The sequence below is a fragment of the Scleropages formosus genome, chromosome 12 (genome assembly GCF_900964775.1).
Source record: "Scleropages formosus chromosome 12, fSclFor1.1, whole genome shotgun sequence".
NCBI classification, from domain to species: domain Eukaryota; kingdom Metazoa; phylum Chordata; class Actinopteri; order Osteoglossiformes; family Osteoglossidae; genus Scleropages; species Scleropages formosus.
Window position 1 is genome coordinate 16,859,276 of NC_041817.1, and position 59,567 is coordinate 16,918,842.

The 59,567-nt window shown below is 50.6% G+C and overlaps 1 protein-coding gene across 5 annotated transcripts; it reads right to left on the bottom strand.

Annotated features, from left to right (window-relative positions):
- Positions 1-1,792: 1,792 nt before the first annotated feature.
- On the bottom strand, positions 1,793-57,468 carry LOC108920686 (neuropilin-2-like). Of its 5 annotated transcripts, none has more exons than XM_018729619.2 (17): positions 56,617-57,468; positions 49,140-49,317; positions 41,092-41,273; positions 35,120-35,347; positions 33,775-33,927; positions 33,519-33,688; positions 31,849-32,004; positions 23,520-23,664; positions 22,187-22,536; positions 21,897-22,041; positions 17,362-17,442; positions 15,029-15,190; positions 12,138-12,403; positions 11,324-11,420; positions 10,410-10,442; positions 3,303-3,365; positions 1,793-2,446 (listed from the first exon to the last, which is right to left on the bottom strand). In XM_018729619.2, exons 1-17 carry the CDS (start codon positions 56,690-56,692, stop codon positions 2,142-2,144), a joined length of 2,790 nt encoding a protein of 929 aa, XP_018585135.1. In that variant the 5' UTR covers positions 56,693-57,468; the 3' UTR covers positions 1,793-2,141. The 5 variants fall into 5 exon arrangements, with proteins under 5 accessions (XP_018585135.1, XP_018585134.1, XP_018585136.1 ...); XM_018729618.2 differs by having other exon boundaries at positions 33,775-33,930; XM_018729620.2 differs by lacking the exon at positions 3,303-3,365 and having other exon boundaries at positions 33,775-33,930.
- Positions 57,469-59,567: the final 2,099 nt, after the last annotated feature.

A 59,567-nucleotide genomic window follows, 5' to 3' on the forward strand; every position in this document is an offset into this window, starting at 1 on the left:
GCAGAATGTGTGAAACCCTGACCTAAAAATCAGTGCACATGAATACAAGTTCAACACCTAACTTTCCCATAAAACATCTGTTTTTGCAGGAAAAAAGACGACGGTCCAGTCAAGAGTAGTGCCCAGGTTTGTACAGGTGTTTGTGAATAGGAACGAAGATTTAATACAGGGGGTTTTGCTGTGTACAACAGAGCAGCTCAGAGCACTCAGCTTGCCCATTGCAGACAGAATGAAGATGGGGAGATGAGGGAGGTGGGGTCCGACGGAGCCCAAACTTGAGAAAAATGGAACCAGAAGGTCGCATCAGGCCAAAAGTCATCGTGGTAATGGAACTCCACACATTCCAGCAGTTCGGAGACACATGATGAGTTGCACAATTCAGCACAGCACAGGATAAACATGCCAGTACATTATCAGTCCTTTATTAAATAATATTAATAAAAAAGACATTTCTGTACAAAGTCTACAAACAACAGTTGAGCATCTGACCAATGCCGGGATTTTCATGTCTTTTTGTTTTTCTCCCCTCCCCTGAAAGAAAAGCAACACTGTCTCCTCTAGAAAGGGGACTTCTATCAGGTTAGATCCAAGGCACTTGGTTAAGGGTCCAAGGAAAGGTGAGAGGCTGCAGCTGTGCCCAGGCACCGCCCTAGCACCCCCAGGACAGCCATCACCCCTCTCCCCCGCCCCTGTGAATCGGTCCATTTGCACCCCCTCGCAGGCCAGCCCCCCCCACCCCACTCCTCCTGCTCGGCCAAAACAGTGTTTGTTTGGTATATGAGGGCCCGTGTGTGTGAGGTACCGCGGGAAAGAGTCACAGTTCTCCTTTTTTCGCACAGGATGGACCCCTCGGACATGAGTAATGTGGGACTTGACCAAGATTTATATGAAACACTCAAACTCAGACACATGCATACGTACACACACACACACACACACACACACACACACACACAATGTACGACATCCCGTTAAACTGTAGCTCCATTAAAAAAATCAACAAGGTCCAAATGAAGAAAACATAAGGCCGAATCCTCCAAGGCCTCGGTGGTTGTTATTCCGGAACGGCTGGTTCTCCATGGCTCTCCTCCAAAGACAGTTTGCTTTAAGGCTCAATAGTGTTGTCCAAGAAAGTGGCTTTGCTTTCCAGCTCCCATTGTCTGTGTGTCTTTGTCTCGGAGCCCTTTTCTCCAGCGCGCAGACAGCTGCCGTCGGTGGGGTACAGGGCCGAGGGCGTTTTCTCTCTCTCCCTGTTGCAACGACAGGCAGCGCCCCCTTTCCCAGCCTCCATCACATGGGCCCCAGCTGAATGCAATCCATAGGTTGCAGCGAAATAAACCTATCGACTTCTACCTCAGACACAATATTTCACTTTATGCATTGTACAAACACTTCTCTCTAAAATAAATCACCAAAAACAGTCTTTATACTAAACCCAACAGACTGAACCAAACACTTGTCTCTAACTTTAGACCAAATATTATTTAGGGTTTTTTTTTTTTTTTAAAAAAAAAAAAAAAAAAAAAAAAAAAGAAGACTGGCAATCTTTCAAAAGCATAAAAAATATACTGAACAGACAGCATTTAAGAGGCGTAAGACTGGCAGTCGACACGGGAGGAGGAGCTCTAAAAATAGACGAGAGGGAGAGAAAAAGAAGCTGGTATGTTTCTGAGACACAGGTCTAAAGCTAAAGGAACCAGTCCACCAAACAGCGACATCCTACTGCCGGCTAACGTGGCAAAAGCAAAGCTAGCAAAGCGATCACCTGTCACAGTGGCTCAGGTGTAGCTCATTTCCTACTTGATGTGATTCACCTGTGTAAAACACTTCTCTTTAGAAATATATATTCATTTATTTCTTCGTTGGGGGTCCTGGAAAAAAAATGTTGATATGTTGTCATATTTTCCGCGTTCAGCACTGAGGGCAGTACTGTCATGCCCCAGAGCCATGGCCTCTATCCCAGGGTGCACCTGGGCAGCATAGGGTCTAGAGGAGGTTAAGTGCTGTTTGCTGTCTCTCGCGGAACAGGTGCTCTCTCTCCCACAGGCGTTAAAGTGAGACATGGAGGGCAAAGAGAAAGAGAGAGAGAGACAGAAAAGTATTTTTCTTGTTTTTTTTGATGAGTCACAGTGGCACACCCTTCAGGCCTCGGAGCAGCATCGCTGCTGGTTGATCTTGACCTTGTGCTTGATGCCATCGTACAGTTCAAAATTGTAGTTCTCCAGCGTGGTCGAGCTGCGTGAGGAGAGGCCGCTGTAGGAGCAGGAGCAGTAGAGCAGCAGGCCGGCGCACACGGCACCCAGCAGCACGCCCAGCGAGCTCATCACGATGATGGTCACCAGGATGGGGTCCAGCGTGTACAGCCATGCGTTGTCCTTCTCTGAGACCCGTGTGACCGGTGGCTCAGCTGAGGGCTCTGGTGTGCTCCACTGCTGGATGGGAAAACCTGGACAGGGCGGAGAACAAGATGGAGGGGGGAATTTATGAGAGTGCGTCAGCTAGGCACCTGTGTGGAGGAAGCATTTATGAGTAAGTAAAAAGCAAGAGCATTAAAGAGCTTTGAGGATTAGGGTTCCCTAAGGACATACAACTGTGACAATGCTCAGCGCTAAGCTATTGAACGCTCCTTCTTGTCGATGCACAGCGTGAGCGACGGGAAAGCATGACTGGCTCTGAAAAACAAAGGAGCACGAGCCGTCACGTTGGACCGGCATTTCTGCCGACGCAGTTTTCTTAGAGGTGGCATAAGGCCGGTGGGCTGCAGGGCTCCTCTGGTTAATTCCCGCAGCCCCCCGTCACACAAGCCCACCGGCTCTCCGGCTGAAGCTAATAAAAACGGTGCCGGAATCCGTTTGTTGTTTGCCCAGCTTTGGCAACAGCCGATGCAAGTGGCATCGAGCAACTAGTAGCCAAAAGTAGCAGAAGGGCTCTGGTCATTTCATTATTTTCTTAAAGGAAGAGTGAGGATGATGGCACGATGAAAGGCAAAATGACAAACACATGCTGCTTCAGACTTTAATTAGCTTTCGCTGCTTTCTTCTTCCTCCGGACAAAGCCTTTCCTATGAGGCCGCTTGGGTCTCACGGTGCCAAATTCGCTGAAGAACGGGATTGGTAGAGTACAATAGGTAGTACGGAACTGCTCCGAAAAGCTCTTGCATGGTAGGAGTGACACTCAACAGGGGTATTCACTTGATTTACTGCCTCTGTCCTTCTCAGCAGTGCTATGGAACGTAAGCCAGACTTAAATGGAGAAGCCAGGTTCAGCTAGCTACACTTAAGAAGGACATTTCCCCATCTCACCTCTATCTACATGCTCATGCCCATTGAAGAGCCTCTCCTCTCCCACGTCCAGGGGTCTATGATCTGTGAGAAGGAATAAGGAGACATTTGGGACAGGAGTTTGCAAATATTCATAGGTCTCATGAGCACTGGGTCACCTGAAGATGAGAAAAGTCTCCGGAAAGACACAGCAACACACACCACACTCCCTTCTTTGAGATAATGAGGAATGATGTAGTAGCAAGCAGCCAACAGAAATCCAGGTCAGGCAAAGGGTTTTGGGAAAACCCAACTGTCCGAGTGACCTAGTGTCTCAAACTGCTTGTGGTGATTACATGACTCCATGAATGAACAATGCATTACTTGGCCAGCAAAACTGTACTGGACACTCACACTCAGTCACACAGTGAGCTGTGGCAGCGGTTTAACAACCATGTTCAGCGATAGATTGAAGGAAGACATGGAAACCTCTACTGAATTTGAAAGCATGAATGCAAAAACTGGTTTGTAGAAAAATATCATTTTATTTTACATTCCACACAACACATTTCCAAGAGCATGAAATTCCATAAGTTGAAATATTTTTTGCCAAATAGGCTAGAATCTAAGGTCGTGTCAAGAGCACAGCTTGCAGACAATCCTAACCTAACCCCAACCTTTGGGCAGGATGCAGGATGAAAAGCAACAGTAAGGCCAGGATCTGAATTTCCACTGCTGTCATTCAGAGTTGAAACTTAAGAAAAAAAAAAAAACGTAAAGCATCCCTCTGTTACAACTACATTCTGTTGGACAGCCACGACCCAACAGCACACCGAGGCTGTTCCCTTCAACGACTTGTTCAGCCACAGCCCATGATATCACAGTATCGCAGACATAATGAGAAATGTGACAAGAGGTACAGCAGTACACACTACGTGTGTGTGAGGAAGCCGTAAATCCTCCTCCCCTCCGTTGCTGCGGTGACTGTAGGATGTTTTTGACTAGGTGCAGATGCACAGATCCTACGCATGAGTCACCGTGAGCTGGAGTGACGGCCGCCCGAGTTAGCCGCAGTGCGGGACTTTTTCAACTCCGCCTCTGTTCTTCCTCCGCTCAAACCTCCCTGCCCTGCTCTCCCAACCCCTCCAAAACCAGATGACAAACGCAACAGTTGGCAAGACCTGGGTGAATGTTTGGCTCCGCTACATCCTTGGCTCCCCCAGACTCAAGCACGTAAGAAAGCTTTCTCTCATTAAGCAAAGCAGCGGGAGAAGAAGATGGGGGGGAAAGCTGACTGTTGGCTTAATCAATGTTATCAGGTCCATTAACTAATTAAAAATATTAAGAGCTTCACATGAGTCCGTGGAGAGACTCAAAGGCCGCTCTTGATTTAAAAGCACATCAGGAGAACTTGCCAAAGTTTTCCTAATGCTTCTGTGTCTGAAAATCCCCGACTACAGCTGCCTGGAGATAATGATGTACGCTGAACCCTATGGCCTTTCAAAGCGATTCCAAAAAATTTCCACAGGCAGCTTGGGCGAGAATCAAAAGCTACGCTAGCAGTACAGGTGTGCAGCAGAAATGACCATCTGAGACGGCCACATGGAATCCTCGAAAACAAAGAACAATAAATAATCGTGCTCGGTGGTTAAATGGCGCATATTTCTGCCAGTTCAGCGTGAACCGACAGTTAGCCTACCGCAATATAAACATTTACAGGCTCCTGGAGGCAGACAGATGCACGTGAACATTTTGAACAGTCTTGTCACTGCCTGAATGGTTTTAACCCTGCAGTTTCCCGTTTGTCACCGCAGTCTGGTGCCAGTACCCAGAATGCAGCAGGCTAACCACATGACAGTGTCTTGGGTGTGGCTGCGATCACCAAAAGGCCTGTAATGCAGCTACACATTGTGCACATAGGATTACGAAGCACCACCTACAGTTTAGTGAAGCCTGGGAGAGTTAAGTGGTCACTGGTTGCTAAGGACTTTATGTGGGCTTTTGTGCGAGAGACACGCTGGATCTATACTGCTCAGTTCCAAGCCCTTCAGAGAAAAGCTATTAACATAAAGGCTTCCTTTGATCTGTGCCATCGCTACACACAGGACTCATAAACAAGGGAATGGTGGTAAACCCCTAGTCAATCTCTCAACTACAGATGGACGCAGGGTTTATCTGTTCCTTTTTCTACTTGCTTATGTCCTATAAACAGAACCAAACCAGGGCCCGTCGGCCAAATGGACTTATTGGCATGGCCAGAACTTTCCACTTCTCCCACCTTGTAAAAACAACGTTTTTGAAGTCACTGAACATTGTGGTGATTCATGGAGACCTTTAACGATCCTTGAACAAGGGTTTACAAAAGATGTACTTCAGATTTGTCAGTTCTCTGTCATTTTACATGTATATATTACTGCTGGTATGGTTTTATTTTATCGCAGGATGTGATCATTGGCCAAGTCAGTGATGAATTCCAGACTGCACTGCACTAGCATTTGAGATTCCAGCAGAAAAAGTAGCAGGTTCAAAGCCAAGCAGGGAAAAACTTGTACTATTTAGCAAGTACTTAACCTGAGTAAAAGTTAACAGTATGCTTTGTAAGTAGCTCTGGGTAAAGGCATGTGCAAAGCTAATAAAAATGTAATTTAATGAAATATTTAAAACAAAGATGAGACGCATGGACTTGCTTTCAGGTGTATTGTAAAACAAGCTGGAGTACAGTTGTACTGAACTGTTTCAATCCCTGGCGAAATGTTACTCCAAGTTTCCGGTCACCTTATTTATTTCGCACCTTATTTGTCAGACCTATGCATCGACATATTCATCTCAAGAGTCATTGCTTCAATAAATCACAGGCAACAACCAAACACCAGGCATCTGCTTAATCAGCTCAACATCCATGATATGCCAAAACACATTTCTCTTTGCCAGCTATAAAAACAATGGGCATCCTCGTTTCAGACAATTTGAGCAATGCATGTATCAAAAGCAAGAACAGCAAGTCAGTGTAAAAAAAAAAAAAAAGATTTTGACTCCCTAGTAAAAAAAAGTCTTTCTGACCACTCCTTGTGTCCTTCAGATTAAGGCTAAAGTAATGTGAGAGCAGCAAAGCTGCCAAAGGCAGGTCCAAAAGCCTTCTGCAGATCAAAAAGCAAACAGCTGCTTTAACATGAGTGCAAAAGCACTTTTTCTTTAACCCTTAGTCTTATTTTGATCAGATCAGACATTAAAAGGAAGAGCATCCATGTTCTTCAAGAAAGAAAATCCACCCTTTTCCTCTTTCAAGGGGAGGTGGCCATAAAAACTGATGTCAGGTTTTATCTCTTTTGCAGCTTGAATTAATGCATACTCATTCCTCGAGCCATCCTCCACATGACAGGATCCACTAGCAAACAAAAAGGAAGTTAAAAGAAAAGGAAAAGGAAAAGGGAGACTGTAGGCAGGAGAAACACTCACTTGTTTCAGTCATTGAGTTCCCTCACCATAACAAACAGAGGAACATTGTCCTCACTTAAGATAAGGGAATTTTTGTCCATTGCAACTGGCGGATATTTCTAAATTGCTCATTAGAGCTATAAGAACAGCCTTTTAAACACCAAGCCACATCTCACCAACATTACTCGCCAGAGCCCTTTTCCGTCAGAACCAAGCTCAGAAATCAAGCAAGGTCATTCCACAAGTTACTCCAGAAACCTCATTCCTCTCCTGTAACAGTCTCAGACTAGATTTGTCACTAACAGTCTCAGTCAAGACTCTACTCTTCCAACGTAAGGCAAGTTCCTCCTTAATCTAGCCTCCTCTCCAACAGTCTTATGCTAGATTCTCCTTAGTCTCAGCCTGTCCCCTAACAGTCTCCATCGAGATTCTTGGTTGAGCTTCTACTCTATGCTACCAGTCTCAGTTAAGTTTCTCCTCCAAAAGTCTCAATCTAGCCTTTCCTCTAACAGGTTCAACTGATCTGAGGCTCTTCCAACAATCTATGTCCCCCCAAAAACAGAGCTTTTGCAGCCCCTCCTCTTTGTAGCAGTCTCTATCTTACCTCTTTAAGAGTCTCTACCTTGACTCAATATTAATAGTGGCAGTTTGGCCTCTCCTTCTCTTCTCAGCTGGTCTCAGTCAAGTCTATTTTTCAAAAGTCTCAATCTAGACTCAATCAGTGTCAGTCTAGAGTCTCCTTAAGTCTTGGCTGAGCTCTCAAACTGACTCTAAGAGTCTCATCTGAGGTTCTTCTGGAAATCTCAGTAGACTCTCCACTCAAAAAAGAGCTTGTGTAGCCTCTTCTCTATGTTGCAGTCTCTGTCTTGCCTCTAACAGTCTCAGTCTAGCCTCGCTCTATGTGTGTACTGCACACATTGACTTTGTATAAAGTGTCTCCTTTTCTTCTATCACAGCAGTGTTGGCATTACTGGGGCAACATTTTGACGTTACAATCGGATTTGTCACGAGTTTGGGATTAAATCTCCACAAAAAGACTCTCTTCGAATCCTTTCCAGAAATCCAGAGGAACGGGGCTGGCACTCAAAGGTTCTGGCTGGGTGCTTGGTAGAAAACAAGATTAGGGCAGCAAACACAAGGACAGAAGACTCTGTCCCATAAAGTCTCAGATTCCCTAGGAAACCTCCCCAAACTCATGTCCATGATACAGGCTTTGTATTTTCTGTCATTCACACTTGTTTTCTGTATTTTTCCTTTTTTCTCTGAGATGCAGCATCCAATGGAAGAAACAAAGTCAGTAAACGATCCTTTTCAGATGCCCACAGTAACCAGCAGCTTGCACACGCAAGCCCAGGTATCTGACCGCCGCTGTTAGTTGCCATGGAGCCAAGGGCAGAGTCTATGGCCCTCAGCATCGGGAGCTGTGGTCCTCCTTCTCCAGTCTAATGGAGAGCGTAGGCTCCACCCCGGGTGCCGGTGTGGCACTCGTAGAGTACTGGGAGCTCTGGTATGCCACCGAGTGCTGGCTCTTCTTGGCCGCGACACGGTAGCGGTGGCAGCACAGCACCATGACCAGTGTGGCCGAAGCCAGGAGCAGCAGGGCGCCACCGCCGGCCATTACATAATACCAGTAGGTGGGGATGGGCTGCACTGACACCGTGTCTACAGTGGGGTCACTCCTGCCAGGAAGGGCTCCCCCTGGTGGAGAGACACAGAACAATTGGCTTGGGTAGGGAGGCATGCAGGCTAAGTCAGTGGATATAAAGCTATGTTGGTCTTTATCTTGCCCTCAGGTTTGTTTTGCTTACAAATGGAACAGACATTGGTTGCACTCAGATGCACAGGCAAACATGCATGCTGGTCTCCTATGGTACACTTTGTTTGCAAGCTAAGTTCTTCATCTTCTGAAACGCGTATGTATAAATGGACATACCACGACTCTGCTTTTGACACAAGTTTATTGGGAGGGATTTTTTTCATGCCGAGATCTAATTTGTCAATCTTTCCTGCTAATCGGTCATATTTCTTCTTGAAGTTTGAAAACAGTGAGTTTTGTGCTACAATATAAAGCCCTGGGCAGGGGCTGAAGCACAGCTGCCCTGTTTACGGGAAAGATTCTGTGGTTAAAAGGAGGTAATTCTGGGTGAAAAGGCCAACTCATGCAAAAAGAGTTCACTCACACCAGAAAAAGTGGACTGATAACCCTTTTTTGGCAGAACACTGAAAAGCAGCATAACAGTTGCTATGTGAACGATGCTGTTAGAAAGGTTGTCATGGGTTGTCTGTCAACGTTTCCAGTAGATGTTTGCTTTCCCATTCACTTTTGGTGCATTCAGGAATCAGTGGAGGCCGTTTGCATCCACAGTGCAATGGCTGACTGAGGGGCATTTTGCATTTCCTGTCTGTGAGTGAATTCTTTGTAGGAGCTGTTTTTTTCTGTAGGGGTTGTTACGTTTCCTGCATGCACGAGTTTTCTGCCAGCCTCCTCTGCCACAAGCCAAACTCCTCCATGGGGACCGTTCCACCTGCTACCTGCTTGCACCCAGTGAGCCCATCCCACAAAAGAAATGCATATGTACGCAAGACAAGATGCCCAGAAAAAATAACGATTAAAAACTGTACATTTCCTCAATACGGTATTCTGCTGTATTATTCCTGTTAGTGGGCAGCAATGGCATGCTATGCAGTGATTATTTGTGTGGCTTCTTTTAATGAAGTGCTCTCTCTTGCAGCCATTAATTAACAATACCTGCAAAGCTGTACAAACAGCCACTATGGAATCTGTTTCCTGAACATTTTCCTGTGATTGTTGGATAAAAATACAGTAAGTGCACAACTGAAGCAGAAAAGCGGTAGATCCACGGCACCTTTTTTTGACGCTAACTTCATGTGAACAGCTGTTGGTATTTTTGCATCAGTACATGAGAACCTTGAATTTTTCCTTCATGTTGTTCTACAGAGCTGCTGTACAAGTAGTATACAGACAAAGGTGAACACAGCAGAGATGGTTTCAGTCCAGTGGCACATTCCATCGCAGCTGAGTTTCTGGACGTTGGGCTTTGCACACAGGAACGATTTCAGTGGGGACAGACAGAGAATGAGTCATAGTGTGACTGTGATACACACCAACAATGGGCAGCTGTAGCACGTGTGGCCATGCTGCCCAAATGGTATGATGGGTCACATTTCCTAAACATGGTTGGAGGGAAGTGGGGAGGGCTGCTGGGGGGCTGTATTGGCGGGACTCTTTGCCACACCGGCAAACCTTAAATTCACATGCTCACAAGTCCTTGCTTTATTGGTGTGCAGCAAGCGCAAACATGCCTTTATAACTCATTCTCAAAACCAGCGATCATCATCCCTTTCAGACGCAGCCAGTCAAATGTAACTTCGGTCCCAGCACTTCTATCATTACCGTAACTAATGTTTACAAAATACGGCAACAACATCATCAGAAGCAGGAGGATCTCAAGATGAAACATTCCCGACTGTGGTCTATACTGGTAGCCGGTGGTTATCAAGGCAGCATAACTGGATCTGCACGCTACTCTCGCACCCATGGAGCCGTGGCCAGCATGGTCCGAAATGGCGCGACCCACCGCGTGCGTGCCCAGCTGCACGTGTGCATAGCTGCGTCAGCACGAGGCCATGAGCAGGAAGCATAAACATCTGCGCAGGAAGTGAAAAGCGAGATGGTGATGCAGTACAACTTACCAGTCATGTAAGGAGGGAAAGCAGAAAAAGGCTCTGAAAAAAAACAAGAAACCATATTTTGAGAAGAGTGGAAATAAAAGGTGACCACCACCAATCCATATGTTTTAGTCATAGAGCACCGAAAGCCTGGAAATAAGGAAAAAACACGAGTGTAGAACAGTGACTACTTGTCAGGTGTTACCCTCATGGCACATTTCAATGCGGCTCCACATAAAGCACAGTGACGGACCATTATTACAGCAGAATTCGGAACTCGATGTTCAGAATAGAGAGAGAAAAAGAATCAAGCAAGGAACCATGGGAGATTTTTTTTGGCAGGAGCACTCCAAATGCCGGGAAGAAGCGGTGCTGTATTAATTGATAAGAGCGCTCCTAGAAGGCTCTGGAAGGGGGAGGAGCCCCGGCAGACCTGGACTAGGCTTGGATCTGGACATATGTGGGCACCGAGGCCTGCAGAGACACCAAGGAGTGCTAACGTCTGGAGGAGATGATATGTACGAAGACCGATCAGATGAACTGCCTTGACGTCGCTGCAAAGGACCGCAAGTGCAAGGCGTGTCGCTGAGCTCCTTAAGACTTTAAACCCTGCTCTGCTTAAAGAAGCACATTTCTAGTCATGGCTGAGAAGCTGTCTGTCGAACAATTCCCTTTGACGGGTCTGTTTACAAATAGCAGAGGGGAGAAAGAAAAATCTAATGAAACATAGATTAGAATCAGAGCCCATGGGGTGTGTGTGGCCTAGTTACTATTTTTTTGGCAAAAGAAAAACATTAGAAGCCAAATTGCTCCTTTTACGCTTTTTAATTCAGCTTTAAAGGGCATGGCATTAGCGTCTGCAAGGGCCTGAGGCTCAAGCGGGGTACAGTGGGGCATGTGTGGGTGCGGTGCCCTGGACCTCCCCCAGATGGACTTACGGGTGCACTGCTCCAACATGGTGCTGGAGCTCATATCCACGTTGTCCAGCCAGATGTGCCCTCTGCTGCCATGGTCAAAGAAGCCCTCCAAGATTACCTGTCCGTGTTAAGGAGGAGGTCGGTAAGGCAGAAACACAGGTAATGGGAGCCATCTCTGCGTTCACATTATATTATAACTTTTTTATTTTTACCCAATTAATGAACTGCATTTCCTAAAATATCTGCTCATGGTTTGAGTCCTTCTCTGTGCTCTTCCATGTTTCTCCTATCGTTTCATTGTGCTGCTCTCTTCCTCCGCTCTGATGTCACTCCTGTCCTGCCATCGTACTTTAGTCTCTGCAGGCCGTTTTCTACAGGAAGGCTGGGTGACGCTTATTAATATTAAAAGAACTGCAGACTGTGTTGCAATAAGCGGTAACAGTAACGTAGTGGAAGATCTCCCCTAAAAAAACAGTCCAGCACAACAGATCAATTTCATTTTCTATTCACTTTTAACTGGGCTGTCCCTGCTGTCCTGACTCATATATTCCTGTAATTGCTAATCCAGGGCTGTTCAGAGCTGTCTGGGGGATGTGTTCCCAGTTGCAGAAGGCTGGATCCATGGCTGCTGTATAGATGCTAAAAAAAGTCAGAAGTGTGCCTGTCTACCTGCACTTCACTCGTTCACATTTGTTACCCATGCAACTGACCGGCAATTTCCTGCCCTGTCCCAGTGCGCTCCCTTCTCCCAGTTCAGCTTGATAAACCTTTTGCGGAGATAAAGAGAATGCGAAGAGTGAAGACGAGCCTCTCCTCGCTGCTCCGACTGGTCTACCTGGTACTCCTTGGGTGAGCGGGGGAGGACGGTGCGGCCCTCCCTCCAGACGGGCCCCTGGTCCCCCTTCAGAGCCCACAGCAAGGTCTCTTCCTGGTCAGTGTCCCTGAGCAGCACTCGCAGGTGGCCCACCCCTTCGCCCCGCAGCTGATAGGAGAAGATGAGGCAGAGCGGCCCCCTCTCCGCCGCCACCAGCGGGCTGACCAGCCGGGCACGCTGCCCTTCTGTCCTTGGGCTTGCCTCCATGTACAGGAAGGCCCCCACGTCTACAAAGGAAGCAGAGTTGAAGAGCAATGTCACATAAACATGTATCTCAGCAGGCGCTGCATCCAGCCAGAGCTTTTTTAGGGAACATTTCAGTATTCTCAACAGATACGCTGTTCGAGAGAAAGGAGAAGTAAAAAAACTAGAAGTTATGTGCTGCTTTTGAGACATCTCCAAGAAAACAAACGGGCAAGTCGGTAAATTGATGCATTGCTGGGATTTGAGCCCGCAGCTCTTAAAACAGACAGCAACCCATCCCCTGGAGCCTGACAGGTGGTGCACTGAACAGATTCAGGTGGAACGGCTCCTCTCAGAGAAAAGTGGTCCCTGTGGGAAGCAGTCTGGCATCAACACACCGCCGATTAAATCACCCACTTCACTCAGTGTGCTTGTGTGCATCGGCATGTGACTGAGTTTGCGCTCTTCTCGCTGCCTTAATGCGTGGCTGTGTTACAGCGTGTTTATGACTGGTATGCCTGTGCCCAAGCTGGTAAGGGTGCCTGATGTGAGTGTTTGTGTATGCATGCTCTCCAACAGAAGAGTATGCATGGGCTTTGTCAACGGGAATGGGTCTCCAAGCTTTTGGTTCCTTAGCCTCAGCAAAACCTGTAGTGCATGACGTGCCGGGGACTCTTGTCTCGGTAACACGAGAGATCTTCCTCTGACAAAACAGCTGAAGAGTCAGACTTTTTGGTGTTAATGTGCTCCTAATAGACGTCAAAGACGCCCGCGTGCTGAACATCTCAGGTAACTGAGGAGAGACGTGTGCCTCCATCACACCTGCTGTCTACAGCTGGTTCAGCAGAGGAAGCACAATTGAAGGAGCCTTCTTGCATGTTTGGTAAGCGATGCATTAATTATGAATCAAATTTACATTCTTTATACCCAACTCGGAACGGGGGAAAGAAGGACACGCTTTTCAGAACACGCCCTGAAAATGGTTCCTGTTGGGCAAGATTAATACTTTCTGCGAATTGCGCTTTTTATCGCAGCCATTATGCCCGGCACTTGGATGTCAGAAACAAGGACGATTAAGCACAGCTGGGATGGGAAAGTGCTTAGGAGAGCAGGTCACCAGAACGCTGGCTGAGCGTCTGTGGGAAGCGCACGGCAACGGAGAGCGCTACCTCCGCCTTACATGCCCCCCCCCCACCACCACCACCACCACCCCCCATCCCCAGGTGTCAGTGCACACTGCAAACATTTAGGACAGAATAAAAGTGCTCAACTGCTAATAATCACTCACAGCTGTTGCCCTAGGTTGTTAAATTTTTCATAAACCGCTATTAAAATATATCAAAAGTAATGAATTTTAAAAGAGGCTGGAATAACAATCCTGTTACGCTAACCATAAAATGCCCAAATAACTGCTATATTTTATTAATGCATTAAAACTTTTTCTTTTTGATCCTGGGCATGTATAAGGGGAAATTAATAATTATTTCTTTGAGGGGGCTTTAAGTACATGGAACTCAGTACAGAGATAACTGCCTGCAAGGTAAATGAGGGGCAGAAAGGCTCCAGTGGGAAGATTGGTTTCTACTGGAATCCTCTTTACCAGAGTTAATTAGAGACAGTGTGCGTTAACCCTTTCCCCGCCTTTCCTTTCGTCCGTGTGAAAGTTATAGGCAAGGCTCTGTTTTCAGATTATAAGGAACCTTGATGGTCTGGATCGCTGTCCTACGACCGGAGATTAAGTCGTGGGATCAGCGTTAACCGAGCCTAGCCGAGCAGCAGTTTGACATTGGGCCTGCCTGGGTCTTCAGGGAGTGTGCTTTAATGGGCCTCAAATTCTGATTGCTCCCGGGCCATGTCAGCTGGAAGGGAGTAGAGAAAGTCATCAACCCCATCCAAAGAGAACGGGCTGGGGTCCCAACAGAGCTGCAATGCAGAAAACAGAGGGAGATTTTTTTTCTCATTCCTCTCAAGGGTTTCTGGGAATATCTGACACATGGAAAAGCAACTAGGGTTCTTGTTTTGGATGGGCAGGGAGTTCGTGAACGGGAGTCAAGCAAAGCCATGAAAGAAGCTGCAGTTGGGAAGAACTCCTGTATGGCGAAGCGAGTAGCGAATGATGAACAGACAAACGGAGACCATCTCCTCCACATTCCAGTAGCTCCTGCCAGGACATTAAACCTCTATTACTAAGGGGACAGAGGCACGTGGGATAAGTAATTACTCAGATTCTCAAGGGAAGCAAGTGAAGGAGCTCCAGACAGGGAGAGGAGTGAGGCTGAGCGACAGGGTCTCTGCTCCCCGGGAGGGGTAAATAAATTTATCACGTGTTATTAGCGTGACGGGCAGTGCGCGAGAAAGAGCATGGGCAAGTATGTGTATGCATGTGAAGGAGGGGCGCTCTCTCCTTTTTGACCGGAGGCCCCCCAACTCTTGGCAGCAGGATCTCATTAGACACAGAAGGTGACGGGGCCTTTTCTCATTTTCAGATGCATTTGTCCTCTTCAAAACAGATACGTTTGTTTTGCTCGAACAGCACAGGACCAGCGTTTCAACGCAAAAAAGGTAACAGGTAACATGAGCACAATGTACAGCTTGTAAACTAATTCTGCAAAGATGGAATGTGTTCTACAGCCCCCCTATGCTGACCCCTATCCTTGTTTAGCACTTACCATCAGAGCCCAGGGAGAGATCCTGGCTGGGACCCAAACCTGGGAAAGAGCCAGCATCGCGCTGGGACCAGCTGAAGTCAGCCGCCAGGTCATGGGTCCACCCACACAAGCCGTGCTCGAAGTCACACCGGCTGTTCTGAGGAGAAGGGGCTGCTGTGGGGACTGGGGAGCACAGAGGGAGAGGGAAAGAGAAGGGGAGAGACAGCAAGTGTCCAAGATCAACGTACTGTGAGCCTTAGTATGCCGCTCAGCGGGACCTGAAGGGAGCACTGATGGACTGGGCCCACAGAGCTACTCTTGTGTGCTTTAGGAAGCAAAGAGAGAAAACCTATTAGCAGATATTAGTAGTGTAATCAATGCCCTTTCTTCCAATCTGCTAAATCCATATTGCTATTAAAGATGACACAGGCCTGTTGGGACACAACTCCCAGCATTCCTCTGGGGCGTGCTCGTAATGTGCAGAACGGCCACACAGGGCTACGGTCACTGCTGGGAGAGAAGGTGGGGAAGGAAGAGGTGCTGGGTGGGAGGAGGTGAAGGAGGGAAGCTCCCTCAAGGGACCCAGGGGTCTGAACAAAGGCCATTAGAATGCAGCACCTCGCCTGCGTTGGCCGATTAGCGAGAGGACAGGCCTCGGCCAAGGCCCCATCTAAATGGAGACCTGCACTCCTCATGTAGGAGCTGGAGATCCGCTATTGACTTGTGCCCTGGGGGGAGGAATGGGTACGCGTGCACGGGGAATAGCGCTGCCACCGCTGCACTGTGTGCGTTTCAATATTCACACCAAGTTCGGAAGGCCCCCCCAGCGCTAACAGATAAAATCCTTACTTTTCTGCAAAAGTTAAGTCAAAGTTTCCACACCAGTTGGGATGCTGAAGGGCAACCGTCCACATGTGACGGAATCTGAGCTTCTGAAGCCCCCCCAGAGCGCAAACACACCCAGCTCCCTGTCGCAGAGATGTGAGGGAGGACAGCAGTAATTAGCATTCCCCTGCCCTTAGCCCTGTAGCCCCATTGCTCAGCGTACAGCCAGGACAGATATCGACCAGCCTAAGCGACATCAATCAGCCACTCGCTCCTCATCGTCAGGCACTTACCCAATTAATGCACAAGGCAGGACATCAATGGAGCCGAGGGCAGTTGGAGGGGCAGTGCTGTGCAAGTGCGTGCGCGTGTGTGGTAAATGTCAATGTAATGATGAATACGCACAACATCACATATCATATATATATATTCACTAACTGCTAAACACTTTGCTCTTGGACATTTGATTCTCACACCGTATGTACGGTGGTGCTTGAAAATCTGTGAACCCTTTAGAATTGTCGCTATTTCTGCATAAATATGAGCTAAAACATGATCAGATTTCATGATCCCTCACTGAGGGATTTCATGACTCATTGTTCTTGATTAATTTGTTCTGTTGCTCCTCACATGATTTGTTTGTTGAACAATGAAGCCTTGGCAGTGGGTAGTGGAGAACCTTCTTGTTGGGTTCCCAAACATGATCCCCCACTCACACCCGATTGTCATCCCATTGACTGAAACACTTCATCCTAATTTCCCCTTCAAATGAACTGATAATCCTAGAGGTTCACATATTTTTGCCACATGCATGTGACATTGGATCATTTTCTTCAATAAATAAATGAAGTACAATGTCATGTGTCTCATTTGTTTAATGGGGTTCTCTTTGTCTAATTTTAGGACTTTATCGAAAATCTATGGGGGGCGTGGCGGCACAGCGGGTTGGACCGGGTCCTGCTTTCCAGAGGGTCTGGGGTTCGAGTCCCGCTTGGGGTGCCTTGCGGCAGACTGGCGTCCCATCCTGGGTGTGTCCCCTCCCCCTCCGGCCTTACGCCCTGAGTTGCCGGGTTAGGCTCCGGTTCCCTGCGACCCCGTATGGGACAAGCAGTTCTGAAAATGTGTGTGTGTATTGAAAATCTGGTCACATTTTACGTCATATTTATGCACAAATAGAGAAAATTCCAAAAGGTTCACAAACTTTCGAGCACCACTGTATGATACACTCACATGCTTCCATCAACACCCTGTATATAAACATATTTGTTTGTTGCGGGTTGTATGTCACTTTGGAGAAAAGCATCTGCTAAATGAATAAATGCAAATATAATGTATGGCATATATTGCATACACACTGCATACGCTCCCTCAGTGCATATGCGCTGCATTTAATATTCTGTACTCGCTTCGGTGAACACTCTGATGGGCCTTCGCTTCTCAGAGCAGCAGGATGATGCTGTCACCTGGTTTCTGTGCCATAAGGTTGGCAGAGTCTTGAGTACTTAATCTGGCACGAGGTTGAAACTCACCTGCGCCTGCTCGGTGGGCGGTGCTGCTCTCTACTGGGTGGGGCACAGTGGGTGTGGCCATCTCAGAGAGGGAGGTGGTTTCTGTGGGATCACAGCAAACACTAGCTTAGAGAGTGAGACCCTTCTGTCAGCTTTTTCCAGTCCCCAGCAGCCAAAGTGACTCTTGTTTTAACCTGGATGGAAGGCTTTGAGTGATGTTTCCATGAAAAGTCAACCATATGACACATAATAGCCCTTATGACTGCTCATGCTGCTGCTCCTCTCAGCTCCTCCCACTGATGGATAGTCCTGCCCCGGTGACCTTGGCATGCAGAGAGCGTGCTCTGCAGACAACACCTCCAAAGCTGACCTGGTGCTGACAGGCTGGAGGACATCCAGCTCGAACCCTTCACCATTTTCATACCCAAGGCTGGCCTGGGAGCAGAAGACAGGAACCTAGTGTGCCCAGGCCACAGAGGGATGGGAACAGTTCTCCATAACACACTCTCTTACAGAGGTTCACACACTGGGACTCACATACATAGACACACGTGGTCGACATCTGGGAAACTACTTAGAGCAGAATGCCTTCTGCAAACTGTTTAAAGAAGTCTAACCACGGGTAACATGGATCTGATTCAGAGCAGAGGGGAGGGCCGCACCCCCTCGGGGGTGGGGGTAAATGGGAGGGTTAAGCAGTGGCCCTTTGGGCCCTCAGACACTCACCACATCACATCAGTTCACCAGCTAATGTCTCAATCCCACAGGCCCCCAGGGGGAATTTCAACTCATTGTTCTTGATTAGTTTGTTCTGTTGTTCCTCGCATGATTTGTTTGTTGAACGATGAAGCCTTCCCACTGGTTAGTGTAGAACCTTCCCGTTGGGTTCCCAGCTATGCAGAGTTCCTCACCGAGGGGCTGTCGTACCCTTGGCTGAACATTTATTTCTTTGAAAATGCTTTTATCCAAAGCAACCGGCAGGAAGATTTTTATTGAATTGCTAGAGCAGTTCATGGTAAGCACTTTGCAAAAGCCGTGTGTCTAATGGGACTTCACCCTAACAAAAAAAAAAACCCCCAAGACGCCAGGGCAAGTTTACTGCCTGTTAAACGAACAGCACATTAGCTCTTGGCACCTCTGCTGAGGAACACCATTGGAGACGATAATTACACATAGACATCTGGAAACACACCGACATCTGCCCTCATGACGTCATAAGATCTTTGACAGGTTATCAGTGGGCCGAGGCGCACGACGGCTCCTCGAGGGCTCCTCGGCTGCCCCCACGATTCTCTCCTCCGCACCTTGCTGACTTAATTGGCAGGGAAACATAGGGGAGTGTGCTAATCGCACATACTCCGCAGACAAACATGAAAAGCAACAAGAAGGCTCGCACTATAAATATATAAATGCAGTTAAATGTCTGTAAACCCTCACATGAAAGGACACCTGGCTGGTAATATTTATGACATTAAACGGCATTAATGTCGTGCCCTTTTCTCGATGCAATTAACCCCCTGCGGTAAGGCTGGCCGACGTCACCGGCGAAAGGGAGGGAGGGAGAGAGAGCGAGAGAGAGAGAGAGAGGGAAGGACACACCATGCAATCTCCTCCCGCCCTTCACGTGGAACTTGCCACCTGTCCTGTGCCTGCTCACCCCCCACCCTAACCTCACAGCTCCCCCCATCTCCACCACTACCCCTGCAAGATGTGCAGACAGGCAGCTCCATGTCGCCAAGGCGAATCCATTAGGATTCCTCCCTCTCCGCTTCTAAAGGTCACTCCTTGTCACGGTACAGACACTCTGACCTTTAGGTGGCACAGGACCTGTCAATCATTGCGGCAGAGGGCCAGAACAGTGGGCAAGGCAGGGACTGCCTTTGCTCCCTCTACAACATAGCGAAAACTGCAACCACCACTGGAGGAAATGTGCTCCAGCTCTAAAAGGGAACTCCAGGGAACTCGTTTCCTGCCCCGAGGAACACCACAGCCATCTTCCTTAAACTTGGCCTCCTCAGGTAGTGAGAGACCTCACGGGGTTCTGAGCTGGATTAAACAGAGGGCAGAACGTCAGCACTGCAACACTGGAACACAGAAGGCCATGCGCTGAGAACTTATGGAAAACGCAGTACATACAGTATCAATGCTACACTGAGATGGATGACTAGCTCAGGGTTGGTTGGAGAGACCCTTTCCATTGACCATGGACTCCTGCAGGAGCCTGCTAGGAGTGCGACCTCACCTCTACTTTGGAATGTGGCCATATCACCTTCAAAGACCCTGATGCAGCAATCTTTCAATACTGATTAAAAAAAATTCCAATTATCGAGAGAGCCTTCCCTCAAATGCGCATCTGAACCGCGGAGTAGAGCCTGGCAACAGTTGTCTGAAGACACAGGATCGAAGACCCCTTCTCTGGAGTGTGCCCCTTGGAAAGAAACGCCAGTAACACCAAGGCTGCCCTTTCATCGTAGGCTGGTACCGGGCACAGCTTGTCCGTTGGCTGTCGGTGAGCACATCGCAAGCTACCGTCGACAGCTCAGCCTCCAGCAACGGACTAATCAAAAACTTTCTCGCCATCTCAATTAGAGATTGTGGCTGTACACCCTTCAGGATTGCAGAACAATGAAGTTATTTTCAGTAAAAAAAAAAAAAAAAAGCCAAACCAATTACTGTGCAGCTGAAAGTTTTAATTAATCCGAAGAGAGGATTTAATTAAGAAGATTCTCTATGCTTTGTGTCTTTTCTTGAGAGTATCCGGTACATGTATCTGGCGGCTAACCTCCGTCGACAAGGAAACACGTCCCTTATCTCCAACATCCCTTCGATTTACGCTGCGCCAGGGCTGCCTCCTTGCAGCTGAATCATCTACTGGGGACCCTGTTTAATGAACTTGCTAGGTGATGCAGAGAAATCCACTGGGCTTTAATCTTTCAGCTTCTGGGGAACATTTAGAAAGAAGCATGCACATATGAAGAAAATGAAACTGTGGGAACTGATCAGGTGCCATTTGACAAGCTTTCTAATAATTGCTAAACACTGGGTCCCTTGGGTCTTGGGAAGCCACCCTGCTGGCTTCAATAATTAATAACAGAAAGAGAGAGGTTCGCTGAGTGCGATATCTGAGGTTTGTGTGGCTTCTCATGATCTGTCTCAGACAAACCACTAGCGCTGTGTTTTATGGCTTATTTATCAGCTTTTCTTCCTGCAGTGGTGAGAGGCTTTCCATGACTGCAGCATCCTGTGTATGTGATATGGAAGAGGTATTTAGGATGAACGTCAATTTCGCAGTCACAGGTACTAAGGAGCAACAGATTCTCCAGGACACTTGCTGAGAGTAAAAGGCTGGGGGTGAAAACATCTGTTGTCATCTGGGGCTGATGCAGTTCCTTGAACATTTATTACCTCCATGATTGCAGCCATAAGAGAAAAACCACCCACCCATCCATCCATCCATCTATAAATTGATGATGAACAGCCACTCGTCCTAGGCAGGGTCACGGAGGTCTAGAGTCTATCGCAGACACATAGGGTGTGAGGCACTGTATATCCTGAATGGAAAGCCGGTCCATTGGAAAGCAATTACATAAAAACTCCAAATAAAAACAAGGAAATAACTATTCTGTCTCCAATCTTACCTTTCAGCTGTGACAGTAGCTGACCTTCTTCCCATAAGACCCTTGTCATCAAACACCTGTGTTAGGATGGCATGTTGGCATGGACAGGGTGTGTTGTGTGTCTGACCGTTCCTGTGCGTGTCTCATGAGTATGTATATGTCAGTGTTAGCGTTCCTGTGCCAAACACACTATCTGTATTGTGTGACTTTAAAAGCATATCTGCGTATGTGCGGAAGTGGGCATGGGTGTCAGAGAAAATGCGCGACAGTGTGCGTAAAATCTTTCAGCATACAAACTGAGAACAGGCGTCCCTCCGCTCCTTAGCCTCCTGCGTGAGGCCAGTTGTTTATAAGTGAGGTTGCATTCTAAGAGGCTGTGCCCTGCCCTCCTGTGTGGTGCACATCTGGTGTGCAGATTGGAGGCTTCCCTGTCAAAGCCCAGATCCGCTCCCTCCTTTGCTGATACCCGCTACTTGCTACCCATCTTTAAACCACGTTATGCCGGCCTGTCTTCGTTCTGAAAGAGGGATAGGGGACTGGGAATCAGGGACCCATAGAGGGAACTTGAACGAAGAGAGCACTGTGTGCTGACAGTGCAGCTCTCAGCAGCTCTGTCACACTGCAGAGGTCTGCCGTTGGACCCGGTCCCAGTCCTGTCTGCACCGCTCTGATCACATCTCCATGCATCACGTCAGAGTCAGAGCGGTTGGGGAAGCCTTTTTATAGCCTGCCTTTTAACCTTCCTACCATACGAGCACTGAGATGGGTAGTCAACAAGATCAGTCTCCTCTGAAGAGGGGTTTGGGGTGCTGTAACTATGGCAACAGAGCTAGAGGGTGGAGCATGCACCAGTGGGGTTGTTATCCCAACAGAAAACTGATGGGTTTCTGCACATACACAGAGAGGATGGCTCTTGGGGGAAGAGGCTTTGCCACTTACCAGGCAGGTCACAGCCCAGAACCTCCATCCTCATGCCAATGCCTGCTGGCGACCACCGCTCAGGGTAAATCCGAATGAACTGAGCGGTGATTTCCTCGAACCTGCGCACCTCAGGTGTGTCGTAGTGAGTGTTTCCCTCAAAGATCTGTGCAGGGACAGACACAAAGTTGGTGCGTTAACAGCTGCAATGGTTAGTGGGGAAGGCAAGATGAGAGGGTCTGCTGTTCCAAGGGGCTGAGAAAAAAAAAAAAAGTGTGAGCTCAGCCCAAAGTGTTGTGTCTCCCACTGACCTTGGGAAGGTTGGTCTTGCTATCCATGATGAAGGTCCAGTCCTTGCCATTCATGCTGTGGGACACGCGATACTTCCTGACGAAGGCCCGGTTCTCCGCACTAGTGCTGCCCTCCCCGCTACGCGCCCCCTGCGTGATGACACCGCGCACTGCCTTGGGCACTCCCAGGTCCACCTGCAGCCACTCCTCGCCTGCCAGCGGTTGCGTGGGGCCGGGGAACCAACCCGAACGGCTAGCGACCAGCCGCGCTGCCCCCGGAGACCAGTGGATGTCCCGCATGGAGGAGGCGGAGATCTGCGACTCTGGCAGAAGGCCCGAAAGCATTCCCTGCATCTCTGAACAGGGGGCGTCTTCAGTAGGTGGCGACAGCGGGAGAAGAGGTGGGGAGTGGGACAGAGGAGGAGCAAGGAGCAGGGAGAGAAACAGGAAGATTGACGTTTTAAGGCTACAGAGATCAATGTTTCATGGTGTTATGTCACAGCAGAGCTGTGACTTGTAAATAATAAATAAACAGTAACAGTAAAAAAAATCAGCTGGGTGTGTTCATGTATGCCAAAGACTGTGCATTGAGTGTTTGATGAGAATGTCTGATATTTATGAGCACGCTTGAGGGAAATGGCGGGTGAAGGTTTTGAAGCTGGCAAACAGTGGTTGAAGTACAGCAGTCAAAGGTATGAAGAGGTTACTCCAGCGCAAGTGAGTCAGCAAGAAGATCGTGGGACAGTCTAGAAAAAACCACAGCCTCAGCTGTACCTGAGAGGCACAGCAACAAGAATAGCAACAAACACACAGCTACTCCATTCGTACAGTGACGGTGAGATTCTTGAGGTTACGGAAGGACTACACTTCGGATTAAACCGACAAAACGTGACTTAGCATGAAAAACACAGCACGCAACACACAATACGCCCCTCTCTACATAGAGCGCTCAACACACGTTGACTGTGAGACCTGTGACAGAGATGGTAGATGATATAAAGCTAATGAAGGAACTACCCTTGCGGTCTGTAGGGAGATGGCGGACTTGACCCTAGGGGATACAGGTGAGGGGCCTTGTGAGCTCCATGTGCCCCCCAACAACACTTCACTCGTTAAAGAACCCCAAACTGCTGCAGAGCAGACCAGGAGGATGCTTGGAAAATGACAAGCAGAACAACGTGTCCTCTGGGAATTGTTGTGTTAAGTCGCAGAGAAAACGGAATCGTTGCCAACAGCTAGTGCTGATCAGTTGGACGGTGAAGTGTCTGTGTAATCGTGATGGCTGAGGTAGGTGTGTACCGAATGGCTGAGTCTCACAGGATTTGAGAACACATGAAAAAAAGGAAGACCTTACCAGTGATCTGGCAGCCGTACAGCTCGAAGCGCAAGGCAATCCCGTTCTTCCAGCTCTGCGGGCGGATCCGTACGAAGCGAGCCAGAACCGGCTGGGGAATGCGGTTCAGGACAACCTCTGAAGGGTCCGTGTTGGCATGGAAAACCTGAACGAAGGTAGAGAAGACAGCAAGAAGGCCCTTAGTCCTGAGCCCCAGTGCTGAAATGAAAACAGGACGAACACACACACACACACACACACACACACGTGTGTTTGGGGAGATACTAACAGGCTGCAGAGCATCTTCTTTCACAGAATGTTGATGGATTTGGGAGGGGGGAGTTGAGGGTCACGCCATCTCCCAAACTCCTGCTCAGGAAGCCAGCGTATTACAAAATGTGGGTCTGGCTGTGTCGGAAAGCGATGAGATGACAAGCTCTGATAACGCACACACCTCTCGTCACCCCGTTGTCCAACATGTTAGTTTCGCGAGTGGTGTCTCGCAGAACAGTGCGTGGGGGACAGGGAGAAGGTCAGAGGAGGGGGCATCAAACCCCACTGCACACACAAAACAGCCGGACTGAAGGGGAGCAACTGACCCAGGGATCCTATAACCAAGGGTCCATCTGGTGTGACCCGTAGGTTCTCCTCACTCTGCCTAGAGGCTTGTGCTGGAGTTCTAGTCGTTCATAGCATGGATGAAAGACAGTGATTCTTAAGATGTAGTAGTAGCAAAAGGTCTATGGAATGAGTTCCAGAATGGAATGGAACACCACCCACTGGCAGGTAGAACAATACTACCCATCATGCATCAACTCAGTGACTTGAAGCAGAATGCCTGCCATCAGGTTGCATTCACAGGTCCCCGCGCCATCAGGCAGGTGAGTGATGGAGAACATTAGCCACATACTGTGTAGAGAACTCAGGACTTCTGCTCTCAGCGATGACTGAAAAACACTTAAATTACTCAGACATATACTTATTACCAAATCTCGGACATGCTTCTCCGTGCGTCATGTCTCCTTCGGGCCTCGTCGATGCAATTCATTTAAGAGCAGACGCTTAACCATGACCACATGCCGTGCTAACATTTGCTATGCTGGCGTGTTTAATCCCAATCTGCTGACACAATGAGGCTGCTGGGATTTCCCTGGAGAAATGTGGGTTAGGATCCCGCCTGGAAAGACTAGTGGCGTCCTTCCGTTTTGGACTCGGCCCCAACTCCGCGGTCACGCCGAGCACAAATTTACAAAAGCAAGAGTAACTCCTTCCCAAAAAAACTGATACAGACATAAGGATCAAAACCCAGGTAGACAAGTAATAACAGGATTGTTAGGTGTAATTATTGGATATAGGTTCTGCGAAGACTGTAACAGTGGGTCTGATGGGTGATTCTCCACTACACTCTGCCCTTAGTGTAAAAAATAATTTATCCCCAATATCACAAGGTGAGGGGGGCATGGTGGCACAGCGGGTTTGACCTGTGCCTGCCTTCTGGCGGGTCTAGGGTTTGAGTCCCGCTTCGGGTGCCTTGCGACGAACTGGCGTCCTATCCTGCGTGCGTCCCCTCCCCCTCCAGCCTTGCGCCCTGTGTTGCCGGGTTAGGCTCCGACTTGCCGCGACCCCGCTCGGGACAAGCGGTTTCAGTCAATGTGTGTGTGTGTGTGTGAATCACAAGGTGTCCAAGAAGGTACTGTGAACATCTCCGGTGAAGAGACGGTTGTATGGTAGAGCAGTCCAACCCAGAGACTCACATACTACTCTCGGTCAGCCGACCGATCGAATTCCCCACCTGCAAAGAACTGGCAGACACACAGCTGCCGTTAATGACACATTTCCACACCCCGGTGACAGGAAGCTGACTGGTAGCGTTGTCAAGGCCGCCTGACGTCTAGAGCTGCAGTTCTGCTCGCTTTCCCTCTCTGTTGCTCCGTACGCCCTAAGCCTTCACTTGCAGAACGCGCAACTGGCGGCTCCAGCTCCACTGTTTGGGATATGCATGAACTAATGTCGCCCACTGTACTCTTGACCTTGTTTCCTGTGGATGACATAATTTCCCAACAGCTCAAATACATCCTCTGTATGTCACAAATCCCCGTAGTCCCAACGGTTCCTTTATGGATATTAAACATCCCATTCGATTAATGAGCCCCAATGTCAGAATTAGAGAGAAAACTGTGAACCACTTGAAATGAGCCTATGTGTGACGCCATGTATGTTTGAAATGTATAATTATCTTCGAGAGAAGCAGTCGCTGAAGCTCGAACCTCTGTATCATCTGCGTATATGGAATACGGACGAGCTGAAGCAGTCTGCCTTGGCATCATCAAACTACACAACTTCAGCAAAAGTGGGCAGAAAAGCGAACGAGGGCACTTGCGTTCCGTCTGGAAGAACACAAAGCTGCGCGTTTCCCGGAGCACCCTGTTTGTGGGAGGCGCCTCTGTTAATGGCCCATTTCAAGGAACGGGGGAATTCTGAACACCGGGCCAAACAAATTCAGTCTCCATCCAGTGGCACCACGCAGACTCCACCCCCGTGCCGCCCGAGTGCCCGGCAGATGCCCCCAAACCACGATTCTGCTCGAGCCTGCGTTACGATCAGGGCCATAGAAGCCCAGCAGGCCCACGGTACATACTTTCTGTCGACAGCGGAGAAGCAGGTCATCCGTCGTTCCCAAGCCTCCCTCGCCAGATATCCTCAGTTTTAAGCTGGGGCGGAGGAGCCCGAGAAAAGCTGAGCTTCCCGCCGGCAAGCGACTGGGTCCCGGCAGAGAGGTAGGTGAAGCAGTAATCAAAAGCATGGAAGCAGCCCCAGGAGGCATGTGGGGCGTCGCTGCTGGGCATCACTGCTATTATTCAGGGCTAAATGGTTGGGGGAAAAGGAAGGAATCCAGGGCAAACCAGAGGCACATTACAGTAATGTATCAGACAGGCAGCCAGGGAATAGCTTGCAGACGCTGCCTTTTTTGTCGGGGAAGCACTGCGTTTCCCCTCCATGAACCGTTCCGGCTGGGTACATCAATCAGCAAGGCTTACCCACTGCGGCTGTGTGCTTCCACCATTTTCAGTTACATTAGTTACAGCACGGTGGTGAGGAGCAGGGTGTGGCGGGGGACAGGGGTGCTTGACCTCGGGTCACTGCTGCGCTGAGGTTAACCTCACACACCACCAGTGATAAAGAGACAACATGGTATTTCCTGCGTTTAGGAGGGAGAAATGGATCCTGCTTCCGGTTGTGCGCGTTCTCCCGTGAGGGTGATCCACCTTGGCGCCGGTCCACTCCGACCCCCTCCCCGCAGATATTAAGGGATGCGACAGACCCGGGCCAGCTAATCCGCGGGGACTTCCGCATACGGGGAATAATGCAATCTGCAAAATCGAAAGGGAACAAAAGCTTCTGCTGTCGGTTCGAGGGGTGACCTGAGTGTGTGTGGGAGGGGGAAGCAGAGCAGCAAGAAATCCCATTAAAAAAAATGAAAACAAAAACATGACTTATGCTTGTTTGAAATGTAGAATCCCAGTTCCCCAAAGTCCCAATTTTCACAGAAAACAGATCCTGTTTCTCACTGTGCAGGCAGGATGCTGTGGTTGTCTGCAGTTTTGTCTCAGATGCTCGAGCCCCCCCCATCTGCCCATTTCTGGCCGCCTGTGCCCCCCTTCGGCTTGTCTCTGCTGCACTCCTGTAGTTTCCCTCGCTTCGGGGTGGAGGGCAGAGATGCCCTGAGGGCTGATGTCTCCTGCTGCTCATTCCCACACTGGCCTTAGATCCCTCTCTCTCTCTCAATTCCTCACCTTGGCAGTCAGGGGTCCCTCAACTCTGCAAGCCTAACACAGGGAGAGTTCCATTTTGAGCGTTTACATATTTTTTCTAGGAAACCATAAGTGCTTTTTTCTAAACTGGATCTGTCTGGGTCAAACAGTATTAAGTTGGTAAAAATTAGTGGAAAAAAACAAGAATGAAAAACCACCCACGCAGCGCCGGACAAACGTAAATCCAGCCACTCCAGAACCATTGCGCGGCACGGCCGAGACGGCGTGCTTGTTCGTGAAGAGGGGGTTGTCGGAATGAGCGCGCGTGCCTGAGGAAAGCTTCCCGGTGACGGGGGTCCCAAGGAAGAAGTAGCAGGTAGCCCATGTGTAAAAGGATTGCTTAGTTTGTAAGGCCCAGGTATGAAGGTGTATGAGGTTTGGCAGCAGGCCCAAAGACTCTCTCCAAGCCTGGTGAAGTCCAATCTGCCTGACAACGGGAGGGTCTCCCCTCCCGGTGACGAAGCCGGCCAAGACTTGCTGAATTATTCAAGCATCGGACTTGGGGAGCGCGCCCATGTTGTGTCTGCTTGCGTGGAAGTTGATGAAATAATAAAGACCCCTCAGCGGGCAAATGTCACACATGGGCACAAACGGGACACTGGCTACGCTGGTATTTAACTATTCATCACCTCATCGGGGGAATGGGTGAATGAACGCAGCCTCATTTCGAAGCAGCGCTGCTCTATAGGGAGCTGCGGCAATTAATGCAGAACAAGAGGGTCCCATTTATTTTTGCGTGCCTGGTTGAACAGTCACCTTCGTGTGTCACGTAGCTAGAGAGAGACCCGCAGGGGTCGGAACGCAGCGGCCTAGTCTGTCTGGAGGTGGAGGTTCAGGTTACAGTAGGGGGGTCCGTGAGATGACCCGTGGGCTGAGAAGTAATTTCTGCAGAGAGCTATTCTCCATGTTCCCATCTTGGCCAAGTTCTGAGATGTTCGACTGGAAGCCAAGAGCACCAGAGGGAGAAATGGTCAGTCTTCATTGTTCCGTCCAAGACGTTAGCTTTGCTCTTTCTCAGTCTTTTCCGCCTCTCGTCCTTTCCCTCGACCCCTCCCACCCGCTCTGACCTGTCTCCATTCACCCATCCACTACTGCTAATCTCTCCCCCATCGCTCTTCAAGAGTCTCTCATGCTGCACTAAACTCCGTACCTCCCTTCACGGTTCCACAATCCCTCACTATGCAACCCCATGTCGTCTTCTTATCGCCACCTCCCAAGCCCCATCCCTCCTATCTCTTTCCAAGTAAAGATGCTGACAATAGGAGCTACACTATGTGTTCAAGAGTCCAGCACTGTCTCTCTGACAAGTGCCATTGGTTGACTCAATGTGCCAGAACGGGTGCAGTGTCATGTGAGCACGTCTCCTTCGGACCCTCTTATCCAGGTCTCCAACCTTTGCACAGTGTGTCCTGTTTTTGTGTGTGCAAGTGTGTGTACTTGATACACGGTATTCAATGCATGACTAAAAACGACAGTCTTACCATAGTAACACTATAGTGTTGCAGGTAACTACACGGTGATCCAACAGCATTCCAGCTAAATCACTGAAAAAAATATTTCTAATTATTGTAGTGCAACAACACCTTCCTGTTACACGGTTTTCCTGTAAAACAACAGGTGTGCATATTATCATTACAATTAACAGGGCCACAAATGTAGAGACTACACAATGCTACAACCGTCACTTCCTGTGAATGTTTTCATGGATGATCTCACCATGGAGACCTGCAGCCCCCTCTGAGGGGTTGGACTGTGGTCGGCAGTCCAGACAAGCACCGCAAGAACATCCAGGGACCTTTAACTACGGTTCAATCTTCCCAAACTGCCACGGAGGCCTTTCTCGGCAATCGGCCTGGCTGACGTTCCCTCCAAATCTGCATTTGTCTTGGCTAATTATTTCTGATGCCTGCTTCCCGAGCCCCACGTGCCGCACACCTGCTCGGAAAAGATAACATTTAGAGAACAGTTGGAGGTGGGAGCAGGGGACTCTTTCGCTTTCCATTACTTCGAGGCTTCTCCTCCACATATCTCTACATCGCCACGTGACCCTTCCCCATCCCTGCTTTGCCCCACAACCGGAACATCGTTGGGTTCGCGTGACATCAGATCTGAGCCCGGACACTGCCAGGCTATTACAGGACCGCCGGGAGGTAAAAAAGCGAGGCCATGAACACGGACTCGCGTGTCGCAGACAGCAGGGCCCCGAAGTTTGTTCTCTTCGCCTCCTGTGTGCCGTTTCCGTTTCCCAACATAGCCACACTGGTAGAAGCTGTAATATCAGCGTACATTACTGCACCCTTGTTCTGATGGCTTTTTCTGTGGAATGTGTTGCCGGAGAGATGGTCATCTTGTCAGACCGACAACACGCGGTCCTCTCCGATGAGTTGGGGGTTGCTGTGCTGTGACATTAGAGTGAGCATCCCCAATAATAGCCCTGGCAACAGCACAACCAGCATCACGTCCTCACCTGCAGGACTGTAGGATGCTACTCTTCTGCTTCTTACCTCTTATGTACTCTTACCTACAATCCAAAAATTTTTTGAGCACCCATTACCTTTATGGTTTTTTTTTTTTTTTTGAAAAAAAAAAGGCAGATACATAATTTTCCACAAAAAATGATATATTTTCTATTTTTAGCTTTGATAAATATTGCAATTTCAAGTTTAAATACATCAAATTTATCAATAAAGCCTCTTTATATAAACTGTTTTTACTTTCATTTTAATTAACAGTCAGATGGGACAAAAACCATTATATGCTCTGGGCTGCCAGAACTAGGAGGACATCATCACAGAGACTGCAGCTGAACACATATTTAACTAGTCTGCTCCAGTTAATATGGAAAAACGGGCTTTACTGTTATGTCAACAGCCGTGAATACAGTAGCTGCGACTACTTCTTAAGGGAACAAATACATTTACCTTTATTTATTTAGCAGACACTTTTCTCCAAAGCGACTTCCAACGAACACCATGTAGCATTATCAGCCCACACACCTTATTCACTGTGGTGACTTACACTGCTAGATACACTACTTACACTGGGTCACTCATCCATACATCAGCGGAACACACTCTCTCTGTCACTCACACACTATGGGGGAACCTGAACAGCGTGTCTTTGGACTGTGGGAGGAAACCAGAGCACCCGGAGGAAACCCACGCAGACACAAGGAGAACATGCAAACTCCACACAGACTGAGTGGGGATCGAACCCACATCCTATCGCACCACGAGGTGCTGTGAGACAGCAGCGCCACCATGCTGCCCCCATAAACAATAAACACTCGTCCACCAATAAATGTATAATAGAGAGGTTGTAAGATATCCTTCAAATAAATCCAAAGAGGAACAGTTTGAGGAATTGCAAAGGAGAGCAAGAAGCTCTCAAAACGGGCAAGAGACAGCAAGTATGATTGTTCGGAAAGACATCGGTAAGTGGGACTTGAGGTGCGTTCACAGATGAGCAGACGCATCTCACAAAGGCCTCCCACTGCGACAAAATACAAATCTGAATAAATCTGAATTCTCATAAATCTCATCTCATAAACACAGTGGCCACCAAGGGCTTCGGCATGAAATCTGTGATTTACGTTTGAGATTAAAAAACAGAGATTAAAAACCAGTGGGAGCGTAAATAATGAATAATGACAATCTCAGCTCCTGTCACCAATTTGTAATGGCCTAAAAAATTTGAGTTTGCTTTTTTTTTTTTACACCAATCTTCACCTCACTGTCTGGATTTTCTCCAGTTCCCCCCCTTAAAGCAATCAGTGATAAAGCAGATTTCCTGGGGTTTCCAGGTAATAAAGTAGATAAGAGGAGGCTATACCCTGCCCCCCGTGGAGCCCAGTCTGCAGTCATTAACTCAGTGCCTCGCACTAATTTACCCTCTGTCAGGTTTTAACAGTATTCTCTAATGCCTCTCTCATGTGTCAGTCTTACAGTCTGCAGCGTTACAGTTTCTCTTTTCTGCCCCCCCCCCCCAGCCTTACAGTATGGGATTGTGGGAAAGTCTGTCCTCCTTCAGAGCCATGTGGCTCCGTCTCAGATCCTCTCAACTTTGGGGCAGCGCGTGCACTCAGGCGGGAAGGGAAGCGCGTTTCCCAGGATTCCCAGCAATTTTGTTGCCGAAGCGGAACCGCGCTCTGAGCGCAAACACGGTGTAAATGCCAGCGGGGCGATGAAGATGAGACCCCAGTCGCTGAACCAGATGGATGTTGGCCATGACCCCCGTCAAGTCCCTTTTGATAGTGCTTCAGTGGATGTCTCCCACGCTATCTGTGTTTAGAGGACCCCAGCACAGGTGGTCACGCCAGGTGACTCCGTAAGGAAAAAAACCAACAAAAAGCCATTGTTCCAGTTGGTAGGTAGCCTTCCCTGTGCTAGTTCTTATTGGCCACAGGCGGCCGGTAGTAGGATGCCAAAGAATAAAACACTGCAGGCTAAAGCTATAGTGTATGTTCATGTACCCAGGCATTCGCACAGGACGGTTGACAGTAATAGTTTACCGAGGTCTGCTGGTCCCCGTGACCATACCTTGTGGTTCTTGCCGTGGCGGTAGATCATCCAATCCTCCCCATTGGTGCTGACCTCTAGTTTGAAGGTAGTGACGAAGTAAGACTTCTGTGTCTCCTTAGAGATGGCCCCCTGGGTGGCGATACCGGTCAGGACCTTGAGGAAGCTCAGGTCCACCTGATCAAGGCAGTGTGAGAAGAAGACACATTTCAGCTATCTTCTTCTTGCCTTTGATCACGAAAGACATCAGCCAGCATCACCCTGAGATCTTTCTCCCACTGCTGCAGATCGATAGCCGCGAGTTCAGCGCTAATCTAATCTAATCTCCTGCTTCTCAGCACAGATGATCAACCCCACATGTCATCTCAGTTTCACTCAAATGACAATTCGTGTTGTGTTTTCCACTGGGAGGAGGGGAGAACCGCAAGGTTATGCAGGGAACACCAAAGTGGCAGCTGTCACTAAAGAGACCCACCATGGCTTGTCTGTCATATTAGCTTGGAGGGAAAAGCAACAGGGAGAAACACATTGTTTTTACTGTTGTTCACAGAGATAGGAGCCTTGTTCACAGACCCCTGCATACCCGCCAAGGGGAGAAAAAAGCACCTTGATGTGGGAATCAATATCACAGAGGGCTACGGATAACTATTTATTACCCGTAAAGCACCCTCATCAATCAGCTGGCGGTTACCATCAGTGCCGCCATGTGCTGCCAGCTGACTCCGCAATGGAGAAAGCGGAGACCAATGAGCTGCCAACAATGCAGAGAAGAACATTTAGTGGAGGGTTCTAAAACTCTAACCGTAACACTGAATAGCGTTGCAGACCGAGAGGTGCGGTGCAGGCTTGCACACTCCTGCTCTCCCCAACCCCACCCTAATCCACAGCCCCAAGGGCAGAAACACAGGGGTGTGGAGATCTACCTGTCAGCAAAGAAAAAAGTTACTCATCTAAAGGTTACTGGACAGTACAGCACTGGCACACACACTCACATGAATTAACACATCCCCCCCAATCGTACTGAGAGGTTGGAACTGAGAGAACTAGGGTGGTGAGGCACGTTGGCATTTACAGCAGCTGTCGATGGCTTGGGGGCCGTTCTCCGCCCCAGGGTAGGAGGGTGCATCGGTGCGTGGCGTCCACCGCCCCTCCAAAGTGCTAACACGGAACAACAGCTGGGACTCATAGAGGCATGTGGGGACCGCGGAAGCCCTGACCGCAGCCATGTGGGATGTAGGAACAAGGCTTGGCTGCTGCGATGGCACTCCATTGAAGGTACCTCGGAGGGAGAATGCCTTTAGCACCCCTGCTTCCGAAGGACTGGCGTAGCGCCCCGAGGTGGACTCTTATGCCCTCACCGAGCCAAGGCCATCGGGATTCAGGGCCGAGTATAGCGGCAGCTCCCAGAAGCCTCTTGTGCACACTCATAAATCCTGTCAAGATTCCTGCTGGACAGACCGCGTGCTAAAGCAAATGATAGCCCCTGGCTTCAGGACGTATCCACCTGACTTAGCTATTCCCCGCATGCCTTGGTTGCCATAGCCTCAGCAGGGTCTTCTCAAACACTGAAAATGGCAGATGTGCAAATCATTATTCACTTTCCCATTTTCTCTCAGAGTCTTTGTTGGGTACTTGCTCTTCCTTAACCAACAAAGAGTTGCTGTGACATTGCTGCGTAAAGGTGGGCTCACCTGAATATATTCCTTGTTGCTGTCCTCGCTGGGGGTCCAGCCATTGTCCTCGTTGTTGAGTCGTGCCTGCCTGGGGGACCAGAGCCCTTCATTGAAGGTGGAAGAGGCAGTGATCTGGTCATCGGAGATCTTCCTGGACTCCATGCCGAGGGCATTGCTGCAGTGAAAGGCTGTTGGAGGAGACAGGGTTAGAAACTACGACAGGACCAGGTTAGACCGTGCAGGTAAAGCCAAAGTTAAGGAAGGTGACACTCACTGTCACTGATTTCCCTGTGCGTCATGTTGTACCGAGCAGAGAAGCCATCCTTGGCCACCGCCATGTCGGTGTGGAAGGAGAGGGAGAGGAGGCCTGTAGAGGACCGGATCTCAGGAGGTGCCTTGGTCCCACAGTAACGTCCAATCAGAGGCCCTACTGCAGACACACGCAATAGCACGAATCATAGGCACATCTCAAGTGTGCAGGTCAGAGGTCTCCTGGGCTTTGACTAGCATTTAATAAACTGGAAATCAATTAAACTTAAGCAAATGGTCATTTAGCTCGTCCATGCCGACTCGTGGACAAGCCCTGATGGGGGGGGGGGGTGGTCCACATACGGGTTGTGTTTCCCCGCTTAATGCCGCTCGACAAGTGATCTGGGTGTAATGTGCACTGATGAGCTAGCTGCTCCACCTAGCTCCCAAGATTAAACGTGCTCTCCTGGCATGCGCTCGATTCGCGGACCAAAGTAATTTATATTGCACTCCTTTCCTCTACTTTAAATCGGGAACTCGGCCTGCGCCAACACGCACCTAATGTAAAGAGTGTGCTACCTGGGTGCTGGGCAACACGGGGCTGAGGCCTCCAGTGTCATAAATCGTTTTGGCGCTCACAGACAGAGGAATGGAGAGCGTTAAAGGAGCCATGAAATAAGAAGGAATCGATCAGGGGCATTGATTTTCTTTTTTGAGGAGAAGTGGATATTTCAAAAAAAGGCTCTTGAGCAAATGGCAGAAATAAGTCTCTTTACCGACAGCACGGATGGTTAGCATATCAAGACTAAGTACGCGGTAAACGGAAGCGACACGTGTGGAACACCTCTCCCTCCGGGGCTTCTGGTCTCTGACCACAGTGCTGTATTCCCACAATACAACGCAGTCCTGCTGATGGCTTCATTGGCTTCTTCACTATATTGCCAAGAAATGTTGCTTTCCATCCCTTTGGGGTTGTACTCCCTGCAGGGTGGGGTGGACAGGGCTCTGCTCCAAGTGAGAATTAAATACTACTGCCCTATTACTCATGTCCCCGTTTTAGTCTGGTAACAAAGGTTAATATGTATGCCTTCCACTCACTCCCACATCCACCCCTGTAATCAATAATTACATCCCAACAGCTCAATACTTCTGTCCCGATGCTGTAAAGACGACGGTGTGGTCATTGGAGGTGCTTCTACTTCCCTAGACGATATGGACAAAACAACCGTGGACATCATCCATGCTTAGGCTCCGAGCTGCGTTCCACAAAGGCCACGCCAACGCACACTTCATTTTTCTGCGTGTTCCATGGAAACAACTTCTAGCAAACATGCACTAAGCACATGCTGGATTGTGTGTCCCGGACTCACCCTGTGGGAGACCGTCCCAAATCTCCAGCCAGTCGTACTTGCACTCCCCTTCCAACACCATCAAGGGATCGTTCTCCAGGTCAAAGGTCACGAAGGTCAAGGTCACCTCCATGCGAGGCGGCACGATGATGATGAAGGTGCATTCCAGGTTGTGGGGGTATTTGTCGGGATACCCTGGGGACTCGATCACCCCAGACCGGCTCGTGAAGTTCCGAGAGCAGTCTGAGCCTACGACGGTAGAGCACACAACCATGAGGAGGACTGGACCGTTTGGACACCCATTTGGAAGTTATTAGAAAGTGCTGCATGAAAATACCTGAGATAAACTGCAACCGTTTGACCCTGAGGCCTCGCTGTGGCTTTTTCACTGCGTACTGTCGAACTGTATACTGTTTAGAGCCTGTGCTGTTCATAAAACCAAATTTAAGAAAACGAAATACAAATGCTATTAACAAGTATTTAACTGACACCTTTCATCCAATGTACATATTGCACTAAACAGTCTATCTACTGTACTAAACTACCATCCACCCATCGGCAAGAACCGTTTGAGCGGGGTCGTGGCGGCCCGGCGCCTAACCCAGCAACACAGGGCGTAGTGACAAAGGGGGAGGGGACACACGCAGGACGAGATGCCAGCCCATAGCAAGGCATCCCAAGCAGGGCTCGAACCCCAGACCTGCCACGCAGCGGGCATCGGCTGAACCCGCTGCACCACCATACCCCCCGACCACTAAACTACCAACAATTTTTATTAGATATGTATATTATAGGGGGATGTGGTGGCGCAGTGGGTTGTTCCTGATCCTGCTCTTCGGTGGGTTTGGGGTTCGAGTCCCGCTTGGGGTGCCTTGCGATGGCCTGGCATCCCGTCCTAGGTGTGTCCCCTCCCCCTCCGGCCTTACGCCCTGTGTGCCGGGTTAGGCTCCGGTTCCCCGTGTCCCGTATGGGGTGAGTGGTTTGGACGGACGGATGTATATTATAGCAGAGCAATTAAACACACACTACGGACAATTTAGAGTCAGCAATTCACCTTCTGCACAAGTCTTTGGATTGCGAGAAGAAGTCCATACAAACTTGGTGAGAACTCCACGCAAACTCCACGTGGACTCAGACGGATTCAAACCCACAGCCCAGAAGCTAGCCACTACGCCACCTGTTCCATCCATCATCTAACAGCAACCAGCAGACATTTAACAAATACAATCCTAAGTACAGAGGGACTACGTAACTTCACTAGGAGAACTCATTAGTTCAGTCATGTGCTTAAGTGCTCAGGTAGGGTTAAAAGCAACAGACACCAGATCAAACCTCAACTGTTGTAGTAATTAAGACACAGATGGCAATGTTGAAACAAACAGCATGTGAGGAGCTCCCGTGACTGGTTAGCTGTGCAGAAGCCCTGACAAGATGCTTTGCAACGTGGAATCATCACGATGCTCTCCGGAGAGCCTTGCTGGCTGTGCCAGGCTGCCAGAGGCCTCCTCAGAAGCAGGTAACCCCTCACATCAATCTGGATGAGGTACAGATGACCCGGGACTGGAAGACTAAAGTCCTATAACTCCAGTGAGATGTTCTTTCCTGGCCGAGCACTAAAGGACCTTTTGGTCGCAAACCCCTTGGGTCATTTTCACCTCGCTCCACCGGTAAAACTGCGCAAGGCAGGCTGTGTGCCGGTACAGAGGCCTGAGACGGAAGTCAGCGGAAAAGGCTGTCGCATCGTGCAGAAAGCCCTGCTGAAGCGTGCCACATAGCAACATCTTTAGCGTGTACGTCACGGCGTCGCTCTGATTCATATTTCATGCTGTTGTTCCCAATCGCCCATCGGTCTCCTCAGCGGGGCAGGGTAAAGTGGGTCACGTTCGGCACACGAACCCAAAATCTTACGCGAGGAGGAGGAAAAGAAAACGCAAAAAAATGGGCAGGCTCGACTTTCCTGTTCTCCCGCAGCTCATCGGGTATTCGGATGTATGCCGAGTCGGGAGTCGAGCTCGCACCCGCCGCGCGGCACACGCGCGCTCCCTACCCCTCGACAATCCGGCTTCGCTGCGGCTCCGGGAAAAACGGCGATCCTGCCTCCGCTGCTCCGCACGCAGTTCTGCCAGGGGGCACCTGCGTGTCCTACGCAGCAGCGTGTGGGTGAGTGGACGCCCGCCCGCCCGCCCAATCTCCCGCATACGCACGCTTGCGACGCACGCACGCGAGATAATTGCAGCAACTCCCACAATCAAGCCTTGTACACATACACTTCAACAAACCGACAGGTACAGTTTGTGAAGAGGAGAGAGCATTATTCCCGGCTGTACGGTCGGCGACAGGAAGAGAGAGAGGGGAAAGTGAGCTAGACAGAAAGGGAGCTGTTGACAGGGTCTCGAGCAGACAGTGTGGTGCAGGGGGGGGGGGGACATTGGTATTAGGGGATCAAAAAACAAACAACCAGTAATCTGCAGCTCTTAACTCTTAAATAACTGCGATGCCTCAACTATTTATACCTCCTCTTCCCAGCGGTGACCCGGCCGGACCGCGCACCGCCAATCGCCGAGAGGTGGTCCGAGAGCGCGGGGGCCCAGCCCCGTCCCCGCGCCCACCTCCCGCCTGCCGTGAGCGTCGCCCGCACACAACGACCGACGCCCCTCTAAAAAGAGAAGACGCCTCCCGGCTGCGCAGCTTCCTCTTTGGGCATTTTACGACGGGGTGGCCGATTTCTGGAGGGACGCGCCCAGAGGAGCCACCCGAGCCGGGAGATGGGACACGGAGCTCTAGGCTGGTTCCGGAGCCAGCGGCATTTCTGCTCCGTCAGGTGTTTCTGCCACCGCCGTCGTCGCCGCCGCCGCCACCCTAGTGAGAACTGAGTCCTTCGGGGCCTCAGTTGGCCGTGCGTGCACGCGCACACCGTGTATTCTGGGAAAGAGCAGCCTTCGCTCTGGCGCTGCTCCCTGTTCCCTGCTCCCACACTCAGATATAAATATCAGCCTGGCAGTGTGGGCACAGACAGCACCGGTCTTAGCGGCGTGCCGTCGTACCTGTGCCCGACGTGCATCAGTAGCCTCCTAGCAGGCACGGTCTCACACAGTGCCACGCAGTATCTCGCACCGTACCGCAGTCTAGCACGGTATATCGCAGTCTACCACGGCCAGCCAGGGTCTCCTGTAGTCTCGCACAGTCTACCGCAGTAAACTACAATTTACCACTGTCGCCCGCAGTCTTCCAGAGCCTCCTACAGTCTTGCAGTGTCAGTCTGTGGGAGCTGTGACTCCTTTCTGTCCTTCTGATGCGTGACCACTCCACCACACCCTGGTGAAATAAGTCAACGCACACACATGCTAGTGAACGCGAAGGATGACCCCGTCAACCCCGTGCATGTCATTGTGTGTGTGCACAGCATGGCTGAGTCCTTCTTGCCAGCAGCCCTTGGGCCAATTAGTTCATGTTTATGAGCATGCCGAAAACCCCATGTGCCACCCACCCCCCGGAGTGCCGACGCGCCCCTCCCGGCCCCGCGTCCCCGGCACGCACCAGCCACGAGCGGGGATTTGGCGAGAGATGCGTCCACTCGGGGGGAAGTAACGAGGATGTTATTGTGGGTTGCTGGGTAGAAGTAAAGCAGGCCCTTGGTCCCCCCTGGGGGGCTGAGGGGTGGGGGAGGGTCCCCAGAGCAAGGCGCACGCGTGTGCTGTGTGAAAGACTCCATCTGCCCCCGTTCAACGGCTTGTCTTGTACTGGTCGGGATGATCACTTCAGCATTAATGTACGTCTGCTGCAGTTCGGCTCCGTCCGGCTCTCCCGTTTGCTCTTCTCGCGGCCTACAGTGCGCTGCAATACGGGAGGGATGGATGAAGATATGGGCCTGGTCCTGCTCTCCGGTGGGTCTGGGGTTTGAGTCCCGCTTGGGGTCCCTTGGGATGGACTGGCGTCCCGTCCTGGGTGTGTCCCCTCCTCCTCCAGCCTTACACCCTGTGTTGCCGGGTTCGGCTCCGGCTCCCCGCGACAAGCGGTTTCAGATGGATTGTGTGTGTGTGTGTGTGTGTGTGGATGAAGATACTGCACTTTGCATCACTGCAGCACTTCCTGCCAATCCATAGGGCAGTGCAGCTCTGTAGCTGTCAATGAAGGTACCATGTTTGGCAATTACAAAGAAGAGGAGTGTCTGCAGGAGAAGAACAACTGACTCTATCAGGGTACGGATGGTGAGAGTCACAGCATAGCGGGAGAAGGACAGGCAACGAGAGATAAGCGCGGAAGCCCTTAAGCAGCAGGAAAGACCGCCATCACCACCATGGCTTCTACACTACATAGCCACAGGTGGGAGGGAAAGCCATGGCTGGGGGGCAGTTAGAGGGAAAGCCCTAATTGGCTGACCCCGTCCCGGGTGCTGATACTCCAGTGGTGGGCCAGGGCTCTGTTGGAAGTCTTCCTGCTGTCGCCGTGGCAACAGCATCAGAGGCGGGCAGGCAGGCAGGCGTGGCTGGAGGTTTAAACGAAAGCGTGACTAAATCACCGGGGTCCTCGTAATGAGGGCAGAAGAAAAGGGAAGCAGAAGGGGTCACTGGGACTGGGTAGAAGAGTCTCCATCAGCCCAAGGGATGAGGAGGTGGAGGGGCAGAGGGAGGAGACCTGGGAGGAAGAAGCATCGGAGCGCAATACTCTTAACTCTCTCAAACAATACTGTCCACATCACTCCAAGGGACCCTCAAGAGGAGCTTGGATGTTCCCCTCTGAACAAACCCCTTCAGGGTCTGAGAGAGCAGAGAATGATGGGAGTGCCTGACCAGAAAAACCGTAGCACGGTGCCTCCAGGTAGGAAACACGGGACAAGGTGCGATGGCCGACAACGAAGCAGAGACTCGGGCCGAGTGGCCGAAAACATCCCTTTCCAAGGCTATCGCTCGGTGTTGCCCATCAAAGGAAAGCATACCGACTTCCCGTCGGAGCGCAAAGGAAGGATTTGAGAGGGACTTGTTTCCCAGCTGTGGGGAAGCAGCAGGGTGGTCACGTTGAGCTGTGTATTTTTGTAAGATCCAATCACAGGGCGAGAGCACGGCCCTCCAGTCCGCACAGGCAGCCGAAACCAGCGTAAATAAACGCGTGTCTCGCGGGAGCTTCACTTTCTGGCACCGTTTGGCCCTCTTCTCCCCGACCTTGTAAACAGCGGCTTTCGGAAATATTTGGCAAGAGCCTGACATGTTCAAACAAACAATCGCGCTTGGGTGAGGCAGCACAGGAAGCATCCCCATCGATTCGGCGGGACGCACGAACACGCGCTTCTCTCCGACGGGACCCGCACACGTACACACACAACAGCTCCCGTGGGACACGCACACCACTCTGGTAGGACACACACCAATAATTCTGGTATAACACAGATGCTGCGAGACACACATATGCACGCCGCAGCGGCGGGACGACCTCCTCAACCCCGCTCTGTCTCCGTTTCGCACACACACACACTTAAAAACACTCCTAGGGAGCAGCGGGATGTTGCTAACGCCATGGCAACCGCATTTACATAGCATCCGATCTCATCATTATTCAATATCAGATTGTTTGTTGTGGCTGAGACCCGAGAGTTCATTACCCTATAGGAGCGCAGAGCCGGCGCACACCGCTCACGCTCGCTCCGTCTCTCTGAGCGGACCGCGGCGCCTGTGACATCACTTCTTCTCAGGAGTGCTGGACAAGCTTTCATCATTTGCGAAGACCATTCCCCCCGGTCAGTGAGGCTATTCCCCGATTCTCCGGCATCCCGGTGGATATTCACCTCTCTGATACTCCCAGCATGCATCTCTGTTACCCCACAATTAGCCACGGAACGGTAAAAAGTCTGTCTACGGGAAACCTCCGGCAAGACACAACTTACGCCAGGGGGCCTGATCGGGAAGCCGCCTCACGAAAAGCAGACTGTGGGTCTGTTCGGTTTTACTCCTACTAAGGAAACCCCCTTCCCGACTAAGGCTCGATCACATTGCACAGACCTATCTTGAAGATCTCGTAGCGCAGCGAGAAGCCGGCGCCCTGGTGGGCGTAGTCGGAGACGAACTTGATGTGCAGCACGGGCCCGGAAGAGATGATGGCGGGCGGGGCGATGTTGCTGCAGTGCTTCCCCAGCAGGTCCGCCGACTCCGAGTTGCCGTCGCGGATCTCGATGAAGTCGTACCTGCGGCGGAGACAGAGCGTAAACAGATTAGCGGGTTAAAGGGGCAGGAAAGCCAGGATAAAGCCACCCTGCTGCGGTCGCTACAGACTGTGACCCTGCGAGCTGTGTGGCACTCCCACAGAAAACATCGCATCCCCTCCTTTCAGCTCAGACAGGATTTACCGATAAGACCGAACGCCCCCATCACCCAAAATTAACCCGGACGGCCACCTATTGCATTCACGCGGGACCCTGCACGCGGCCCTGGAATTGAAACTCCGGTTGTCAGGCATGTCGTGTTTTGAAGACGTGACAAAGCGATAGCGAATTGCTTTGGCACTTGGTGTGTAGGACCTTCCACAACACTGGTGACGATGCATTTATTTACCATGGAAAGTTTCTGCATTTAAGAGCCCTGCCGGGCGCTCTTTACATTCATTCATTCGACTGATGCTTTTCTCCAAAGCGACTTGCGGTGATTTTACCCACTGACCATTCCATTCCCTTTGCAATTACGTTTACATTTTTTTTTACAGCATTTACAATTATACTGTAATACATAGTTTTTTTATTGTAATATATTGTTGTAATATACGGCGTTGTTATTCTGTGTAGCACCATGGTCCTGGAGGAACGTTGTTTCGTTTCGCTGTGTACTGTATCAGCTGTATATGTTTGAAATGACAATAAAGCCACTTTGATTTGATATGCCTGCATATTTTCTACTGGAGCAATTCAGGGTAAGCACCTTGCTCAGGGGTACTACAGTGGAAGGCGGGATTCAAACCCGGGGCCTTTGGGTCCAAAGGCAGCAGCTCTAACCAATATACCACAGGCTGCCTGTCTTCTTTGTTCCTTTCCAACTCACGGCAAGGCTGGAGTTCTCAAGTGTTTGCGGCCAGACGAGGGTGTGTCCCTGTTCTGAGGAACGCTGTCGGGTGTCACGCGGTTCCGCCGTTCCCGAGCCCTGATAAGCTGCCGCTGGAAGGTGGTGTGCAGTAAGGGCTGTGCGCAGGCCTGGCCCGTCGCTGTGATAATGAGCTCTGTTCCTCATCCTCTTCTGTCATCATCGCAGGCACTGATTGGAGGGGGGGGGGTCGCATGCGGTGACATCCCGGTCAGAGAAGGACTTTTGATCTCGGTGAACTTTGAAACGGCCACTTCTGCCGCACACTAACACTTTACGGCCTGATTTTAAGCCTCTCCCTCCTGAAATGAAACGCCGGCGTCAAAACGCGAGCTAAATGGCCCAACTTCTCCTTTGTGTAGCAAGCAATGGAAGGTTGTTTCAAACTTCTACAGCTTCTTTTGACCTGAGTTGTGAAAGGCCTGGTGATACTGCAAACAGAGCCCTGTTTATTGGCCCAAAACAAGAGACAAGGGTGCAGCAAGCAGTAACAATAAGGCCCCCCATGATGCCAATAAAGACAATTTGGGCCAAATTTTACAGGAACGGCTGCATTCGGCACCAAATCACGACGCTCCTTGAAACATTTAATACCGGATGGTGGCACTCGAGGAGACCCGGTCCCTCCGGGGGCAGGCAGAGACCTCCCTCACCAGACGAGCACACTGCAGCGTAAGATGGTGAGCCCTTCGTCAGATGCTGGGAGCGCACGGCGTCGAACGCTCCCACGCGGTGGGTCCGGTCGTCGCCGTGCCTCCAAGCTCTCTGCGAAGGAGCCGAGGGTTGCGTGTCATGAGCGAGCGTCGGAGATGAAGAGCTGTCAAACGTTTAGCCTCCTTATACTGCGCTCTCCCCATCTGCCAGGCGCATTACCGATGGCACCACGTCACTCAGATCGGGGCTTTCGGGGTGCGGCAGACCGGTTGCGTGGAGCACGCAGGCAGACGCCGCGCTGTCTCCCGCTGCACACAGCTCCACTTTGTCCACGCTCGCCCTCAGCTGCTGCGCAGACCGTCACGGCCACGGCGGCGCCATTCTCTCGGTCCCCCCCAGAGGCCGAGTGGGTGCAGGGTGATCTCTGTAACCATGGCGGCGGCCAACGTGTGCCAAACAGAAACTGGGGTAGAACCTGGGCAACGGGAGACGCGGGCAGTCTGGTTTTAATTGATTTCATTGCGGTCCGCTGGTGGTTGTGGATTAGCACCGTGTGCCACTGGCTCTCCCAGAGGATAGGAGTGAGCGAGCGAAGGAGGGACAGCCATGAAACAGATACTGTCCAGGGAGATGTCTGGCCTCAGCTCTGTTCCCACTACCCTCCTCTGCGTCTGTCCTTCGGGCTCCGTGTGCATCAGGGCGGACAGACTAACGTCTCCCCGCTCGGGTGAGAGGGACTTCGGAAACAGCCTCGTTGAAAGGGGCCGGACTCGGCTCGGCCCACGCGAGAGCCGCCCGGCTGCTCCGGACCGGAGGAAGACCGACGGTCCACGGTGATGTCAAAGAAGGCCGACTGCTACGTTGCCTGCATGCGTGCGCCACTTGACCCGCGAGTGCACGTTTTCCAGGACGTTCCGCCGCGCCCGTCTCCCCGGCAGCGCACCAGCAGAGGAAACATCGGCGATTCAGAAGTGGCAGTCTGCGCAGAAAGCCGCAACCGCCCCCGAGGAGGGCTAATAAGCTCTAAGTGCCTCTGAAATATTAAGCAGATGTTTGAAGGGATTCCCAGCAGATTGATACATCTGCCATTTACAATCTTTCCTGAGAACAAATGCGAAGCATCCTTCCCTGGTTCATCACTTCTGGGTGATCGGCCAAACCGCAGTAGGACCGGTGAAGATGGGGTCATAGCCCTTTACTGGCAACACTGATCTAGGTTTGTAAGGGCCCGAGTATGAAGATGTATCGTCTAAATTCTGTAAGTTGCTGTGTGAATTTAATAGATATGACGCTATTTTCCTTTCGGCTAACAGCAGCGTTTTTACTCCACACCTTAACATAAAATTCCGCCCTGGGATGGAATAAATTGTAATGATGGTGGATTGTATTGAGCGGAGAAAACCTCCCAACCGGTTCTGATGGCTACATCTTGACGAATGTCCTCGTGGGTAAAAACACAGGCAAAAAGGGACGAAAGGGAGCGAACGAGCTCTCTAGTGTTTGGAGTCACCTACCCCGCTGTCAGCGGACCAGATGGAGGAAGGGGCGAAAGTCACGATGCGGTCCAGCCCGCAGCCCATAAAAAACGCACCGATCACTAAACCTGCCGACAGGCGCCGAGAGAAGGATGATACCGTTGCTACGACGCAGTGCCATGTTACACCTCGTCAGCTGCAGCCCCCGCTGGCAACTCGCCTTCGGCGCGTAAAAACAGACTCGGACCATCAAGCGTCCGTGCCCGTAGCCATAAAAGCCGCAGAGACGTGGTGCGCTGAAGCCCACCCAGAGGTAATGAGGGAACGGCTGTAAAGCGGTGCAGGGAGCGCGGCGTCACCGCTTAGTGGTGCCGTCCATCACACCCAGCGGCGAAGGTGCATCGCAGCAGGGTCCGGGGCTGCTTTTCTGCACACATCACACATTTGGACTCCTCTCCATCAAAGAGCTGCAGACAGGTGGGCAACCAAAGGGCTGTCGGTTCAAATCAACGAGAGGTTCTGCTTCTTTGAACGAGCGAAGCACAAGTCCTGCGCTGCTTGAATAAACAATAAAAAGGATATATGATGTAAAGATTATAAGCTGCGTATGTCACTTCAGATAAAAGTGGAACTGAGCTGAGCTTACACACACCCCCAACCCCTGGCGTTGCCATGGAAACCCCCCTCGACACAACCTGCCTCTTTTTTAAGAAGGCAAACACCGGGCTATAAGGTCTGAAAAGTCCTCAGAGTTTTTCAGAACTCGTGAGCAAATACTGTCCCGTGTCGTACAGGCGGACGGGAGGCTCCGGGCTCCATGTAATGAACTCCGCTTGTTTGCCTTCGTGAAAAGGCTCAACTCTAAAGTCAACACAGCATGCCCCACGCGGCACCCGATGCCGGCACACACGGACCGGGCAAAGCCCTGACGCGAGGCCTCCGCGGGAATCCGAGGCATCTTTCCTCAAATAACCACGCGGGCCAGAACGTGAGAAACTGCAGTATTCGTAATAAGGGAAATAATAACCAAAATCCTTTGCGCGTCGGATAAGATCAGCCTCAGAATCACTTGGCAGCCGTTCTTCACGGAAGCCTCATTCTCGCCTGACAAGTCTACAGAGAGGGGAATGCTGGGAGAAGGAGAAGAAAGCGGCACCAGCCTTTCCTCCTCATTATAAACGGTGCGCGGCTAATATCCGCAGACAGGATTAATCTCTCATGGCGGAGAATAAAGAGAGGGCAAGCGTGAGGGAGACAGCGAGGAAGAGAGAGTGACGTTATGCAAACTGCACTACACACACATATATATATATATCGTGAAACATCTACATTTTATTAAACTCACTCAGATTGACTTAATTCATAACCCAGAGCCAGCAGATCTCTGGCACGTGGCCAGCATTCTCCCAAATAATTACAAATCACAATAAAACCCACAGGCAGGGGCAAGACAGAGCCATTAAAAGGAGGGGTTGCCATGAGCAGGAGCTGGGGTTCGAAACAGCTGTGGGCTGGAAGAGGGACTGCTTCTTTTACCTGGCACTGAGTACTCATGCTGGCTGAGTACTGATCATCTCAACACCAAGTGAGTAGCGATACCAGCTACTGCAACTACAGCACTGAGTACTGGATGAACACTCGCGATGTGTACTGGTACTGGCTGAATACTAAAAGTGAGTACTAGTTCTGCTCAACAGCCCACAGCGGTGATAGCGGCACCACCAGCAGGCTCACAGCAGTAAGTACTTGCACCCCGACGAACCAGACGGGTCTGAAGTGTGAGGTCAGAGGTCAGCGAGGCCTTGCGGTACCTCCCATCCTCCCTGCCAAGAGTGCACACGGCCCCTCCCCAGCAGTGCCAGCAGCAGGAGCTTCCTGTCTCCGGAGGCTACAATGAAAGGCCTTGTGTGCGTGCGGCTACCCGGCCACGGCGCGCTTGAAGCCTTCTGACACGATTGGCCACGGTGGGGAGACGACAGCGACCACGGCAGCGAGGCCGGGGGCGGCCAGGGGGCGGCCAGGCTGCGTCTGTCAGCAGGCTCTCCCGGAGACGACCGCTACGCTCGTGGGATCTTATGGGGCTCCCGCTGGCCATCCTCGTACCCTCAGGCTCAAGGCATATCTGTATAAGCAGAGGAGGCATTTTATTACTCTTCCCCTGCTCAGCTGAAACTGTTACCCAAAGCAACTTACACCTTCAGCAAGTGATACTGCAGTGTTTTCGCACTGGAGAAATCCATGTCCTTTCAGAAAGAGGCCACCTGCTGCTGCCGGGAATCGGAGATCCTGCAGGTGACGGCCGACCATCCCGTCCCGGCCGTCCTGCCCCACGCTGTCACGCTGCATCCCAGAAAGTCTTCCAAAAGGACACTGCTGTCACCTTTATGGTAGCCCCTCCAGTCTTCATGTACAAATGGCCTGTCCAGATAGTCTCCACTGGTCCTCCCACCCATGGTCCAGACTGACACCTTGTGCAACCGGGGGGGGGTCATCGGGCAGGTTCGTGCAAGTCCATACCAGCTCCGAGATGCGGATGGCGCCCGCAGCCCGCAGCACACAATTCCCAGAGCAACACATCTCCATGCGCTGAAACACAGTCACCTGGTTTACAGAGACGCGTGCTGCCGAGCACCAGTACGGCAGCACGACGCAAGCTCGGTAAGCGCGGTAAGCACATGCGGCGACATCCCACAATAGCAACACAACCTTTTCAAAATGCCCAAGTTATATTTTTCTGTTTTTTCAGATGAGAAACATGTCCTGTTGTAACCTCAGCAAATGGCTGCAGCATTAGTGTGAAAAATGCATTCATCCAACTCAATAAATAAATAACAGCTTTCGTGTGGGTTTTGTTTTCTAATGGATCCATTAAATAGGGATTAATTCTCTTGGGATATATCTATTTTTTTTTGAAAGGACCATAAACGTGACTGGGTTTTGCACTCGGTCAGAACGCTCACCACTGTGGGATGGTGCCAGTCCAACAGAACTGGACATCCCGTGGACCCGTAATGATGGGAGGCAGCTTTGGACGTTTCCTTGTGCGAGAAAGTAGAAGTGGAAGCCTTTCAACAACAACAAATAAAATATTTATGCTGCCGGAGCACTGAAAGAATGTCGGGATTTTTCAGAGGCCCCACAGAAGTGCCACGCACTGTGCGGCGTTAAGCGTTCCTACGGCACAACGGAGCGGAGCAGGACTCGACCAGGAAGCGGCACTTCAAACTCGGGAGCTGGGTGAGGTCCCCAGCTGCGCTGTCAAAGCGAGATGCAGACTCAGCAGCAAATGTGTTTGCCAAAAAACCTTAAAACAATAAAGTTCCAGGTTGGGCAGAGATTCTGACTGAGATTTGTTTGTACTGACAATTTAGGGAGGCAAACTGGAGCAGAGGACAGTGCCGGTGCCTCACGGTTCCCGGCACGTGGATTCGGATCCAGTACAGCCTGTGCGGAGTCTACGCGTTCTCCCCATGGTCGTGAGGGTTCCTCTGGGTGCTCTGGTTTCCTCCCGGAATCCAAAGACATGTTTCAAGTGAATCGGTGGCTCCAAACGGCTGTAGGGTGCGTACGAGTGTGTGTGACTGCCCTGTGATGGACTGGCCTCCTGTTCGAGGTGTATCCTTCCCCCAAGTGCTCTGCTTCCCACGTAGTAACTCGGGACCACTGTGATGCTGCCCTGGACGGGTGGTTATCGACGGAAGGACGTTTATCCATCACAGGGTGTTCCCGCACACCGACCGGCGGTGTCGGGAAGCAGCTTCCACCGCTACCGGCTCTTGGAGACGCCGTGTTCTCACAGCGTGGAGATGGACCGAGGGTCCCGACGCTGCGCTGCCCTACGGTCCGCGCGGAGCCCCCGCGCACATCCACTTCGGCTAGGGAACGCTACGCACAAGCAGCGCTCCGCAACAATTCCAACGTACTAATCTAACTGTTTACGTTACGTGCGCTTCCCCCAGACTCGACAGTCAATACACCCAATTATCATCTGACAGCTGAATGTGCCCATCACTGTTAACCAGAGACAGTTAATTATCGTCACAGGAAAATCTTGCACAGATGGATAGACTCCTGAAGCATGCAGAGATTCTGCCTCAACTGTTTTGGACCCCTGTGGGCCCCCTCATCTGATTGGTGAGTGAGGCATTATCGGTCGCAGCCTCAGCCAATCGCAGCATTGTTGTACCGGGGACATGGGGTGGGGGGAGCGAAGCGGGGGGGGGGGTCTCTTACTGTGCCCCTCGTCTGGTTGACCCAGATCCCAGACCCCGTGCTTTCAATCACGGAACACTTTGTCTGGTTGGAGTCGTAACATGAATTTTCATAACACGAATTTATCCGTTTCCAAAGGCGCCCTGCCCCACCAACCACTGGGCCCACTCCCCCTACCTGCGCTTCTCCCGATGACCACCAGAGGATGGCAAAAACTTACTGCCAACAGCTACAGCCACAATTAATTAAAAAAAAAAAAAAAAAAAAAAAAAAACCATTGAGATATGCAGACCTCCTCCGCAGAAAAATAGTAATGAATACTTAAAAGCATAATTACCACTGCTGCAAAGCCACAGATGAATTGTGCTTGCAGCTGAGCTATGGGTTATTGATCTCCTCCAACAATGGGACGCAGTTCGCCCCAGGGGATGGTCGGCAGGCAGAACGCTGGATGAAAAGCAATGCACTTAGAGAGGTGCATTTCATACACGGCAACTTTCTCTTTGCGGCGGAACCTCTGAAAGAACACAGCGGTCCCACCGGTCCACCTTCTCGCCCATACTATGGATCCCATTCCTTGTCATTAAGCCTGCAGCTCCGCCGTGATACGCCAGGGGGCGCCATGGCAAGGGAGCTCACCTGCAGTCCAGCTTCTCCAGCTCAAAGTGGGGGTTGAAGTTGAGCACGATGCGCTGGGAGGGCTCGGGTGCCGTGATCACCCATCGGCAGCTTTGGTGGGGCGGGTACTCATGCGGGTAGCCCGGCGACGTGATGTAACCCGGCTGACTGGCATCCAGCTGACCGCCACATGGCTCCGCTAAAGAGAGAAAGAGAGCAAAAGCGGTCACGTTTCAGAAGACCCACTCACACTCATACGGAGGATGCATTGTAAGATGAAACGGGTGGTCACGGATGACGAGAGGAGCGGCAGGCCTCCCGCTCGGTGCGAGCGTGTTATGGACCAGCGGCCTAGAACCCGGGACACAAAGCCTGGTGCCGGTCTGACGATGACCCCAAACCAGGCATGCTGCACAGCTACTATTCAGTGTGCGACTCTGCCCGCTAACAGTGCGCAAACATTAGGACACATTCCCAGATACTATCTGCCTCTCCCTGGAATAATAACCCCGCACTCGGGTATCCGCATTTGACACAGGAAGCGACACACACTTTGTATCTGCGGGCACGGAGGTCACTGCGGCACCGAGAGGAGATTTTTATCGTGCACAAAGCGGCCAATCTGTGCCAACACCAAGAAACCGGTCACTTGAGCCCACAGTGGAGCTCACAGCACTCGCTGCATTGCTTTTAATGACACTTTTCCCCAGCGCTTCTCGCTATTTCAGATTTGTATACATACAATTATTTACCCACATATACCTGTAGAGCTGGGCAATTTTCACCAGAGACACTACAGCTGGAGATGGGATTGAAAACCAGGACCCATAGCAAGACAAGCGGCTCAAACCACTGCTCTACCTGCGGTTGTTTCCATCACGCGCTGGCAAGGCAGAGACGCGGCATTTCTTAAAATGTCAGTTATGTTTTATCCGAACCCAACGTAACACAAGAGTAATATAACCCCAACGCAAAACCCCCTATGGCAAAATCCATATTACAGCACGCCAGGGAGGATTGTACATATTTCACTCTAAAAATAAAAACAGATACTGTAAACCTCTCCGCCCACACTAAAACACTTGACATGCAAATAAAAAAAGACACAAGTGCACGCACAAACACATTCGCACGCACGCACGCAGGCAGGCAACCATGCACAGAAATGCACCCGTACCGTCACACGTCAGCGCATCCCCTCACGGGCACACTTGCACACACACGGCACCACCTGCAGAGGCCCAGCAGGAGATGATGGGAAGGGCTTCAGAAGAAGTAAGAGCCAGGATTGACAGTTTGGGGTCTGTGGCTGGCCTCCACGAAGATGTCTGGAAACAATTAGAGCTCGTCTGCAATGGGTGCTCGCTCATCTTGGCGAGTGTAACGAACCTCGGGGGTTGCAGGCACCCTCTGCCTTTTCATACCCTAAATCCAGGGGATATCGTTCCATCCAGTCTCAGGAACCGCTCTCAAAACCCCTACTGAAATGGCAAAGGATGCAGGCCTGAATTCTCACTGCTGTGTATTGCACCGCTACTAAATGAGGCTTGTGTCATGCATTGAAAGGAGGAAAAAGACCAGGAGGATCAAATATGATAGACTTTCAAGGAGTGACACTTCAAAGTTATCATGATTTTTAAATGCACATTTTAGGCATTATGGCATTTGATGGAGCAGACGCCGCTCCCCCCAGCTACCCGACTCTTCACAAATTCGGCCACACGTCTACGCGGCTCACGTGTGCACTAACATGCGTACCAACCGATACACAGAAAGCGTGTGTATACATGCTCCCTCTCTCTCTCCCCCTCCCCCCCCCCCCACACACACACACACACACACACACACACACACACACATTAATTCCTCCAGTGCTGTCATTTCAGCAAAAACAAAGCGAAGGAAGACAGACACCTGAGCTGCTTATAATTAATGCATTAGGCCTTGAGCGGTAATGTCTCTCGTAGTCTGATTAATATGAGCTGCGAAAGGTTGGGCCATTGGAGGAACACCCTGCCAGCTCCACACACTTCCCAGAGCTGAAGACACTTCTCTGCATGCAGACAGCACCGGAAGAGGGCTAAGAACAGGCGGAGGGCTGCCTGGCGACTCCAATTAAAAGGTGTGTTTCCTCTGCCATTCTCGGACTCCGTCACGGGCCTGTTCTGGCACCACAGGACTATTGGGAGGAGCGGGGCCTTCATTTCCGCTCCGGGGCTGGTGGGATGGGCTGCGGAGCACTGAGGTGGCCTCATGAATTATTGTGTCTCTGCTGCTCCAGGAGTCTATCCATCTCCGCACACTGCCACATGCTATTACAGCCCAGCATGGGTAAGTTCACAGAGCAGTCTCCAGTGAGAGAATGGCACGTGCGCACGGATGCGTAGGTGTGCGTGAGTGTGCGCGGCATGGGGAGGGGAGGTGATGCAAAGTGTGCACGGAGCGCGCGTACATTTGTATATGTACGTGGGGGGAGAGTATATGCTTAAATACATGTGTAGGTGTGTAAGTGTGTGCAGGAAGAGGTTTATACCTCTAGGTGTGGGTGTGCCGGCACATGTGTGACTGAATTAATTACTGTTAGCTGAATGATGTACATGCCATGCTGTGACTCGAGTGATAAAATGCTGTGCATGCGTGCATTTGTGTATGCTGTAATAAAATTCCCCATCATTCCCACCACCTTAATTAAAAAAGCACTCTCGCCCGAGGTAAGGAAATGGGCGAGAGACCCCACCGCGGAGCCGATCCATTGCTCTCCTGCCGGCTTCTGAACGGCTGGCTGTTTTTAATCAAACACTCTGCGCCGGCCGGCCCAGGCCCGCCAAACGCCTCGCTGCTACTGCGCCTCTGAGGGAGGAGCTGTGGTGGAAGTGCGACACAGGCCTTCAGCGGGTCCTCGCAGCGAATGGCTGTGGACATGATGTTGAAGCACCCCCCCCAAATCCACCACAAGAGCCACGCCACCCCCCAACCGGCTGTGCACAACACTGAGATCCCTCGGAGCTCCTCCGAGGACACAAGACGGTCCCACGAGAGAAGCCACTCTTGGTAGAGTTATTCAACTCGGTATAGGCCACGATTGTCCGATAGATGAGTTTACACACGAATCGGTCTGTTGTCACTCTGCTGCTCTGTGCCCTGGTTCACAGACGTGCTGCTCCTCTCCCTTCCAGCCAGGACTCAACCCTGCTGAGATGAGACAGCTGCAAGTTTAAACACCTCAATTTCCGTATCAGAGAAACGGAGCAGGAGACCGGTCGATGTCACAGCAGCAGGATGTCAACATCTGCATATCATACTGTAATATCTTTATTCCACAGCTGTCATCAGATCTGTTATTTTTCTCCACACTGCTGTCGCCTTTTTTAACGCGAGCCCTGCTCGTGAATTCTGGATATGGGCCGTAGGCCACCCCCCATAAACAACTCTAAACGGCGATAAGCAGCCGTGCTGGGAAAAGAATGAAAACTGCATTATTTATGGATTTTGTGCTTGTTTGGAATTTCATCCCGATAGCACTGTTTCAGCACTTTCCCGCGCCTCATGAGATTAAACAAGTCCTTGTTTGTTGGCCCCATTTCAAATATCTGACCTTGTTTTCAAAGATTTTCGGATGAATTTTCTGTTGAGCGGAAGTATGTTTGGTTCCAGTGGCAAAAGAACATTTGTCATGGTACACAGTCTAAGTATCTTCAGCTGCGATACACCGATCATCTACAGTTTTCTCTTTCTTGCCCATAAAACAAAGACTTCTATCGCCACCCTACATATGTGTCTCGTATTTTTCTGTTTACTTCACACCGCCGTATGACAGAGTACTGGTAGTAGTTTACTGCACCCCATAAACAGCTCAAAGAATATCGCAAAACATAAACAATAAAAATGTAAACACTGGACACGTATGCATGTAACAACTTTTCTCTCAGACAGACATCCTGGTGTGATTTTTGTTTCCTTTGTCTCCTTGAATCATCCCTTGTTGCCTCTTTGCAATTCCGAGTGCCGTAGAGCAGGTAGAATGGAGAACAAGAGGTTTTGTGGAAAGTGGTGCCGTCTCAACAGAAACTGAGGTTGTCTTCTGAAGGATGAGCCTGCTGAACCACTTTGCTCCGTGCATCTTTGAACACTACTGGCTCTTCTCTCATCTCTGCTGTTTTTACCTCTATAAAGTTCTGGTTCCTTCAGAGGTACTGATCCCTACTGGCCTTAACTTCTACAATGTTGGTCCCTACCAGCTCACCTCTTCGGGACCCAGATCTCTACTGGCTCTTAATCTTTGTGATTCTCATTCCAACTGGCTCTGATCTTTGCAATTCCGATTCCAACCGGCTCTTCAGTCTGCTGCTCTGATCCCCAGCACTGAAGTCTGCACAGGTACAGAGAAGTAGGAAACAGAGCAAAGCAGGCAGACACAGAAACCGAAAGAACTGCCAAGAACTTGCACACATCTCTCAAAATGAACAAATGTGTCAGCAGAGAGTTGGGTCGAGCCAAGCCTGGATCTCCCTCTCCCCTCTCAAAGGCCCCAGCGGCGCAGTGGAAAAATACGTCAGGAATGAGAAAAAGGCACAAGATTAACAGGTTCCGAATGTCAGAACAAGATGCTGGAAAAGAAAGCAGGCGAGCTGCAGCAGAACAGAAATACACATGATGAATGGATTCCCCGGGAAAAAAACAAATGCAATTTCCAAGATAACAGAGGCAACACTCTGCAGACACTAACAAGGAAACAAGTCATCCTTTAAACCTTAGGAAAGGACCACGGGAAATTCGGTCAAAACGAACCGCATACGAAACATGAACGTGAAACAAAAGGAGATAAAACAAAACAAACGGAACAAAAATATCGAACGGGTTGTCCCCAGGACCCCCTTTAGAAACGCACACCTTGTGGCGCGGCTCTAGATTTAAGCGGAGGCGGAGAACCCGTTGGCCCAGAAGACAGGTCAGCACGTGGCTTGCGCTCCAGAACCCCCAGGTGCGGAAGCCAGGCGCGGTGGTGTACGAGGCGCGTGTCGCGCATGTGCCTGCAGAGCAGCCGGTCCCGGGATCGAGTCGCTTTCCCGGTTCCCCACGTAAACTGTTGACTCACCCAAAGAACAAAGGCGTCGGGTTCTCTATGAGCTCCGCAGGCCCGGGCAGCCTGGTGTGGCCGGCAGTACCATGGGAACAGTAAAACCCAACTGCTGTGGCTTGGCTCGACATGCACAACCAGCCATATTAAACGCGTACCGCAGCACAGGCCGAAACAGAGGCGCGCCGCGTTATTTACCGCGTTCCCTCTCTCTGCTACACTGTGCTGCGTGTGGGTTTCTTCTCCTGTAGCACTTTTTAGCAATATCAACAAGACATATTCCAGGGGGATTTCAGATTACAGAGATACACGACGTGGCCTGTCTGCTCTGCCAAACAGCAATTCAGCAACGAAAAAGGCAACTGTTCATAGTGTGAAAACTAGACAATCACAATGAATGTTTCCACGGAGCTATAACATAATAATTCGCTTTCTGTTCTGTTTAGTTTAAGGGGGGGGGCAAGGACATGTCGTGTATGTACAGGATGTTTTAAATATTTCGATGTCAAAGCCGGTCTCCAACGACACTCACTTTCCTCAGACTTTCAAGTCCGTTATTCTGTTGTTGGAACTAATAAATTGCGCTGTCGGCGCGGTGTTAATGTGTTTCCTGCTTTTCATGGCACTCTGATTGAAGTGAACAATGGCAGTGCCTGGAAACCCGCCTTTCGTGAGCGAGTAACAGCGCTGGAGACATAAGCACTCGCCGACTCGCCGAGCGCGAGATACTAGATAGATTATCTAGCATAATATCGCCTCAGAACAAACGCGTCCTGTGCCGAACTGCGCTGTAACCGCTCCCCACTGCGTGAACCATCGGAACCCGGCCCGGGGCCGCGGGGTGGCAACAACAACGCCGCCGGCGGATCCGGTGCCTCGCGCCGCCTTCCACTCGGCTCCACGAGACGCGTTTTCGGGCTGCGCGCGCGCGCCGCCTCTTGTTGTTCCCGCGGGAAGCGCGCGCTCCAGCCGCCGATGCTGCCGGATAATGCGCTCGGCGCGAGGACGAGCTGTGGAAGTTTTCGCCCGCATTCACGGGCCACACAGCAGACGAGGGGAAGTTAAAGGAGAGCAACGCTTTCTTTGAGCTGCGTGCGAAATACACACTACAGTGGTGGAGTAGAGGGGAATGTGTGAGCTGTAGAGTCAGAGGTGCTTCGAACCCGCCACTGCACAACAAGGGAGGCAGGTGAACTTGGATTATGGATAGTGAGTGGAGCACAAACTGCGCAGTGGTGTTCACACACACATACACACGCGCACAGTGTATTTTGATCGTTATCATTACATGTTATTCGTGTCCAAATTAGGGCTTGCTGAAAGAATGCATGTATCAATATTAATTAAAGAAAATTAGCTTAAATGTCTAATTTGTTTCGACTCGTTGTTTCGAGTCCACGGGAGGTGGGTGTTCGAGTCACTGGCTGGACTGAAAGAGAACAGAACTAACTGTAAATCACACTGTAGTGACTATATAATAGTATAACTAAAACTCCCACATCGTTGAACACACAGCGCTACCAGCCTTGGAAAAGACGGGGGAAAAAACACCCTTTCGATATCGAAATAATTCACCTCACTTCAAAACCCGACCCATGTGCGCACACGCGACCCCTCTCTTTGGGGCGCGTTCCTCGCTCAAAACATATTAATTATTAAGATTATTATTACACTATTCGTTTGCATTTGTAATAATCCCAGAGCAAATATTGGACTGGGAATTAAAGGCGATTTAGAGAAGTCTAATACTGCCGAATTTATGTATGATTTAAAAGTAAACAGATTATGTCCAGAGATATCATTTATTATTACACATGGAGGTTGCTTCTGTGGATCATATAGTGGTGCCCTGTGCTGTAAGAATGCGAAGCTCAATTCCGGATAATATGTATAACTAGTTTATAACAATAAATTCATTACACCGTTAAACTGTACTGTGTTCGACTTTATAAACTGGAATGATAAAAAATACGTTAAAAGTAACAGACCACAGACAACCCACGCGACTGTCTACGATTATTACCGTGAAGGGTTTTAAACACACGACGAATAAATAACTAATAAACAAAGCCACAATGATCGCACGGGGAGGTGATTAGTGTTAAAGATTCAATTTTAGATTTTAAATGCTTTGCGAGAGGGGTCATGTCATGTTGCTTTCATCATCATCATCATCATCATCATCATGTCTCCTCAGTTGGTGAACAGTGAACACGCACCGCTCGCTGTAACTAAACCCTGACTTTCGTTTATATGAATCATAGCTGTGCTTTATCATGTCTGCATTAGTTTCCTTATGAGTCAGAAAGTTTACCGGGGCGGAGGGCAGAGTGTTTTCACGAAAGCACTCAGAAGTATGAAGTGGTCAGCGATTTGGATGATGAGTTTGGTGAAAAGTGTGTGTGTGTGTGTGTGTCGTACCTTGGTCCCCGAGCGCAGCTCCCGTGAAGCCCGTGTGCAGCAAGAGTCCCAGGAGCCAGGCGGACAGCACAGCCATCCTCTACCCCGTCCGTCTCTCTCTCTGCGTCTGTCCCCCTCTGCGTCTCTGTCTCCCACCTTCGCTTCGGTGTCGCCCGGCTTTAATCTGCGAAGTCGCGCGCGGGTGACCGAGTCTTCCGTCCTTCTGTCCAGAGTGTCCCTTTCCCGCGGCGCACGGGTATCTATCCACTGGGAACTCAACTCCTCTTCGGGAGCAGACTTGTCACAAAACAGCCCACTGCTCCTAGTCCTTCTGCCTCGGCTCGACTCCCTTTCGAAAACGATAGTCAGAAATGTGTCATTTCCTCGCGCACCTAAGACTGAAACACGCGACGCGACGACGACGTGATACCGAGTTCATCTGAGCGCAGACGCGGCGTCGTTACAGCGGAGCTCAACATCTGTCCGACTGACCCGCGTTCAAAGTGCCAACTCCGATCACCCCCCCCCCCCCACCGCGCGGATCCCGCAAAAAAATCCTGGTGACAAACGGCGTTTTCTGTCCTCCGAGTGCGCGCGCTCCGCAAGCGCTCGGCTTCGCCCGAGTCCGCGCCACCTCCTCCTGCAGCGCGCGCGACGCGACGGGAACGCTCCAGCGCTGTCCTCGCGCTGCACTCCGCTCCGCCGCTGCGTCCGCGAGCCGACTCGCTGACTAAGTGACTGCCTAAGTAAAGCGAGAGAGCGAGAGAGCGGAGCGAGCGGACGCGCGGCGCTGCGGCAACGTGTGCGCGTGTAACGGCGTCGGTGCGCGCCGGCGATCGCGTTACAGTGGGCGCAGCCGAACCCGCCCCCTCCCGGCACTGATTACAGAGGAGCGACTCCTCACGGGCGCTCGCCCGCCCGCTTTAAAGTTATAAAAAGAAGGGGAGGGCAGGGAAGGAGAGAGAAAACACACGCGCGCGCGCGCTAGTCGGATTTCGGTGGCGCAAAGAACTCACGGGCTTCTTTAACTGTTTGCACGGGGTTACTGTGCGTAATAACAGACGGAGGAGACGAAAACATAACGTAACGGTAATGACTAAAGAATGAACCCGACAATATAGCTTCAGGAGTTCAAAGCGTTTCTTTAGTAACGTTGTGACACAGTCATTATTCACTATAATAAAAAAGGGACCCGGAGGCTCATAATAGCCCTCGCTAATTCTCTCGAATAGACATGGATATTATCATTATGAGCAGCGTTTTTGGACACTGTGTGCCGTGACAGTGCGCTGTAGCTGCTGTGGAAATGCGGAGCTGAATGAGAGTCAAGGCGAGGCGCTCTCGTGACTGCAGGCCAACATTCCGGCCACCGTAACGCAGGACGAGGGTCAGCGGTGCGAAGGAACGGTACAAGGTCAGAGGAGGGAGAGGAAAAAAAAAACAGATCCACTGGCTGGGGAACACCGGACTGGTAAACGGAGAGTCTACCGCCATGTGTACTGTATCTGGGCTCGTGACACTCAAATAATTGTCCATTGAGTCAATGGAAAATGAAATACGGTTCCTCGCCTTCCCAAGCAACATGCTCCCCCATGGGCTCAGGGCCAGAAAAGCATGCGATACGATCTTCCATTGGGGCATTAGGACCTTGGAAGCACAGGGTGCGTGTCAGCGGAGGTGTTCAGCGGTACAAACTTTGAGGATGCCTTTAGAACGCTGAGCGTGCGCAAAAGTGCTTTCCAAATGTTTTCCTCCTTGTGTTGGACACTGTGTACCGTAGCAGGGCGGGTGTCAAATCCACACTGATTCCACATCAGCCAACTGACCAACCGTCGCCTCCTGCTTTTGCATGAGAAACGGCTAAACCCCAAAGGACGCTGGGAAATTAGCCGAGAGCAGCAGCAGGAGACGACGACTGCCGTTCTGTTCTCGCTTCTGTTTAGATGGAGTCGGCAGATGGAATTCCCAAAAAACTTGCGGTGCGTCTGAGAAGTGGAACAACTTTGACAGGAAACTCATCCTCCATAACATCCACCGGATCCACCCGAGGTATCTCACAACAGATTCAACGCAGCTCCTGGTCCAGGCCAAGGTGATATCCCACCTGGACTAATGTAACGCTCTCCTGTCTGGCCTTCCAGCCTCTGCCATAAAACCTCCCCAGTTGATACAGAACACTGCTGCACGAGTCGTGTTTGACCCGCTGAAGCATTCCCACGTATCTCCTCTCCTCGTCTCTCTGCATTGGCTTCCTACAGCCGCCCGGATCAAATTCAACGCTCTGGTTACGGCCTACAAAATCATCAACGGACCTGCTCCCCGATATCTACAAGACCCGATTGCTCGTTACACCCCAACTAGACCGCTACGCTCCTCCACCTCTGCCCACTTGCTGGTCCCGCACACAAAGAGGTCCGGAATGAAAAGCACAAAGGTTTTTGGTTCTGGCTCTTCTGTGGTAGCATGAACTCCCCCTCTCACTCCAAACTGCTGAATCTCTCTCTACATTTAAGAAGGATCTCAAAACTCACCTCTTTCAAACTCACTCCACCCCTGATTTCATAAGCACTCAATAAACATGTGTTTGTTATGTTTAATAATATTTAATAACAGAAAGCCTATAGGTACCTATTTGTGTGATGTATAACGGTTCACATGGTGGAATGTGACAAATAGACTGTACTCGAGAATCACGTGTCTGTATCCAAGTCTCTTCTTCTGTTGACATAATATACTTTTTGTATTTTTCTCTGAGATGTACATCACTTTGGAGAGAAGTGTCTGCTAACCGAACAAATGCAAACGTGAACTCAGGGCTCCGCACTGCTCTCTCAACTTAAGCAAGGGAAAGGGACTCATCGAGAACCGCTTGTTCGGTGCCATAAATTTTGTCTTTCGCCACACGACACACATCAAAGCCGAGTGCCCAACATCCAATCGGGAGGCCCCGACCAAATGTCATCTGCTCCTGG

Bases quoted from the DNA above. Each gene is read 5' to 3' on its own strand.
- LOC108920686 (XM_018729618.2), bottom strand. From the start codon at position 56,692: ATGGCTGTGCTGTCCGCCTGGCTCCTGGGACTCTTGCTGCACACGGGC. The intron at 22,042-22,186 runs GTCAGTGGGAGA...GTCCCTGCACAG, and splicing joins GCAAGACCAACCTTCCCAAG to ATCTTTGAGGGAAACACTCA. The intron at 17,443-21,896 runs GTAAGTGGCAAA...GTGATCCCACAG, and splicing joins TCTGGGCTGTGACCTGCCTG to AAACCACCTCCCTCTCTGAG.